This window comes from Triturus cristatus, chromosome 2_1 (genome assembly GCF_964204655.1).
Source record: "Triturus cristatus chromosome 2_1, aTriCri1.1, whole genome shotgun sequence".
Taxonomy (NCBI): domain Eukaryota; kingdom Metazoa; phylum Chordata; class Amphibia; order Caudata; family Salamandridae; genus Triturus; species Triturus cristatus.
In genome coordinates, this window is record NC_140581.1 from 526,255,530 (window position 1) to 526,327,618 (window position 72,089).

The following is a 72,089-nucleotide window of genomic DNA, read 5'->3' on the forward strand; positions in this document are numbered from 1 at the left end:
CGGAAATGGTTTAATGTATGACTCATGCAAGGCACCTCTGTTATTGTTCCTCGCTCTTTTTGCCGCTTCTCTGACCAAATTGGTAGCGTACGATCTTTGTACTAAACGATTGCTTAGTGTAGTGGCATGGTTTTTGAATTTTTCAAGTTCTGTGTAATTTCTCCTTATCCTGAGAAATTGGCCCACCGGTAGATTGTTTCTCAAGGCTTGAGGATAAACGCTGTCATGATAGAGGAGTGAGTTCTGTGCCATGGGTTTTCTATAAAGCTCAGAACACAACCTTTCATCTTTGGGGTACAGTAAAAGGTCCAGGAAAGGTAATGATGTCTTGCTGTATTCACAGGTGAATTTGAGGTACCTGTCTCCTGTGTGTAGCCATCCAGAAAAACTCAAAAGGGAATCTAAATCTCCTTCCCAAATGACCATAATGTCATCTATAAACCTCTTCCACATTCTTACATTCCTTGCATATGGATTCTCAGGAGGGTATATGTGCTTGGATTCAAATTCCTGCATGTAAAGATTAGCCATGCTGGGCACGAAGGTACTTCCCATGGAAGTCCCTGATGTTTGCCAGCATAGGGACTCCTGGTATTGGAAAAATGTATTCTTCAAAGCCAAAGTTGCACAATCCATTATAATAGATGTAGGTGTCTGTCACGAGGAGAGCCGCTACAACAGTGTACAAGGGGCTGACTGGTGGGAGGCACGAGACATCACGGACAGTGTCTTTTGTAATTCACAGGGAAACGAGTGGACGTCAACAACATCGGAGGAAACCCCTACGGAAGTCTTCCCCTTTAACTGGGGATCACCCTCTGGTAACCACGCCCCCTTTGATGATGAGGAAGTTGCACATCCAATAAGGACGGAGGAAGAACGAGTCGTGGTGTGTGGCTACACCGGAGCGGGAGAAGAGAAAGCGAGTGGAGCAGCGGAGCGGATATACAGAGACGAGAGGAGCGAGGAGACGCGAGGGATGCCGTCGAAGGAGGATAAGTCGGAGACAGGAGGACTCCGCACCTACGCATCGCCGAGCCGCGCCCATGGAGGAGCGTGGCTGACCCAGGTACGTGAACATTTCACTGGCTGGGTCGGGAGGCGGGAGAAGGTTACAAAATAACACCTGGGCTTCTCGCCGCCTCGCTTGTCTCTAAATTCCCCCCCCCCTCTCACTTGCACTACCTCCCCTTTTCACACCGGCCGTTTTGAGCGATGTTTGTTTAATATTCACCCGAGCACCGGAGTGTTTCCTTCACCTCCCCGGGCCCCTTTGACAGGATTTCACCCTGAGTGACATACTGACCCAAGCCTCTGTTCTTTGTTTCTCCCTGTGTTGGGGCGGCTGCCGCTGGGAGTCCTCGAAAGACCACGCACGGGACAAGAACATATCCTGCCCACGAGAGGAACGGTTGGAGAAGACCCCTGAGGCCAGGAACGAGTGATACAGAGAGAGACTAAGGCCCCTTTAGGGACAGTGTGAGAACGCAAACTGGATACCAAGAGCCCTAAATTCCCCTTGAGAATAAAACCTTCGCTAACTAGACGTCGTGTGTTGCGTTATTCTTCCCACCAGCTCACAGTGGTGGAGAATGCCGGCACTGACCCTTCCATCTGTACAGTAAAGATGGACGCCGTAATTCAGCACATTATTAAAGGACAGGAAAAGCTCGAATGGGCAGTCGAGCGCCAGATGGCCTCAGCCAGTGCGGATCGGGAGGTGTTCAAGGACACAATCGCTGCCCAACTGGAAGGACTACAGAAAGCCATAACCGATCCCCAAACCACCACCCTACGTGAATCCCGAGGCCCTAGCCATCACACCCCCTCAGGACTGTCATTACAGAAATATATTCCTGGCGAAGACCCGGACGCCTTCCTTACCAACTTCGAGAGGGTGGCCAGGGCATGTAGTTGGCCTCTGGATAAATGGCCATTTTTTCTGGCTCCTCTTCTGGTTGGGGAAGCCCAGTCCGCCTATCAGGTGGCTAATGCTAATGGGGATGCACCGTACGGGACTATTAAAGGCGTCATTTTGGACCACCTAGGCCTGGATGCAGAGACATATAGGGTAAGGTTCAGGAGGGAGAAAGGAGGGCCAGGGGAAAACCCTAAAACACTCTTCATCCGGCTAAAGATGGCGGCCGACAAATGGTTGACACCAGGTGTAAGTTCCAAAGAGGAGATTATGGAAAAGATCTACCTGGAGCAATATCTCGAGGCCTTACCATACCATACCCAAAGGTGGTTGCGGCAGCATAGTCGTCTAACGGTACAACAAGCGGTGGAGATGGCCGCCACCTTTGCCAGGGCCCAACCCAAAGGATCAGGGTGGGAGGGGGAGAAGCCGCGCAATCTCCCCTACAGAGCAGAAAAGAAAACCAAGCCCCCGGAACTGATAAAACCCCGACAACTAAGGCTCGAAGTGCCGGGATTGAAGGGCCCCCAGTGCTTTGAGTGCGGGGAGTGGGGCCATATTGCCCGTGTTTGTCACAAAAAGAGACCAACGGAAGAGCCCATGGAAGTAGGTTATATACCTAAGTCCATTCTATACACCGCGGAGATGGGGACGGCGTTCCATGTGAATGTGCAGGTAAATGGGAAGACTCTGAAAGCCCTCCTAGACTCAGGATGTAAGCAGTCGGTGGTACAGGGGTTCTGGGTGTCCTTAGAACAAATAGTCCCCGAGGCCTCTGTACACATCAGATGTGTCCATGGAGACGTGAAGCCTTACCCCGTAGCTGTCATCCCACTGGTGCACGGAGGGAGGGGGATTAAAACCCACATAAAAGTAGGGGTCTTAGATAACCTTCCGGAGGACCTCATTATCGGAACCGACAACCCGGACTTTTTAGACATGTTTAAACGTGTACTGAACATGCCAGGGCAGGGTAGGCCAACTAGGGAGGAGCCGTGACCACCTTCGTCAGCCTTGTTAACCCCCGAACCTTGGCTTACGCACCGTAGTTTCAAATTTGCCCAAGCCAACGACGCTACCCTGTACAATGCGTGGGAACAAGCCCATAGTACTGCAGATACCGATCCCCAGGGGTACCCCAGGTTTCTCATTATGGACGGGCTCTTGTACCGAAAAGCCTCCCAGGCAGACCCTCAACAGCTATTGGTTCCAAAGTCCTTCAGGGAACAAATAATGTTCTTTTCACACTCACACATCCTGGCCGGACACACAGGGGCAGAAAAAACAACTCAATCCATATTACGACATTTTTACTGGCCGGGGATATACCAGTACATAAAAACACATTGTCAGGCTTGTGTGATATGCCAGAAAAGAAACACTCACCGGCCAGTTGGCGGCCCCTTACAACCCCTGCCCGTGATAGGGACTCCATTTTTGAGGGTAGGGATGGACCTTATAGGACCTCTGCCCCAAACAAAAAAAGGCCACTTATATGTCTTAGTGATAGTGGACTATGCCACTCGCTTCCCAGAGGCATTCCCCCTAAGAACCCCTAACACCCGTAACATAGCTGACTGTTTCTTGGAGCTGTTTTCCCGAGTGGGATTCCCGAAGGAAATACTAACGGATCAGGGAACACCCTTCGTCTCCAGACTCATGAAAGAAGTATGTCGACTCTTGGATCTTCGCCACATCCGGACGTCTGTATACCACCCCCAGATGGATGGATTGGTAGAGCGTTACAACGGCACCCTGAAAAACACGCTCAAAAAAATGTTGGAAGTTGAAGGAACCGAGTGGGACCAGCTACTACCATTGGCCTTGTATGTAATCCGAAGCCAAGTACAGAGCAGCCTGGGATGTTCGGCCTTTGAGCTGTTGTATGGACGCCGACCTCGCAGTCTATTGGAAATGACCAAAGAGGCATGGGAGAAGGAAGAATCCCTGGAAACCAGAGAGATGTTTGAGTATACGCAGACGTTGAAAACAAAAATCGGGAAGCTTCGAGACCTGGCATATTCTAACCTCGCGAAGAACCAAGAAAAACAGGCCTCCTATTACAACCGAGGAAAGAAATGGAGAACCTTGACCGTGAATGACTGGGCGCTGGTGTTACTCCCAAGCACCACCTCGAAGAAGTTCGTAAGAGAGTGGAAAGGCCCCTTTCGGGTCATCGCGTCTATCGGGAAAACCACCTATAAATTGCGACTATCCCCCAGCCGAACCCAAGTCTATCACATTAACATGTTAAAAAAATGGATAGGACCTCCTCCGAAGAACGCCTCCCTTACTCTGCCCACCCAGGGGAAAGAAGACAATACCTTGCTACAGTTACCGATCAACCCTGAGTTAAATCAAACGGAGAAGAAGGAACTGATGGAGGTACTACAAACGCATACTCACATCTTTTCGGATCTACCTTACCGAACATACCATCAATACGACCCCGGGAAAAGTCATCAAACAGCGACCGTATCGAATCCCTGAGGCCCGAAGAAGAGCAGTACAACAGGAAGTACAAGACATGCTGAAACTAGGAGTCATCCGACCGTCCAGAAGTGAGTGGTCGTCTCCAATAGTGATGGTACCAAAACCGGACGGAAGCATACGATTCTGTATGGACTTTAGGGCCCTCAATGGTATATCGTCCTTCGATGCCTACCCCATTCCACGCATCGATGAGCTCATCGAGAAGTTAGGAGACGCCAGATACATCACTACAATAGACCTAACAAAAGGGTACTGGCAAGTGCCCTTGCGAGAGGAAGATCGAAGAAAAACTGCCTTTTCAACTCCCGACGGGCTGTTTGAATTTACGGTTCTCCCCTTTGGTTTGCATGGCGCGCCGGCCACATTCCAGAGACTCATGAACACCCTCCTACAACAATATCAGTCCTTTTCATCGGCTTATCTTGATGATATTGTAATATTCAGTCCAAACTGGAAGACACACCTCCAACATCTGCACACCATTTTTCAGGCGTTAAGAAGGGCCGGTTTACACGTGAATGCAAAAAAATCTCGCATGGCGTTCCATAAGGTGAATTATCTGGGGTATGTCCTTGGCCATGGCGTAATAGCCCCACAAACAGAGAAAGTGAAAGCCATCACTGACACCCCGTTCCCTTCCACAAAACGAGAGATGAGGGCGTTCCTGGGTTTAATCGGATATTATAGACGCTTTATTCCCAACTTCTCTGACATAGCCAACCCCTTGACAGACACCCTTCAGAAAGATGTGAGTCCCCAGGTCTTACACTGTCCCACCAATCAGATGTTACAGGCCTTTCATCTTCTGAAGCAGACCATCACCTCTAGCCCCGTGTTAACCTCCCCGGATTTCTCACGCCCCTTCATTCTGCACACAGACGCCTCAGATCACGGGTTGGGGGTGGTTTTGTCACAGGAAACAGAGGAGGGGGTGGAACATCCCGTGCTATATATCAGCCGTAAGTTGTACCCAAGGGAGGCGAAATACCCGACAATAGAGCGCGAATGTCTAGCGATCAAATGGGCGACCGATAAACTACGTTATTATCTAGAAGGGCGCCACTTTCTCCTCTATACTGACCATGCCCCCCTCCAGTGGATGAGCCGGAACCTCTCCAACAATCCTAGGGTTCTCCGTTGGTTTCTCTCCCTCCAACCCTTTTCTTTCACCCTTAAACATCGGAAAGGAAAGGACAATGCTAATGCGGACTACCTGTCCAGGACATTTCCTCTCCCCGATCGGGAGAAACCGGCGGTGGAGGAGTGTCACGAGGAGAGCCGCTACAACAGTGTACAAGGGGCCGACTGGTGGGAGGCACGAGACATCACGGACAGTGTCTTTTGTAATTCACAGGGAAACGAGTGGACGTCAACAACATCGGAGGAAACCCCTACGGAAGTCTTCCCCTTTAACTGGGGATCACCCTCTGGTAACCACACCCCCTTTGATGATGAGGAAGTTGCACATCCAATAAGGACGGAGGAAGAACGAGTCATGGTGTGTGGCTACACTGGAGCGGGAAAAGAGAAAGCGAGTGGAGCAGCGGAGCGGATATACAGAGACGAGAGGAGCGAGGAGACGCGAGGGACGCCGTCGAAGGAGGATAAGTCGGAGACAGGAGGACTCCGCACCTACGCATCGCCGAGCCGCGCCCAGGGAGGAGCGTGGCTGACCCAGGTACGTGAACGTTTCACGGGCTGGGTCGGGAGGCGGGAGAAGGTTACGAAATAACACCTGGGCTTCTCGCCGCCTCGCTTGTCTCTAAATTCCCCCCCCCCCTCTCACTTGCACTACCTCCCCTTTTCACACCAGCCATTTTGAGCGATGTTTGTTTAATATTCACCCGAGCACCGGAGTGTTTCCTTCACCTCCCCGGGCCCCTTTGACAGGATTTCACCCTGAGTGACATACTGACCCAAGCCTCTGTTCTTTGTTTCTCCCTGTGTTGGGGCGGCTGCCGCTGGGAGTCCTCGAAAGACCACGCACGGGACAAGAACATATCCTGCCCACGAGAGGAACGGTTGGAGAAGACCCCTGAGGCCAGGAACGAGTGATACAGAGAGAGACTATGGCCCCTTTAGGGACAGTGTGAGAACGCAAACTGGATACCAAGAGCCCTAAATTCCCCTTGAGAATAAAACCTTCGCTAACATGACGTCGTGTGTTGCATTATTCTTCCCACCCGCTCATAGTGTCATATCTCCCTCTGTTCTTTGTTCCAAAAGTGTTTTAATCGTCAAAAGAGTGCTGTCTTGGGGAATATTTGTATATAACAATTCCACATCAAATGAAATATCAAATTAAACTAAATAGTGAGCACCTGGATTGAATGGAATGTCAGTCAGGACATTCAACACATTTTTTGTGTCCTGCAGATAGGATGGCAATTTGGCTTCAAACGGCCACAGGAACCAATCAACAAACTGTAAAAGGGGCTGCAATATTGAGCCCATCAGTCTCCTCGGTGATGGTCTCGCAGGCTTATGAATCTTGGGAAGAACATAACAAATTAAGGGTGGGCGGAGCTGGCGTAGTGCCTTACGCGTAACTCCACGGAGTTTGAAAAAAGCTCCATGGAGCACAGCTTTGCTCCCTCCCCACTCCCCCCTCTCAAATGCTTCAAAAATAATAAACAGAAGGCACTTACCTGTGTTTCTGCCACCTGGCCTGCCTGGCTGCTCTCCTTCCTGCTCCTTGCCATCTCGCCTAATTCTTCATTGAAAAAAAACACTACAATGTACGTCTTGTGCGTGCGCATGCGCACTTGCAAGATGTACAACGTAGTGTTTTTCTAATGAAAAAGGATGCAAGAGGGCCAGGCAGGGGAGGTGGTAGAAAAACAGGTAAGTGCCTTCTTTTTATTATGTTTAAAGTATTTGGAAGGGGAAAGGGAGTGGCTAACTCCTCTCTGCCACAGAGGCGGAGTTTTGCCTATCTCCATGTTCGCCACGGAGCGCGGAGTAGGCAAATCTCCGCAAACTCCGCTGGCGGAGCGGAGTTACCCGCCCAGGGTTAATTGATAAAAAATCCCCTTTAGCCCAATGGCTTGTTTGTTATATATTAATACTTGCAGAGCATGTGTCTCATCTGGGAGGTTATATATGTGTTAAATAAGGAAGTGGATATGTTGGGCGAGTCTGTGGTAAAGTAAAGTAAAGAGCCATATATTTAGTTTTTGCAGAACTCAAGGACTGGAGAAGCGGGTCTGATTTGCAGGGGGGGACTTTTAAGGTTTTGTGAGTGAGATACAAGAAAGTGTGACTGCCAGCTCTGGGTCTGTGGATGCAGAGGATGTGTATGAGCAATAGGCTGGGTGTGGTGAGGTTTCTGTTTGGGATGTGGGAATTGATGCAGCTTTTCAGGTAAGAGGGAGATAGATTGTGCAGGGCTGTGCACGTCTGTGTGTTAGGAGCTTTAAGAGTACCTGTTTGTGGACAACGATCCAGCGGAGGTCTTGGGGTGCGAGTTGATGTGTGTGCGGAGTGGGAGCCTGATTGTAAGCCTGACTGCTGCATTTTGTATGACCTTTAGTCTTCTGAAGATCTTTAGGGTGTAGAAACAGGAGAAAGCAATGACAACTTGACTTGTCATTGAGAGTTGTTTGTCCACCATTATATCCAGGTTCTTGACTTCATTGGCCAGGCAGGGTGTTGGTCTGAGATCTGGTGGCCATCAAGTAGACTTCCATAGAAAGTTGCTCTTGCTGAAGAGTGCCACTTTTGATTTGTCTGTATTGAGTTTCAGACAGTTACTCTTAATCCAGTTAGTGACTTTGTACTTGCAGGATTTGAAGCTGGTTTGACTGCTGGATGTTTTGTTGGTGAGGGAAAGGATAAGTTGGCTGTTGCTGGCATTGGAGATGATGTTGATTCTGTGGAATCACCGTTGGTGAGCGGTGCCATGCAGCTCTTTAACAGTGTGGGGCAGAGGGATGTCCCTTGGGGCACTCTGAAGATGAGGTCGGCAGGAACTGAGGTGTAGGAAGCCAGGCTGACCAACTGGTTGCATCCTGTGAGAAAGAAATAGACCCAGCAGGAAGCGGGCCCTCGTACACCAGGTTTATGGAGGCATTGAATGAGAATGGGGTGGGGGAGACGGATTAAAATGTGGCAGATAAGTTTAGTAGAATGAGAGATGCATTCTCTCCTCTGTCCATGATTAGTCAGATGGCATCTTTGGAAATGAGGACTGTCATGGTGCAGTGTTTGGGCCTGAATCTGGATTGGGTGGAGTCGAAGGAGCAGTTGTTGTTTAGGTGGTCAGCCAGCCAATTGTTGATGACCTTCGCGAGGACTTTGGCAGAGGTAGGGCAGCAAGGAATCAGTCAGTAGTTAGCTCATGCCTTTGGGTCTGCTTAGGGTTTCTTCAGAAGGGGGAGCATGGTGGTGTGCTTCCTTGTGTCCTGGAAGGTGGATTTGCTGATGGAGTTGTCGAGTATTGGGTTGAAAGCTGTGCAGATGTGTGAGCAGTGATCCACCTATGCTCTTGAGTGAGATGCTCATGGTCTCTGCAGTTTCCATTATGGTGATGGTGAGTCAGAAGTTCATGGGAGGGGTTTGGTTCATTGCAGCCATTAGGAAGAAGGGCTGCAAAGGTGGATAGGTCTGACTGGGAATCAAAGCTGTTGTAGATATTGCTGATCTCATAGCTAAGATACTGGGAGAGTTGAGTGCAGAGGTCCTGAGATAGTGTGACTGTTGTGGAACAGGTAGTGGGAAAGGTAAAGTGTTTTGGTCAGCGTTGACTGCTTGGTGGATCTGAATTGCTGATGGTAGAGCTTGAGGGCTTTTTATTGATTTGATGTGGGTCTTTCTTGATATGCATTCGAGTTGCTTGCAGTGGCATTTGGTGAGGCTACATTCTTCAATATATTAGCTTGATTGTGGCCTTGTGATCTTGAACGGGGCCAGGGCATTTGCACAGGAAGTGATCCAGGTGTTGAAGTTGGTGATGGATTGTGAGAGGTCATCGTGGTGTTGTGGTTGCAGCCTTGAAGCTCTGTGGTCCATGTTTCTTCCGAGACCGGGTTACAGTTTCTTTGGGTGGTTTTGGAAGGTGCTATTCCGCAAGTTGAGGGATGAGCACTGAGCAGGTTGAAAGGGATGATGGCATTGTTGGTCCAGGTCAGGGAGATGAACTTGTCTACTGTGATGTCGCTGAAGTTGGTGAAGGGGGGAATGGATATGTCCAGCAGCATGGGTGGGATCCTTCACTCATTGGGTGAGTCCAAGTCCTCCAAGAGGTGGTTAGTATTAGGGTCAGTGAGGTCCTCCAGGTGGTAGTTCAGGTTATTGAGGTGAATGAAGAAGCTGGAATCGAGCACAAGGGGCAAGATGAAGTTCAAGATGGTGTTGCCAAAACTGGATCCTGTTCCTGGAGACTGATAGATGAGGACGTTTTCCCAGAGTGGAGTTTTTGGACATGTGCAATTAAAAGGACAGGTGTTCCAGGCAGTCACTAATGTTTGTGGATGAAATGGGGTAGTTGATATTCTCTTTGAACATGATGGCTAGTCTTCGCCTGGGCCTGCAAGCTCTGTACAGTCTTACAGTCTTAAATGTGGCAGGATCGCTGTGGCGATGTCATAGGCCAATTTCAGGGTGAGCCAGGTTTCCAAACGGAAGTGCAGGTCTAGTGAGAGGTCTAGTGGAGGAGTGATGGCAGGAGGGGCTGTAGGAGGGGGTGCATAGGGGAAGTGGCAAGTGAAGCAGTAGAATGTATCTTTTGTGTTGACTGGGGAGACCATCTGCAGTCCTGGGAGGAGAATCTGAGGTTCAAGCCACTGAGGACTGCAGCAGACTAGCGTGTAAGAGTGCTGTGGGTGCATGTATTACCAGGTTTCCAAATGGAAGTGCAGGTCTAGTGAGAGGTCTAGTGGAGGAGTGATGGCAGGAGGGGCTGTAGGAGGGGGTGCATAGGAGAAGTGGCAAGTGAAGCAGTAGAATGTATCTTTTGTGTTGATTGGGGAGACCATCTGCAGTCCTGGGAGGAGAAACTCAGGTTCAAGCCACTGAGGACTGCGGCAGGCTAGCGTGGAGGAGTGCCGTGGGTGCGTGTATTACCAGAAGTTCTGTTCTGGGTGAGGGTAGGGTGTAGATGCATGCAGACAGACCTGCCTGTGGCATGCCTTTGGCACATGTCTGTGCTGGGCCACAATTAAGTAGGAGCAGGCGGGTAAAGAGTTCTGGGGCTCTTGGCAGGGCTAGAGTGAGCAGTGAGAGGAAAGCAGGTGGGAGTGCAATGTTAGCGAAACAGCAAGAAGGCCGCAGAGGCAGGGAAAGGGTGCGAAAAAAGGAGTGAAAAGTGGATAAAAAAAGAAAAAAGGCTGAGAACGGGAGGCAAAAAGGAGGCTGAAAGAAAAGAATAAAAAGAGGCAAAGAGTGGAGAGGATAAAGGTATAACAGCTAAGAAAGCAAGCAAGAGTAAGAGTGCAGGAGTGAGAGGAGAAATGGGCAAAGATGAAAAAGGGAGCCAAAAGAAAAAGATGAAAAGCTGAGCAGGAGAAGTACCAGGCAGAGGAGAGAATCAGGAGTGTGAGAATGGGAACCTCAGGACAGCATCGGACTTGAGTCTGATGCTCGGAGGGCTTAGCATAAGAAAGGTGGCCAGGCAGGGCTAGGTAGGTTTGGGTGAGCCCATTTAAGCCGGTGCAACTGTCAAAGATGTTTCTTAATGTGCAATTTTGGATGACAAATTATTTTTTAATACCAGTGGGTTTTATGATGAATATAGTTGTAACTAATCAATTATTAATGTTGCTTTTGTAACAATACTGATTAGAAGTTTCCAAGTGTGTTTATTAATGTAGTTCAGTTTCAGTTTCAGTTTTCAGTTTCACACAGCTTTATTCGATCATTGTGAACAGATCATAAAAGCAAAAGAATACATATAAAAAATATCCAGAACAATAAATATTCATATACACATTAGTTAAAACATTATTAAACAAATTTTGCTGTGGTTCAATTAAAACCTTTAAAATCAGTTATAATAGAAAAAACTGTTCATAATATGGTTACAGGATGCTGCTAGAAACTATGCCCACACTTTTCCCCTTCCTGAGACAGGCCCATAGATATGAGGCAACACAGAATGTGTCACGTCGGGCTTTTAAGAAATACATTGCGACCCGACATTGCCTAAAATTATGATGCATCAGAATTGGCAGTATAAACAATTTCCTCTCCTCTGAATATTTTTGACAAAAAAGTAGGATATGCAGATCTGTCTCCGCCGCGAGGTTGTTACAGGGGCAGCGATCAAGATCTGCTAGCCTATACTTCTTTTGTGGATAACCCAGAAGTAACTGGATCATGTTTAATCTGAAGCACAGTAGAATAAATCTGTGCTGGACATTGTTTATCCGTGCTAAGTAATGGAAACCATCTCCTGGTATTGATGGGACCAAGTCATACCCAATAGTAGAGTGATGGATCTGTTTTTTCCCCTGCAGCCGTATTATGCTCTTTGGGAATAAAGATCTTTTAACCGTTTCTTCGTGACCCCCTTACAGGAGTCAGGGTCCTGAAAGAGTATTTCCATCCCTATAGCCTTCAACACAGTTTCTACATGATTTAGCCACCCAATTCTTTTGTAATAATCTAGGTTGCAGCATTCTCTTATACTGGTTTGTGTCAAGTCTATCGTAGTTCTTTGCCAAATGGATAGCCACAAGAGGACCGGGGCCATTCTTATGGTGTCGCTCAGAAAGGCGAGGCCTAATTCGAGATGTAGAATATAATTTGAAGCCGATTGGGGTAAGGACACACGGATTTAAAAAAAGGAGTCTTCCATTTGCTGTAACAGGCCAGTATTGGCCATCCCCCACACGCCTGCTCCATATGTTGTGGCTGATTTTATTTTGGCTTGGTAAATATTTTTAGTTACGTCCAGTGAGCTTCCACCCAATTTTTTTGCAAATCTTTTAAATGAGTTTAAGCTCCTTTGCATACCCTGGGCTCTTGATTTTACTAGTTTGGACCAAGAATGATCCTTATTAAAGAGCACTCCTAGGTATGAAAAGGAGTCCACCACCTTAATTTCATTGACGGCCATCTGGAAGTGTGGAAGTTTCTCCCTTCTGGTCGCTCCGGCCACAATTATGAAAGATTTTGTTTCATTTACTTTTAGGTCAAGGGAAGCCATAAAGATGGCGTAAGCTTTAATTAGTTTTTGTAGGGCCAGGCCCGTTCTTGCCATCAGCTCCGCATCATCGACGTATGCCAAAATCAGGAGGGGGGTTTGATCAAATTTGGGCTCGTCCAAAGAGAGAGCAGACAGGGAGGACTCAACTCCGTTCATATAGATTGAAAAAAGGAACGGGGCGAGCACACACCCCTGTCTAACTCCCTTTTCAATTTTAAAATGACGTGTGCACTCTCCCTTTCTACCATACCTTACACAGGCTGTGGCATTGGCATACAGCTGGCGGATTAACCCAAAAATCGGTGGGTCTATACCCATGTCCTCCATCATGGACCATAGCCTAGAATGTGACACACAGTCAAAGGCTGATGTTAGGTCCATGAAGGCCATGTTTCCCATTTCTGGCCTTCGAGAACTTCCCTATAGTTAGGGAAAGGTTTAGGCACTGGTCGACTGTCCCCATACCTCTCCGGAACCCATATTGTGCCTACATGATTATATTATGTGTTTCTGCCCACTCCTCCAGTCTGGCCAATAGGACCGTCCCCATTAGTTTGGCGGTGGCATCGAGGAGGGATATAGGGCGGTAATTCTTTGGTGAGGCCCTATCCCCTTTTTTATAAATCGGGACTATTATACTATGGTTCCACGAAGGCGGTGGGCCTGCTAACACAATGCTGTTAAATGTGTTTGTAAGTAAGGGGACCCACATATCCCAATCAATTTGGAATAGTTCAATCGGAACACCGTCCGGCCCTGGTGCCTTACCAGATATACAGGATTTTAGTACCCTTCGGAGCTCGGGTGTAGTAAAGACTAGTCCTTCCTGAGGAGTGTTAGGTGGGGAGGGTGTTTGTATGAATGGAGGAGGGGTTAACCTAAAGATCTCTTCGAAATGTCTCACCCAAGACTCTTCGTGTACGTGAACATCTAGTACAGGGTCATTAATATCTTTAAAATAAGGAGCGTTTACAACTTCCCAGAAAGCTTTGCTACTGCCCGTGCTGGCTGCTTGTTCAAGATCATCCCACGCCTGTGTTTTTAAGTCATTCTCTCTCACCCTCCTGCCTATTTTATATTCTAAGCGTAGTAAACGGATCTTGGGGTAGTCCCTGGGGAGATTTTTTAAAGCGTTTACAAGATCTCTTTTGACTTTAGTGCAGGCTGAGTCGAACTACCCCTTTTTTGCTACGGAATTTGATGACTTTGCCCGCGTAATTGCTATTTTTATTTTTGCCAGAAGGACAGTGAATCTAGTGACCATGTCTGCGGAGGTTAGGTCTTCTCCCAGGCATTCTATAATATCTTTCTTTATGTGTGCCAAAATCTCTGGGACCAACTTCGATTTTATTACCACTGTCCATTTCAGTTGGTAACCATTTTTTCTGGACAGGTTCACATCTGCAAGAACCAGATTATGTTCTTTGGGTGTAGGAAGGATATTTAGATGAGTCAATAGGATGGCATGGTCGCTATGGGGTGAAAACCTAATGCTCTTCAGGTCTACCTTCTGTAGTAGATTTCCCGACACTATAACAAAAGCGATGGTGGTTTCCTGAGTGCCTCTTCTAAAAGTTGACCCTTGCCCTTTTTCATTAGACTCGATTAATATAAACAAATTCCACTGGGATAACAAGTTGTTTAAGGTCTCGCCATACCCATTGTGCAAGAAATGCAGGAGGGGATTACCGTCAGTGGTTTCTACACCACAGACTCTAGTCCCAGTAAGTTTACATAGATGGGTATTGAAATCCCCTGCCCATATGAGATTCACGTTTCTCCCTTTCTTCCCTTTGTACAATTTGTCAATCTCCACCACTAAAGCATCCCCCACAATCCTAGAGTTTCTCCCAAATTCATTGTTATAGAAGTTGACAAGAGTACAAATATTCTGTTTCCTGATGTCCAACTCTAGTATCTGGAAATGGGTGTGTAGCGGCCCAACTTGTCTAACTTGGAGTGGTAGGGTATTTGAGAGTAGTGTAAGTAGACCACCCTTTGCCCTTCCTGATGCTGCAGGCACAGCTGGGGAGTGGAACAAACGAAACCCCATAAAAAAGGGAGGGTCTATTGCCCAAGTTTCCTGAAATAAGACTAACTCAATATCCTGCCACACATTCAGCCAATGTTGGTTCATTAATTTGGAGGCTAAGCCTGACACATTTCACGATACCATGTTTGCTCTGGAGCCCTTGATTATATTTGAGAGGGGCGGGGGGTCTGCCCAAGCCCCTGAGTTCCTTGCACCAGAGTTACATCTACAGGGACCACTTCAAAAGCTGTTGGATTAAGTAGAGGTGCCCGTAAGGTGTTTTCTGTAGTTCAGTTAAGCCACATTTCTGCAGGGACACCATTTTATTAAAATGGATGCTGTTTTAGTGTTCTGTTCCTTTCACCTAGTGTAAAGGACACTGTAACACAATTGGGTATTCTCTTTAGAGACCATGGTGCCAATTCCGATCCGGTAAAAAGCGGCTACGAACCGTCGGACGGAGCCTTTTCTCCGTCCGACTCGTACCCGGTGCGAAATCCATCCGAAAATGCAAGTACGATTCCTACGGAAACACCATTTCCGTACGAATCGAACAAAACACCGACCGAACAGAATCGAAACACAATTCCGATCCTGAAAAGCGCCGACCTGACGTCGGTACGCATCCAGCCTACGTTTCACGAACCAGGAAGTGCGATTCGAACCGACGTCATCCCGCACGGAAAATATTTACCGGCTGCCAAAAACTGCCGGGAAATCAGGACGACACACGCAAGGAGCAGCTGGACGCGACGAACAGACATGGACCCGAACCTACGTGCCATCCCTGCCCTCCTAGCAGTCCACCTGGCGTACAGGAACCGACGCAGACGCCGCAGAAGGTCAGCACAACAACCAGGGGCAAAGGGGGGGGCAGGGGCAGGACACACAACACCAACACATGGTACCAAATCACACATGGCCTGGACATACCTGACCATCAGGACCTGGTCACTTCCAGGGGGTGGGGGCGAGGCCAGCAACGCAAGCGTCCGTCACAACGGAAGTGGATGGTCACGCGAACTGGTACGTACCCTACCCAGGCCGCAAGAGCGTGGGTACGGAACGTACCACGCGTCCCCCTACGTCACTCCATCAATGGCGGTACGGCCCGTACCCACGTCAGAAAGGCCTTGGTACGGCTCGTACCAGCATTGCTGGGGTCATGTAGGGGTACGCGTGGTACGACCCGTAGCCACGCCCCCAAGGCCTGTGTACGGTGCGGACCCCACGGCACCGCAACAATGGGGGGACGCACCGTACCCACCCACCAAAGGCATGGGTACGGGCCGTACCCAGGCACGCAGAGCGTGGGTAGGGGTATGTACGGACCGTACCCCCACCCGTGGAAGTACGGCCCGTACCCCCACCCGTGTATGTACGCCCGATCCCCCACCCCAGCAGTGTATGTACGCCCCGACCCCCCACCCGTGTATGTACGCACCGAACCCCCACCCCAGCAGTGTATGTACGCTCCGAACCCCCACCCGTGTATGTACGCCCCGAACCCCCACCCGTGTATGTATGCACCGAACCCCCACCCGTGTATGTACGCACCGAACCCCCACCCCAGCAGTGTATGTACGCCCCGAACCCCCACCCGTGTATGTACGCACCGAACCCCCACCCCAGCAGTGTATGTACGCCCCGAACACCCACCCGTGTATGTACGCACCGAACCACCACCCGTGTATGTACACCCCGAACCCCCACCCCAGCAGTGTATGTACGCCCCGAACCCCCACCCGTGTATGTACGCACTGAACCCCCACCCCAGCAGTGTATGTACGCCCCGAACCCCCACCCGTGTATGTACGCACCGAACCCCCACCCCAGCAGTGTATGTACGCCCCGAACCCCCACCCGTGTATGTACGCCCCGAACCCCCACCCGTGTATGTACGCACCGAACCCCCACCCGTGTATGTACGCACCGAACCCCCACCCCAGCAGTGTATGTACGCCCCGAACCCCCACCCGTGTATGTACGCACCGAACCCCCACCCCAGCAGTGTATGTACGCCCCGAACACCCACCCGTGTATGTACGCACCGAACCACCACCCGTGTATGTACGCCCTGAACCCCCACCCCAGCAGTGTATGTACGCCCCGAACCCCCACCCGTGTATGTACGCACTGAACCCCCACCCCAGCAGTGTATGTACGGCCCGAACCCCCACCCGTGTATGTACGCACCGAACCCCCACCCCAGCAGTGTATGTACGCCCCGAACCCCCACCCGTGTATGTACGCACCGAACCACCACCCGTGTATGTACGCCCCGAACCCCCACCCCAGCAGTGTATGTACGCCCCGAACCCCCACCCGTGTATGTACACACCGAACCCCCACCCCAGCAGTGTATGTACCCCCGAACCCCCACCCGTGTATGTACGCACCGAACCACCACCCGTGTATGTACGCCCCGAACCCCCACCCCAGCAGTGTATGTACGCCCCGAACCCCCACCCGTGTATGTACGCACCGAACCCCCACCCCAGCAGTGTATGTACGCCCCGAACCCCCACCCGTGTATGTACGCACCGAACCCCCACCCCAGCAGTGTATGTATGCCCCGAACCCCCACCCGTGTATGTACGCACCGAACCACCACCCGTGTATGTACGCCCCGAACCCCCACCCCAGCAGTGTATGTATGCCCCGAACCCCCACCCGTGTATGTACGCACCGAACCCCCACCCCAGCAGTGTATGTACGCCCCGAACCCCCACCCGTGTATGTACGCACCGAACCACCACCCGTGTATGTACGCCCTGAACCCCCACCCCAGCAGTGTATGTACGCCCCGAACCCCCACCCGTGTATGTACGCACCTAACCTGCAATAAGAATGGTGTGTGCCTAACACCCCCAGCAGTGCCCAGACATAGGAGGGGTGGGTGCAGAGTCCTCCCAGCAGTGCCCAGACACAGGAGGGGTGTATGCAGAGTCCTCCCAGCAGTGGCCAGACACAGGAGGGGTGTGTGTAAAGTCCTCCCAGCAGTGGCCAGACGCAGGAGGGGTGGGTGCAGAGTCCTCCCAGCAGTGCCCAGACACAGGAGGGGTGGGTGCAGAGTCCTCCCAGCAGTGCCCAGAGACAGGAGGGGTGTGTGTAGAGTCCTCCCAGCAGTGGCCAGACGCAGGAGGGGTGGGTGCAGAGTCCTCCCAGCAGTGCCCAGAGACAGGAGGGGTGGGTGCAGAGTCCTCCCAGCAGTGCCCAGACATAGGACAATATACCCCATCAACAAGTTCAGTGACCAACAAGGGTGATACCCCAGATGCAGGTGGAGCCATCGCTGAGCCAGCATGGCTATATTGAAAGGCAACCCTCACACATCCAGGAAATGTAGACACAGCACAGCACAGCATTTGGGAGACACCCTGCATGGAAAATGGCCTGCTCCACAGAGGATGGAACACACCTTGGGACAATGTCACCATACAGTGAGAGCAAACATGACCAAATACCATTGGCAGAGACCTTTGTGATGGCACGCAGATGGCAGGGTACACCCCATGAGCAGCACACTCCAACATTTCACAGACCCCTAACACATTATCACCACCCCAACTCAGGGAGCACCAGCACCAACAGCAAGTCCAGGAAAGCATCAGTGTGCAAAACCAAAAGAAAATGCTTTATTCAGCAGGAAAATATCTCTGAGAAAATGTCCACTATGTACAAGGGCCATGGGCCAGGCCAGCAGCAAAGTCCGGGGGGGGTACACATCGGGACGTGTGTCCCCTAGCTTGCCTGCACAGTTCACATGTCCATTTCATCCACAGAAGAGGGGGCATCAGGGGGAGGGTGGAAACAGGCACCGCAGGGACAGGAGGGGCAAGGGTAGGTGTTGTGGGTGCAGGGAGGGATGATTCTGCCACAGGGGGGGTGCCAGCGCCAAAGGTGGAGGACAGAATGGTGCTACACACGTCGGCAAGTTCCCCCAGCGACTCCCCCGCACCCAATCGAACCACAGGCCCCAAGGAGGGGGGGGCAGAGGGATGGGTCGCAGTGCCACTGGGGGAGGGTGTGGACAGGGTGGGGGACTCAACTCCCCTGGCCGGGTCCCGCCTCCACCGCTTGCGGGGTGGTGTCATCCTGGGGCTGGGGGGCACACTTGCAGTGGATGATGCTGTCACCGACTGTTGGCCAGGAGAGCTAAGGGGAGTGGATTTGGAGGGAGTGGGTTGTGTGGACTGCGGACTCCCACTGTGGCTGCGTGTTGTACGTTTCCCCCCCGACCCAGTGGGTGTGCCTTCCTCACCCTGTGTGTGCGTGACAGGAGGTGTGCGCTTTGACTTCCATGGTGGTGTGGTGCCTGTGTCTGATGGGGTGCGTGCACGCTGACGTCTGGATGTGCGTGGGACAGGCACGGGAGTGGGAATTGTGGATGGTGCAGGGGTAGGGGGGGGTAGGCAGCGCTGCAGGAGATCCAGTGCTGCAGTCACTGTGGAGTCTATGGACCTCAGCAACTGCCGTTGGTCAGACTGCGCAGCCGACATGCCCTCCATGTATGCCTCCATCTGGGTCAGCACCTGGGTGTGGGCATGGAGGACATTTAGCATCGCAGTCTGACCAACCTGCAACTGCCTCAGGATGTCCACAGACTCCGCACTCACCGCAGCAGTGGTGACAGGGGCAGGGGGTGCGGTGCCTGACAGGAAGGAGACATGTGGGGACCGAGCACGGAGGGAAGGGCCACGAGCACGTGGGAGGCCGGTGATGGAAACTGAGGTGGCGGGGGGATGTGGAGGGCTGCCTTCAGCTGGGTGGGCAGACTCCGCCACCTCTGGGAGCTCAGCCTCGGACCCGTCTGCGTCATAGTCTGTGTTGGCAGTCAACAGGTCCTCTGCCTCACTCCCCTCGGCCTCCGTGCCAGACAGGACAGCACTGCTGGCACTGGTGCTCAATCCCTCCTCCCGGTCCGTGCTAGTGTCTCCTTCCGTGTCCCCCGGCGATGCTGTGGGCAAGGTGAAGAGACAGGAGATAATCAGACACCTGTACACATATGTCACATGAGTCAAATATACATAGGTCACATTGCATAGCCTGAAAAGCAACAGGAGTTACACCTACAAAACGATGTACACATGTAGGCCATGGAACACACAGTTTGTCGACCCACCATGCCACTGAGAAACAATGGAGAGCATGACACAACAGCAAATCACTTCACTTCAAATTTTACAGAGGAGCCAGCCTCTGGGGACAAATGTGCACAGCATCTGCACCACACTGCGTCGTCAAAAAGGGATGAGCAGGAATCATATCCATTTACTCTTGGCACATGCTGCAAAGGCAATACATGAAACCATGCCAAACATGACTGGGTCACTGCACCTTGAGCGTATGTCCAGTCAAACATCACACACAGGCCAAACCCAGCAAGGAGGATGGAGCTTTTGACATGTAGGCCTTGTACGCACAAACCACCCACACCTGAGACAATCTCATTGAGACGGAGAAAGTATGTACACCTCTTACTCTGGGATGAAAACACATGGCCTCCACTAATTCATGACTGTACACACACTGCCCCTGGTGCGCCTGTCCACACATCATTGACAAGCAAACATCATCAGATTGTCTTAACAACACACACAGGTAATGCCCACTGTGAGTATGCACAAGCAAAATGGGTCCCCCTGTACAGTGGGCACATGTAGCAACCTGTAGGTCATAACAGTTGAGCCCAGGGTACAATGCCACCCTACCCAACCCCTGGCGAAGACACAGTGAATGTCCATATTGTTGGATGACGCACATGATACCTAGGAAGAGGTGCCCCAGGGCACAGTAGTGCCCACACTCCTCCATGGTCCAGGATGGACATGACTGCAAATTAAGCAACCGTCCCTGCACTTAGCAGGCCTCCCACTCAGGCACATCATGTCAGAGGGCACACAATTGGACATGAATGCTGGAAGGCTGTACACTTTGGAGACACACCCCTATGTCGTGATTCACAAACATTGCCAAGTGACATGGACCCCACAATGACTGAAATTGGCCATGGCACACGCAAGGTCCCCAGACCTGTGACACATCACCCCCACACATGATGCTGCTAGCATTGGGCACCAGCATAAACTGCCTGCCTAAATAACCTTGTGCAAGAGTGGCTACACACAGACCAGGGAACACATGGCAAGGAGGGGAAGGGAGGGAGTGAGAACAGCACCGGGCTACTTTTGGGACAAGTTGACGCACTGCACAATCAAACCCTGGCAGTGTATCCATGCAACTGCGCACTTACATTGGCTGGGGACACACAACTGACACACATGTACCTACCCCCTTCCTGCTGCTGCTTCTCCTGTAGGCGCCTGTCCATATCGGGGAAGACCACCGCCAGCACACGCTTCTGGATGTGGGTAAGACGACGGCGCCCACGGTTCTTACGGCTCTCAGGTGAGTCCCCCAGCAGGAGCCGTGCAATCCTCCTCGTCCAGCACCGGATGTCCTGCCAGCGTTTCCTCACCTGAGACAGGCTCCGCCTCCGACCCTCTGTACCCCTCACGGCACTGACGGCTTCCCTCCAGATCTCCCCCTTGGCAATGGCGCCTACCTGTGAGGATGCAAAAGTGAGAATACATTAATCCACATGAGCAAAGACACAGAGACACACATATAGAACAATCCTCTTTATGAACAGGCCATGGTATGCATGCAACTAATTGCACCTTTGTCATAGGGACATTATCCACTGTGGAAGGCCAAATGCACTACGTGCCATTGAAAGTACACGGGTGGCATGAGGGGTACCACACACTCACTGACCAGGGATCACACTGTGCCTCACAGGCTACACCAGGATTATGTACAGCACCTCACAGCAGTCACCTGCCCCAGCACACTGATGCTACCTCAGCAGAGTACACAGACACACACAGGTACAGGACAATCACATGGCATTGCCAACTGCGGGTACACACCTCACTCTGCCCATGTGCCAGTAGACGGGGGGTGTCACAGGTGTGGGGCTGGCTCAGCACGGCATGCACACAGCACTGCTCCCTGCTCACATCGGATGGCCAGGCTATATCCATCCCTCATGCTGCTTGTGTGCAACACTCCCCATATGCACTCACCCACATGACAGGGGACTTACACACACACCAATGTGCAGGGGACGAACACGGCCTTTGGACACTCACAGCACAGGTACACTGAACAAACACACATCCATTGGTACTGACACCTGTCACACTGGGGGGAACACAGGATCACATCAGGACTGTGGAAACAACATCCCCAGGAGGAGTATGCAGGCAGAATGTGGCATGCACCATGCATTGATTGTCACAGTAGGCACTATGCAAGTGAGGAGTGCACACAGGAAACACAGCATGCTCTGCATGGGTGACATGAGGCCTTCCACACCCTGGGACCCACTCTAAACAACAGTGCATGTCTGTCACACATGGACACAATGCCAGAAGTCACTGTCACACAAAAGGGGCACAGTCTAAGCTAGTGGAGTCTGCACTCACCTGAACCCCTGGTCGACCATACAGGCTCTGGAACTGTGGGAGGATCACATCTATCAGGGCAAGGTTCTCCTCCTGGGTGAATGGCTGTGACCTCTCCACAGTCCTGGACATGGTGCCAGAGGAATCACTATCAGCAGCAGTGGTCATGGATGAATGGATGTGCAGGCAAGTGTTCTCTCATGGGACCTGGCTGCCTTATATATGCCTGGCTGGCCTGTTCATGTACAGGAGTACAGATTGATTGGTCAGTCACATTTGCATCCTACGTTTCATCCAATCCCTTCAAACCTACCCCAGTGTGTGGCTTTGCATGGTTTCAGTTTTGATGATGATGTCAAGTCAACATCCACTTTGCAACAATGTAGATTCTTTCAAACTGACTTCTGCTGGGCACCTGGTGCTCAAATTCAAAAATCTAACTCAGTCTCCATGGCAACCATCATGCATTTAGGCCCTTATACTTGTCCCTCATGTGTCCCCTATGTGTTTTCATACATTTACACACAGGTACGGTGCGTTCCACGCCCTAGGGCACCCCACAAGCAGTGATACGGACCGTACACGCGCTTGTACGGTCCGGATCACAATATGGGCGCTGGCGTATGCGTACGCCACAGTAGTACGGACTGTACACGCGCTTGTACGGTCCGGATCACAATATGGGCGCTGGCGTATGCGTGCGCCACAGTAGTACGGACTGTACACGCGCTTGTACGGTCCGGATCACAACATGGGCGCTGGCGTATGCGTACGCCACAGTTGTACGGTCCGTACTACTGTGGCGTACGCATACGCCAGCGCCCATATTGTGATCCGGACCGTACAAGCGCGTGTACAGTCCGTACTACTGTGGCGTACGCATACGCCAGCGCCCATGTTGTGATCCGGACCGTACAAGCGCGTGTACAGTCCGTACTACTGTGGCGTACGCATACGCCAGCGCCCATGTTGTGATCCGGACCATACAAGCGCTTGTACGGTCCGTACTACTGTGGCGTACGCATACGCCAGCGCCCATATTGTGATCCGGACCGTACAAGCGCGTGTACAGTCCGTACTACTGTGGCGTACGCATACGCCAGCGCCCATATTGGCCCAGGGACCCTATACACGCACTCAGAGCGTATGTACGGTGCGTTTCACACCTGTCAGTGGTGACAGGCGGCACACAGACAGGAATGGAGCGGTCAGATTTTGCCAAGGGTGGACACCAATGCATTGTCTGTGCAATACCACATGTGTGTGACACAGGTGTGTCAGGATGTGATGTGGCACTTTACCCCTGAGGTGTGGGCAAAGCATATGTACGATGAGCTGTGTACACATGTCGTGTGTGATGGTGCGCATTGTACCACACATCCCCTGCACTCCTTTGACATGTGTGCATGTCGTACACACTAGTGGAGCCATGAGTCACTTGCATGTCCCAGTCACGGACACCCGCACCTGTCCCCTGATGCCAGGTACACAGAATATTACACATGACATGTGTATGGCTGCGTTGCACGCTGCAACCATGTCATGTGTGTGGCATGTGTTTCCATGATTTTGCTGTAGGTGTGTGGTCCAATGTCGCTGCTGCCAACATGTGTCTGTGTGTAGATGGCCATGGCACACTGTTCCGCACACCAGCCCACATATGTGATCTGCCATGAGGTGTGTATGTATGCAACTACACGGAGTATCTAAACAAGTACATATCCACATGCTCTCTATGTATGTTCTGTCTCGACATGTACTCCTCCAAGGCAATGTGTGTGGCCTGTCCTTTTCCTATGACATGTGACCAGTGCATATCGCATCCACCAACCTGTCTGTACCATACGTATACTACTTCTGCACATGTGTGGATGTCTGTGAATCCTGTGATGCGTGTGCATGTTCACTTACACTGGCCCACAGCTAGTCTCATGCCATGTCATCGTGAGCTTTCCCCACTCCGTTAGTGGCTGTCCCTTGGTAGGAGTGTCACCTGACTGGCGTACATGTCCAGGAAATGTGGCACAGACCTGACTCAGAATGTGGCATTAGTGTATTGGCTGTGTAACATGTGCTCAGTGCATTGACAATGTCGTTGTACAGTGCTCACTCTTCGGTGTTCCTTCCATTTCACTGCAGGGCTCCGCCTCTCCCTCGACGTATGCCAGACATGGCTGCCCTGCATGAACGGGACTGTATACGCCGCTACAGATTCAGCCAACGGTTGATTGATGAGTTGACTGACCGGCTGGAAGCACAACTCCTCCCGCGCCACAGGTATCCCAGTGCACTGACACCCAAGTTGAAGGTGATGGCAGCCCTACATTTCCTTGCCACGGGTACGTTCCAACATACCATTGCTGACGTCGGGGGCATGTCCCAGACGATGTTCAGCCGTGTTCTGCATGATTTCTTAGAGGCCATGTTGGTTCACCTGGATGAGTACATTAAATTCCCAATTCGTGAGCAGTTGACAGATGTCAAGCGTGAGTTCTATGCCCTGGGAGGGATGCCCCATGTCATTGGGTCCATAGATGGGACACATGTTGCGTTGGTACCACCACAGGCACAGGAGGTGGTGTATAGGAATCGCAAACATTATCACTCCATTAATGCCCTTGTGGTGTGTCTGTCCAACATGGTGATTTCACATGTCTGTGTTCGCTTTCCAGGATCAGCACACGATGCCTTCATCATGAGGCGTAGCAGGCTGCCTGAAATGATGCAGCAGCTGCGGAACGAGCGAGCATGTATTGTTGGTGGGTAGACTCTGGCAGTTCAGTGTTTGGCGTCATCTTCCAATCTCACTGCCTGTGCTGACACACTTCTGTCCATGATGTTTCCTTGTAGGGGACGCTGGCTATCCCAACATGCCATGGCTGATGACGCCTGTCCGCAACCCCAGCACGGCTGCCGAGCACCGCTACAACAACGCCCATGGGCGGACCAGGAGAGTCATTGAGAGGACGTTTGGACTTCTGAAGAGCCGATTCCGGTGCCTCCACAAGACCGGCGGAGCACTCCCATATGCCCCGGTGAAGGTGTGCAAGATCATCATCGTCTGCTGCATGCTGCACAACATGGCAGTGGAGGAACCTGTTCCACTCATACTGGATCAAGATGACCAGGACCATCCACCCGTGGAGGATGAAGGCCTTGGTGATGGGGCAAGTGATGTGGAGGAGGAGGAGGCTGTGGAGGACATGTGGAGTCGGCTCATACGCAACTTCTTTGCTTAGTGGTGAGTTCCAGTGTCTGAGTGTGCACGCATTGGGCCGTGTGTGGCATGTGTTGCAATGTGTGTGTCCATCTGCATGTCTGCCAAGTGAGTCAGTGGTGTGTATTGAAGTGTCACTCGAGTGATGGCGCAATGGAAGGATGTTGTCAGAGAGTCATCATTGTCACCTGTCATGTTGACAACATGATACGTGTTGAGTACATGCTTGCGGATGTGCTCCTTTGGGCTGACTCCTTGTGTGTCTCTCTTCCACAGGTCCATGGGCATGCTGTCTGCTGGTGGCATTGTTGTGCTCCTGCTACTCCTCATGAACACAGCAACATGTGCTGATTCTGCGTCACATGCACGGGCAAGTTTGGAAATCTCCTTAGGGTAAGGGATGCCTCACGGCGTTTTGGGTGTGTAAATTGTTTGTAGTCTGTGTGCACTTCTCCGGTTCATGTGTGGTCAATTTGCATACATGTGGATCCTACATGGGGAACATGACATGGGGCAGGCTTCACCTGGAGCCATGGTCAGACTTGGTGACTGTCATGTGTCAGGGGATTGGGGATTGTGATGAGGCCATCAATGTGTGTAACACTGGCCTCGGAAACATACAGGTTGCACCGGGTTGACATGGTGTGTGATTGCCCCATCAGGGCCTCAATGGTGTATAGCAGCCTCTCCGTGGCAGCAGGGGGTGTTTAGCTGTTATCCGTCACTTGTGTGCCAGTTCAATGGAATACCAGCATCTGTGTTGCAATGGGGGGTGCCAGTGTTGCTCCCACATGTTCATCCACATGACCTGTGTATGTGTTGACAGAGTATCATTGTCATTCCAACACACATGACTAATAAATTTGTCCCTCTGTCTCCAAGGTGCCTCTTCCCTGTCAATGGTGGCCTGTTGCCACTGTGCGTGCGGCATGTCTGGCATAGTTTTCAGAGGTGGTGCATATGTGTCTATGTGTAGAGTGACAAGATACTAGCGGTTTGTCAGGGAGTGGAAACTGTCTTATGCACAAGATGCACAGTTCCATCCACCTCAAGGCAAGAGAGACCATCCCCCAGGGCAACTACAACATCCGTGTCGAATCCTACCCTGCAGTCTACGGACATGTGCCTTACGACTCCCATGATACTTGTCCATATCCGGAGTGCATCTGCACAGCTCTGCTACTGCATCGGGCAACCAGGCCACATCAACGTCCAAACGGGATGGGGGGAATGATTCACAGCCAGCTGCAGGATGACCTTCTCGATCCACTCCCACACTCATGATGCAGCACACAACCCCAACACAACCATGTGGCACTGTGATCCAAAACTGCATTCTGGCATCTCCATGCATCCAACCTTGGCCTAGCCACCATTCTCAACATCCGCCTGACGCAAGCATGCAGGACATGGTAGGGACACATGTCTAGACATACCTGGGAGCGGCAAGCCAGGTCACTCCACATGATCCCTGACCTCTGCGCATGACTGTTGCTCCCCTGAATGTGTCTGTAGCCACAGTTGTGCGGGAACCACTCAGCTGGTTGGGCCCAGCACAGGTGAGTATGGTACTCCATGTCTGTATCAGATGATACATTGGGACCCATGTGTGTCCTGGGCAAGACTGAGACCCCACGGTTTGGATGGTTGGCGTTAATTCTGAGATCAGGCATGCTTTGACTTTACGACACACACATGTATTGTAATAATGCAGAATCACGGCATCATCTTGTAAGTGTGATTAATTTATTTGTGGTGGGGTACGGGTTTGTGGGGATGACAAGAGGTGCACAGCGGGAGTGTAGAATCCAAAGTTCACTGGGGGAGTTGGTATCCTTGCCGTAGCAAAATGTCAGAGTCCATGCCACAGTCTTCGTCAACATAGGTCAGACAGTGACCAGCAAGTCCATGTGGCAGAGGATGTCATGTGCTGCTATTGGGCCAGAGGGCCAGGTGCCAGGCCAGGTGACCTGGGAGATGGTGATGTTCTGCTGACTCTCACAGTCTTTTTCGTGGACGACCCACCTTCCTGCGGGGACCCTCGGAAGCAGGCCGTGACGATGTCTGTGACGCTCCGTCAGATGAATCCTCCTCCTCCTGATCCCTCCCTGTGTCTGGTAATGGCCTTCGCCTGGTGCCACAGGGAGGGTTGCCCATGTTGTCGGCAATCCGACGGAGTACACCGGTCATTTGGGTTTGCACCGCCACGAGCTCAGCCTGCAGGGTCTTCATCTCCTGGAGGGTCCCCTTGATGTCATTGAGGGTGGACGCAATCTGGTCCATGCCCCTGGTGTCACGCCGGTATGTATCCAGGATGTTGCTGACCTGGGACACTACCGGGTCCTGAGCTCCCTGGTCAGGTTCGCGCCTCCGCCGTCCTCCACTCCCGCCACCCCTGCCCACGTGCACCTGGCCTGCCGTTGTGGGCGCATCGGGTCTCCGGGACCCCTGAGGGATGGCATCTGCGTTGCCGCCTGCCTCCTCCTGGGTGCCCGGAGGACCGTGTCCCTCCTGGGCAGACTGGCTGTGTGGTCGTGTGCGGGCAGGGCTCCTGGACGTCTCCTGGGATGTGGCAGGAATGGGGGTGGTGGTTGGCACAGTTGTACCTGACGCAGGTGCTGCAGGTGGTTGGACACCAGAGGGGCCAGGTTGGTCTGGGTCATCCACGGAGTGGTGAGAGTCGTCGCTGGCGGTGGGGTCCTCATCCCGCAGAGCCTGGTCCTGTGAGACTTCCCCCCCAGTGTTGGGGGGTGATCGTCGACGTTGACCTGTGTGTGAGAGAGACAATGTTAACAGTCTTACATGTGGCATCCATGTTTCATGCATTTCTGATTTGGCACTCTTCCTCTGGGTAGTTGGATCTGTCTTGCATTCCTCTCACAGTGCACTTGTGCATGGGTATGTCCCTTGGCCACAGCTGTCAGGGCTTTACGCATGTGTGACACAATCTTAGTTGATGCATCTATTTGGGTACACAGTCAGCAGTGTGGTGTGCGGGCGTAGCGAGCCATGCAGAGGCGCCTTACGTGTTGCACTGTACGTGGCCAAATGGTGTTTTGCCAAGGCAATTTGATGTTGCAGGTAGGTGACTGAAGCATTTGTGACAGGGTTCTTACCGACACAGTGGGTGGGTATACTGGGTGTGTGGTTAGGTCTGTGCTTGCAGCACGGATGGACTCGTGCACAGATTGACACATGGACCGGTCTTCATCTACGGTAGGGGGGGGTTGAGGCACTGCCAGACCTTGTCTGCATGCACACAGTCCACCGGCTGACGAGTGGACATGGCCACACCACCCAAGGGTGATTTGGTCTCCCTGTGTCTCCCTTCCTCCCTCCCTCTGTCACCCTCCTCCCTCTGTCGGTCTCCCTCTGTCACCCTACTCCCTCCCTCTGTCTGTTTCCCTGTGTCCCCCTCTGTCTCCTTCCCTCTCATTCCCCCTCTCCCTCCCTCTATTTGTCACCCTCTGTCACCTCAGGCCAGCTTCCTGGGCACACACAGTTAGCCGGTCTTTGAATGGCCATTGGCTTGTTCATGTGAGTTAGTTCCTGTTCTCCGGGCACCCATTGGGCAGTGTGTCTGAGTATAGGCTGCTGCTGTGGCGGTGTGTGCTGAGACTCTATCAGAGCGATGCATCTTCATTGTCTGCTGTTATGTGCAAATTGTGCCTTCAGACCCATGTCATCCTGCATGGCAGCCACCATTTGCAGGCAAGACAGTACTGTGTGGGTACACACAGTTTGTATGGCTGTGCCCTGGGCCATATGGGCTGAGGGCATTGTTGTGTGCTTGTGAGTTGCTCAATGTTAGTTTTGATGCCCCCACTCCCAGCATCGGCCACATCCTGTGTTGTGTTGGTGTTTTGTGTGGCCTGTGACTTGGCATGGCCCTGATTGATGCATGGGGCATGGAGGCGCTAGTGGCATGTGTGTGTTTGTGGAGTGTTGTTGTGTCCGGTGGTGGCTTGGGGGGGTGGCATGCATGATTGATTGTGTATGGCATCCCCCCCATGTGAGGTGAGTTGTTTGTGTACTCACCAGGGTCTGGGAGTCCTGGTAGTCCGTGTAGTCCCTCCACCGCCAGCGTGGACATCACCTTCTCCTCCCAGGGATGGTATTGTACCGGTCTGGGGGGCGGCCCTCCTCCAGTGATGTTCCCCTGGTTGTGATTGTCAGTCATCTTCCTCTTGACCGTCCTCCGCAGATCGTACCACCTGGATTGGCACTCGTGCCTGGTCCTTCTGGTGGTCCCAACAGCATTCACAGAATCGACAATCCTCTGCCACATGGCCATTTTTTCGGATATGCTGGTCTGTCTGACCAATGTCCCAAAGAGCTGTGGCTCGACTCTGAGGATTTCGTCGACAAGGATCTCCAGCTCCTCCTTTGTGAACTTTGGATTCTTGGTGGTGGACATGGCGTGGGGTGTGGGTGTGGATGGTTGTGGGGGTGTGGATGGTTGTGGGTGTGTGGGTGTGGTAGTGGAGGTGTGTGTGTGAATGTGATGAGGGGGTGTTTGTGTAGGTGGTTGTGTGAAGGTATGCAAGTGTGAGGTTCAAGTATGGTGGTGTGGGTCGTCTGTGGGCTCTGGCAGCAGTGGGTCTGTTGCAAAGGCTCATGGTTTGTATGTGTGGTCCATTTTTATTGGTCCATTTGTGGGTGTGGCTGTGTTTGAAATTTGTGTGGGTGTGTTATGAGGAGTGATTGAGTTTTGGGCCTCTGTTTGGCAGTTTGGCAGTTGCAGGTCAGTGTATGTGATGTTTGTGGGGTTGTTGGGCATGTTTGGTGGTGTGGGGAAACTCTAATTGACTCTCCTTGTGTAAATATGGTTTGTCCTGGTTCAGTACGTGTGTTTTTGGCGTCAGTACGGTACGTACATGCACTGGTGGGGGTACGGTCCGTACATTCCCTGGTGGGGTGTGGGTTCGGCCGTACTTCCACGGGTGGTGGTTCGTTGCGTACATACACGGCTGGGGGTTAGGTGCGTACATACACGGCTGGGGGTTAGGTGCGTACATACACGGGTGGGGTGGGGGTTCGGTGCGTACATACACGGGTGGTGGTTGGGTGCGTACATACACGGGTGGGGTGGGGGTTCGGTGCGTACATACACGGCTGGGGGGGGTTCGGTGCGTACATACACGGGTGGGGGTTTGGGGCGTACATACACGGGTGGGGTGGGGGTTCGGTGCATACATACACGGCTGGGGGGGGTTCGGTGCGTACATACACGGGTGGGGGTTCGGGGCGTACATACACTGCTGGGGTGGGGGTTCAGGGCGTACATACACTGCTGGGGTGGGGGTACGGGCCGTGCTTCCACGGGTGTGGGTACGGTCCGTACATACACGGGTGGGGGTTCGGGGCGTACATACATGGCTGGGGGGGGTTCGGGGCGTACATACACGGCTGGGGGGGTTTGGTGCGTACATACATGGGTGGTGGTTGGGTGCGTACATACACTGCTGGGGTGGGGGTTCGGTGCGTACATACACGGGTGGGGGTTCGGTGCGTACATACACGGGTGGGGGTTTGGGGCGTACATACACTGCTGGGGTGGGGGTTCGGGGTGTACATACACTGCTGGGGTGGGGGTACGGGCCATACTTCCACGGGTGTGGGTACGGTCCGTACATACACGGGTGGGGGTTCGGTGCGTACATACACGGGTGGGGGTTCGGTGCGTACATACACGGGTGGGGGTTCGGGGCATACATACACGGGTGGGGTGGGGGTTCGGTGCGTACATACACGGCTGGGGGGGTTCGGTGCGTACATACACGGGTGGGGGTTCGGGGCGTACATACACGGGTGGGGTGGGGGTTCGGTGCGTACATACACGGCTGGGGGGGTTCGGTGCGTACATACACGGGTGGGGGTTCGGGGCGTACATACACGGGTGGGGTGGGGGTTCGGTGCGTACATACACGGCTGGGGGGGGTTCGGTGCGTACATACACGGGTGGGGGTTTGGGGCGTACATACACTGCTGGGGTGGGGGTACGGGCCGTACTTCCACGGGTGTGGGTACGGTCCGTACATACACGGGTGGGGGTTCGGGGCGTACATACACGGGTGGGGGTTCGGGGCGTACATGCACTGCTGGGGTGGGGGTTCGGTGCGTACATACGCGGGCGGGGGGGTGGTGGGGTGTTCGGCGCGTATGCGGGCACATGTCTCCATGGTTGCTATGGGAGTTCGGTTCGGACGGTGTTTTTTGCGTACGGTTGTGAAATGGGGAGGACGGGAGGGATCGTACTTGCGCTGTCGGACTTTATTTTTCCGCACGGTGGGTTTTTCGACCGGGGACGTGTCGGTGACTTTTCCCGACCCGAGGACGTGTGGGGAAATCTTCCCAATGCGATTCGTATGGACTTTTTTCCGTTCGAATCGTACTTGGCAGTTTGTACGCTACTTTGACGATTCGGACGGAAAAAAATCCGGATACGAGTCGGACGGGGAATTTTTTTACCGGTTCGGAATTGGCACCCATGTATTGTGTATGAAACTTTCTTCATGTACTGGATGAACAGATTCTGAAGGTCCCTCTGCTGGAAGTTCCGATGTAGGCTTGCTTGAGAAAAACTAGAATATGAGTCTTTGTTTGAAATCATTTCATATTGTGTTGTCCATCTCCAGAATGCGCTGTTGCTGTGGAAGTCAATAGGGTTTTCTGTTTCTTTATAAATGGTTAGTGTTGTTGTTTTTATAGTGACAATCTCTATTCTGATTTGCTCAATATATGTTATTCCTTGTCACACCATGCTGAATTTTCAGTTTTTGCTTATTACCTATTCATAAAATGTGTATACAATCTCTTGGGTTTGGGTGGTGAGTGAGAGACTTTCCGTTTTCCTCACAGGACTCTCTTTGATTGTTTTGATGACTCGTGGTACCTACTAGGAGTCTGTTAATTTAAGGAGAGTTTCTATTTCCATGCTGTCTTTATGATGTTTTGTTGCTTATTGGAACTAAGAATAATTCTGATTTCTGCCTATGTACTCTGTATATGAGCCTATATGGCATGTATTTTGCCATGAATACTATAAAAAAAAGCATAATGATGTGTACGAACAAATTACAAGCAATTATTTTAGTAAAGGAAAAATAAACTAATCCCTATTCATGGGTACCATAATCCCAAATTGCATATGTTCACACCATTGCAAACTCACAAGCCAACTCAAAAACAGAGTATCCCAAGTTGTTAATACTACAATTTTTTTTTCAAAATGTACAATATCGCATTGCATTAATTATGTCTATTACGAACAACTTTTTCTTTCACACCCTATAATTTTTACATATTGGTTGCTGCAGAAAACACTAGTCCAAGAGCAATACTCATTAGATGCAGTCCGATACACAGCGGGCTATCACTGCTGCAACCTCCGTATATGTATCTTGAATGTCATATTCACTCGATATGCCTTGTTCCGTGTGACTTCCGCAAAACACAGTCTTTGCCACAGGCATTAGCTCAGAGCGGGAGAAGGGAAGCATCCAGATACATACACGAAGGTTGCAACAGTGATAACCCGCTGTTAGACGGAGTCTGTTTTTTCAGATGTAGACCTGTGGCACCTCTTGACGCTAGTCTTTTGAAGTCATTATACAAGTGCTTGTCGGTGCCTTACCATGACTGAGAAATTCTTTTGGTCGCCTGCTTTAGTAATCGTGTGGTGTGCTTTTTCTTCTACCTTTGTCCTGATGATGTACAAATCACTGGGCCGAAACGCATCGACACTATGGAAATAAAGGAGTCTGACTGATCATTAATGCGTATATATAAAATATTCTGGATACACACTCTGGACTTGTTTGAGAGCTTGATTTTCCCTCTCGCGTGTGAATCTTTCACTTTCCACTGATCTAGAACTCAGTTATTGAGCGGTTCTAGGCACTATTTTACTACTCTGCTAAGTTGGTTTGTGAGGTCCGATGTTGAGGAGGGTGGTGACTCTTATCACAAGAATAAGGGTGCAGGAGCCAAGCTGCGAGAGGTAAATTTTGGAATGATTAAAATATCAGGGTGTAGTATAATTTTGGGGTTTGTTTTGAACAAAAGTGAAAGAAGAGGATGGTTGCATAAAAGCAACATCTCTTTATGTAGACCCCACGAGTAGTCTCAAAAGATTTCCCCATAAGTTCTGAGTTATTAATGCCCAGGATTTCCAGCACTGAATATTCCATAGAAGTGAATTCATTTCTGAATGATTTGTAGTGTATGTATGAATAGGGTGAACTGATTTGTGTGGTGTATTTATTTGTGATGTGTGTTGGAGTATGCATGTGAAAAATTGGATATGCAATGATGATTGTAGGTTCAGTTGGTGGATTGATTTATTTTTCATATTTGGAAATGAATTTGTGTATTTATTGGTTATAGTGGTTCTATTGGTTGCTTTGCTTATCTGATTCGGCGATATCCAAGACCTTGATATATACTGGTTTTATTTGTCTGTAATTGTGTTGTCTAGAGCGAGGCATTGCATGCACATTGATAGGGATTCTGAACTAGTACATTTTCTTTTGTAGGTTGAGTGCTCAATTTGAGTCTGTGATCGCCACTGGAGGGGAGCCTGCCTGGGGTGAATTGCATTACTTTGCAAGACATTTTCTCCGGTTTTCGCTTCATGATTTTGAATTTTGTTCTTGTTTCTGAAGTTTCATGGTTTGTGATTGAAATTAACTTGCTTAATTTATTGACTTTAACTTTCCTTTTTAGACTAAACAAACAAGGGTATACTTAGTTTATTAGTTAAAGAGAATTTTTGCTATTGTTTACCTGTTCACTGATAAGTCATGCTGTGATTGGTTAGTCAGCCAAGGAGCCACCTGGTATTTGTTATAAGTCATCACAAAGCAGTGCTCTGATTAGCTAGTGACTGACAGAGCCACATTGTGATTGGTTGACCTTTGACAGAGCAGCGCTGTGATTGGTTATTGTTCGCAAGTTAATTTGTTGTGATTTTGAAGTGATTTTTTTGTTTCTTTGAGCACAAATAGTAGGAAGTTTGTAAGTAAAGCCCAAGGTTACTCTGGTACCCAGGGAGGGTCAGTAATTACCAGCAGAAGGAACGCCGGTTTACGAGATGATTAGAGAGATTGTGTACTTTATATGTATCTGGATTTCGGTTTGAAATAAGTACACTGCACATGTTAACGTTTTACAATTTCAATTAGAGGGTAACTTTAATATTGAAAAGCTAGAATTCCATGTATGACATGAAGTTGATGCAAAGACCTACAGTTTGAGGCAGTTAACAACTGGGATTGCAAGGTGAAAGAGAAAGGGAGAAAGAAAGCCACAAAGCAGATGACTGGTTCATTTAAGCATTCGCTTGCGAATAAAATGGATCAGCTGGAAAAGAGTTGGAGAGAGGATACGATCTCATGTGTAAAACATTCCCTGCTATTATTCATGAAAATGAATGCAAGGGCAAGACAAATAAAAAGGAGACCCAGAATAATTACTCTTATGAGGAGGATACACTTTTAATGAACATTTGAAATCTAGATCTCCACCATATACAGCACGATCAGTGGTGAGAAGTGGGACAAGTTCAGGGCCTGATACAGGTGCTGGTGGAGATGATGGAACAGTTGAACGAAGCTTTACTACTGTATTAGCGCTGAGTGCACCAACAGAGATAGTGATTACTGCTGTGCCTAGCACAAGTGGAGATACACAATCAGGAGCTCAGACTCAAGCTGCTGCAACTGTTCCTAAAATAAATTAATATTGGTATTTGGAAGAATTTGGTGAAATGCTGCTGGGAAATGTTGACTTAAACAGACTATTGATGTACAATGCTTATGAGATATTTGATTAAAGATGCAGCCAGGTGTGCAAATGAGGTGTATGATACATTGAAAGAATTAGCTGATTAATTAGAGATTGACATAAGCAAGGTTTAATCCCTGTTGATAGACCACATTAACAATTTAATTGAAAAAACAAGGAACTAGAGTTATCTGAAAACATATTGAGAAAGCAGAAAGAAATGGACGGCAAATAAATGGAGAATGAAAGGGACTGAAGGTAGGGTGAGAGATGTGGAAGCTGAGACAGGAACAATTTTAGAGATCCCTTTGATAGAGGTCCATGGAGGGAATTGTGTGCCTGTGCCATGGACTCGAGCTGATTTGCATGCATTTACTAATAATTTTCAAAAATTGAGAGAGGATCCAGGAAAATGGTATGAAGACATGCATAAATGGACACATATTTCCCAGATGCTGTGGGCTGATTTAAATATACTATTCGAGATTGTGGGTGCTAGTGATTTGTGGCCTGAGTTTAAGGCTGTTTCTAGAAGGCATACATAAGAACTCACAAGGATGACTTCTATTGGTGTTCTTTCAGAAAAGGTAACTACCAAATAGGCCTGGGCGGAGTTCACAGAGTTCCGCTATGTGGAACTCTACAAAGTGACAAAAAAACCTCTGCTGCACTATGTGGAGTTCCGCAAGCAACGGAGTGCAATAGGTTGTGCCGTTCGTGCTGATTTTTAGCACCTGGTGTTTGTCCTGTGCTGGAAAACCAGTGCGAACGGCACCATGCACAGTGCAAGAGGGCGCTGCTTCTTTCTGCTGCTCTAGTTGATGCTCTTCTCGAGCGGCAGCTTCCTCAATGCGAACAGAAGGTTTCTCAGGGTGAGTGGTCCTGACCATCCGCGACCACCTGCATTGAGAAATCTCGCTGGGAGGTGGTAGAGCATTGGATTTTCGTCGTTCGCCAACTTAACAAGGGCGAAGACGAGTGAGAAAAAAAACTCCGCTCTGTTTTGCAGAGCGGAGTTTTTCAAATCTCTGCGGAATGTGGAGTTCAGAAGTCTCCACAAACTCCACTAACGGAGTGGAGTTCACCAGCCAGGCCTACTACCAAATATAAGAATGTGATTGAGCATTTGCAAAAGCAGGTTCCTGAGAAAGATATGAATTGGAATAAAATTGTGAAAACTTCATAAAAGACAAAGGAGTCAGTACATGCCTATTTTCAGAGGTATAAGCAGATTTTTAAGAGACATCATAGATTCGAATATCCCAAAGAGAAGGGGGCAGTGGATTCTTTCCTGAATAGTTTGAGGCCAGATTTTAGTAATCAGACTCAGCAGAATGAGATGTGTTGGCAGACAATGTTGCAACAAAACATGAGGAACATAATGCCTTATAGTGAAGTGAATCAGCAGAATCCCTTGATCATGAATGATGAGTTGGCAGGGAGTAGATCACAATGATAGTGCCTGATGGGGGAGCAGGATTGCTTACTTGGATTAATCTTAGAGGTAGACCAAAGAGGTCAATAGATTGACGGAGAAGACAATGGCCATCCCATTTCATTTATGATCCATACTGGGGCTACTCATTCTACAGTTTGTTCTCTGGATGTTGAGAAGAGAAGTCCAAGTTGTAGGAGTAGGGAAGAGAAGTCAAAGTTGTAGGGATCAGTAATAATCAAATTATTAATCAAGTTACAGCAGAAATTCTAGGTAAAATTGTCCAGCTGGAGAAAAAAACTAATATAACATGTTACTACGCATGCTATTACATCGTGTTCTATTACAACGTGGACATTACAATGAATGCATTGTTAAAACACGATACCTTTACATCGCAAGTCATTAGATCGACTTGCTGTAGGGGCGCGCTGAATTTAGGAATAGTATAATTCAACTCCAGCGTGCGCAACAGTAGGGAAGGTGTTGGAATAGTAAATTATACTATTCCTTAGGTTAGAGCGCCCCCTACAGCAAGTCGATTTAATGACTTGCGATGTAAAGGTAACGCGTTCTAACAATGCCGTTGTTGTAACTGCAGCGTTGTAAACGTTGTTGCCCGAAAAAAAACACTAATTTATTTTATGTGATTCAAGTCCTGGAAACTTGTTAGGAAGGGTCTGGCTCTGCAAAATAAATTGTGGGATTTACTGCACACTAGATGGTGTTACAATTGAAACTCGAGATGAGGACTCTCCAGGATAAATTCACCAGATTCTACAGTTAAGTTATTCCCAGTTTCAACCAAAGAAGACCTGCCTTTGGATTTAAGACATATAGTCAAAGAAAGATGAAGTATAGAGATGGCATTAAAACGCTAGTTAATACTGGAGCAATAAGATCTGCTATAACCATATAAAGCTCATACAGCAACCCATCAGGACCCAACACCCTCCCTCTCTTGCTCTCTTTAAGAACTTCCCTCACCTATTCTTGTCTGATTTCCTGCTTCCGTTCCTGTGCCTGGTTTAGGTCTAGCCATGGCATCCTATCCTGATTTAACCAGCCTTCCTCCGCTTTCTGAGAGACCTTAAACCCTCTGCATTTAAGTTTTGAAAAAGGGCTATGAAGGCTTCACAAATATTTCTGTTACCCTTTACCATTTCCCCCTGGTCTTTTCCCCCTAATTCTCTAACCATACACCTAGTTCACTCTGTCTTAGCCTTCCAAGAGAGACGTTGTCAACGATAGCGCTTTCCTCGGTATCTGCACGCAGAACTTTTCCCAAATCAAAATGCTATTCTAGCACTGGGATTTGTAGTGGCCATGAGAGGAAAAGAGGTTTGGGGTGGAGCAGGGAGAGGCATCTTAAAATGGAAAAACAAGGCAAATAGCTAACTATGCTTGACTCCTAAATTACTACACTCCACAGATAACTACGTATAAATGCTGCCCTCTGAAATATGAACGCTTGTCATCTTTGCTCTGTTATTCCACTGGACAGAGAGAATACCATTGTTGATAATTGTCGTATCATTCATGCAATTCTCACGCACATTGTCACTGAAAGCACAAAACCGACACACATACTACAGTTTGCTTTTCACTGAGGTTTCCTCAAGAACAGTGTGAAATAGTCAAATTCTATGTTTTGTCTTTAGGAAAACATAAGCCCGAATAAAAGTAAGTCCATAAATCCTATTAGACCTTAAGAGATTTCATGCATGAACGTGGTAGTTCAAGCAAAGGCGAAGCACGCCAAGGATATCAAAAAAATAAGCCTCCTATGTGGGCTGAGAACTGAATGCTACTAGTAGGTGAACCTCTAAGCAGAAAGACTCGACCGGTCTGCACGAGACTACTCACACTTGGAAATACCTGCTAGCACTCCCTCTGTCTTATTGTTTTTTTTTTAGTCCTCATTTCACCATGGCTACTGCATTCTGAACCTTTATGTGCACCCTCGAGCCATTCATGGTCCATGCAGATTCAGACTCTTAGGCCTCCCTGGCCCTAGTCTTATGGGGAGCGACCGAAGACCACCTCCACTAAGTTCATGGCATGATGTAATCATTGGACCTTTTATCCGAATTTGTTAAAAAAAAAAAAAAAAAACTATGCTAACCACATCAGATAGTCCTTCCAAAACTCTTTTGGCCGGTAAGGATTGCATTGGATATCAAGTTTACATGTCCGGTTCACTGAAATTAACCACGCTTCTGGGTGGGGAGACAGGTGGTCTAGCCATCTTATACAAATCTCTCTTCTAGCCAAAAGCATCAGATAGAATAAAAGTCGGGATACACTATCTACTCCAAGGAACACCAATGTTTCAGTTAAGAGGATGTTCTTGATTAGGAAAGCCCTTAGAGTAATTTCAACATTCTTCCAGAATTCTCGGATGTCTGCACAAGTAAAGGACACATTGACATCGCTGGCCCTTAAGAGATTGCACCTCTTACAGCTAGGGACCGGTTGCAATACAAACTTGGCTAGTCTCTGTGATGTCCAATATATCCTGTGAATAACAAAGAAGTGATGGAGCTTAAGATTAGCCGGTGACACATAAGCCTATAGAGTTTTCAATGATTCCATCCACAAAGATTGTATATCATCCTCCTGTAGTGTACCTATCCTGATGTCGGATGGAGCCTTCATTCTGCCTTTTTCCGCCTCCGCAAACTGTCTGTACCAATTTGCCACTTCTTTAATGCATGGATTTATGTCCCGTAGTGAGGTTTTGAAATTCCAACTGCCCCCTGCCTCCTCAGCGATGGTGGAGGCCCATTTTGCAGGTACTTAAACCTAGATAACTTATTACCTGTCCTATTGTTTAATGCCTCCCACAGAATTAATCCGTCTGCTGATAAGAGGTCCCCCCAGTTTGTTATTTCAGCCTGTTTTAATGGTGCACTCAGAGTCTTTCATACACTCTGGTGTTTCGGGGGATTCCCAAATTGGAGTGCAATCCGAGAAATAACCCATCTTTAATAGCCGTCTCACTGTGAGCCATAATTTCAAAGCAGATTTTAAGACTTTTAGCCTCACTTTTTTAAAAATGTGTGGGCTCCAAATTTGTATAAAAATGCTTTAGGGCTTAAATCCTGAACCATTTCTCTCAATATTAGCTCCCATGTACTGTTCAATGGCTCCCCAGCCAGCATACGGAAGTTTTTAAATTGGAAAGTCATGCAGTAAAGTTGTAGGTCGGGCAGGCGTTCCCTCCCTTTTTAAGGCTGATCCGTAGTTTTTTCCATGACAGGCGCACGTCCCGAGATGCCCAAATAAAACTTGATATTTTACCCTGGATTTTACTTATTTCTTCTTTGGGGAAGCTAAGCGGTATACCATTAAAAAGATATGTTAACTTAGGTAAAACCGACATTTTAATTAAATTCACTCTCCCGTAGATGGAGAGAGGTAGTTTCTTCCACCTAGTTAATTGCTTCTCCACCTCCTTCATGACTCGCTTCAGATTACAAGAGGGAATCTCTTCAATTTTATCAGTAATAACTATCCCCAGATATCTCATCTCTTTGCATCTTATGCCGCCCCAGTCCTCCATATTCCAACATATCACTTCCGTCTTTGATGAATTTATTAAATAACATGAGAAGGCCCCATATTCCTTTGTCAGTTCTTTTATTCTAGTTAGTGTTTGGGCTGGGTCAGAGGTATATATTATTAAGTCATCCGCGTATAATGCGATTTTACTGTGTGACGGAAGTTGATGTATAGGTATAATTTGTTCGTCGGCTCTCAACAGATGTGCCAAAGGTTCTATGTATAAATCAAAAAGAAGTGGGGACAAGGGGCAACCCTGCCTAGTCCCTCTATGGATCTCAAAGCTTCTTGTCAGGGAGCCATTAATAAGGATCTTAGCCATGGAGTGATCATATAACTTTTGTACTGCCCTTATGAAATCTCGACTAAAACCCATAGTATCCAAAACGCCCCATAACAACCCCCAGCTGACTCAATCGAATGCCTTGGCGGCATCTATGGTGATTACCACCAATGGAATTGATCGAGCAACTGCTAAATCTATTGTTCCAATCAGAGACAGAGTAAGATCTTGTATTTGTCGCTCTGGAACGAAGCCTTTTTTGTTCGTGGGGATTAGTAGAGGGGCCACCTCTGCCAGACGGCCCGCCAGAATAACTGAGTAGATTTTGTGATCTGTGTTCAGTAATGAGATCGGGCGATATGAATCAGCCTTCCTCAGATCTTTGGCTAGTTTTAAAACCAATGTGATTATAGCCTCACTCGATGACCTCGGGGACAACCCTTCCTCTCTATAAACTGAATTAAAAAGATGATTCATTTCTGGCACTATCTCATCTTCTAACAGTTTATATACTTCAATGGGTATAGAGTCAGGTCCCGCTGCTTTGCCATTTTTAGCACGTTTGAACTGCTCTCTAATTTCCCTTTCTATAATGGGAGCATCAAGTTTATTCCTACCCTCATTAGTTAAGGCTGGGAGACCTACATTATTATTTAACCAGTGTTTCAATACCTCTTCATCTGGTTCCTTCCTGATTAATTATCAACTCCCTGATGTAATTTCTCGTTCTCTCAGCCTTAGATTTCCATGCTAGGAGTGCTCCAGCTTTTTCTCCATACACAAAGTGCTGCATGCGCCCATTGGCCCACCTTTCCCTACATTTTAGGTCTAATTTGATTTCATAATTCATTCTATGTTCCTCGAGGTTTTTCATAATCTCCTCCCTCTGAAGTGTATTATATATTCCCTGCTGCGCTCTATTTTCTAATATCCCAATCTCCTCTTCCATTTTTTTTAAGTCAGCCTTTTCTGCCTTATTCTTAAAGGAGACCAAGCTTTGTTGTATCCCCCTAAGATAGGCTTTATAAGCGTCCCAAATAACTCCTATTGGGGCTGATTGAGTATTAATCTGAAAGAATTCAAGGGAGGCTTCCTTCAAGCGAGCGATCACATCTGAATCTGTTAATATAGACCTTTTTAATGTCCATCTCGAGTTATTTCTCTTTTTTACCCCCTTCAGTAGGATACTAACCATAGCATGGTCAGAGTTATGTCCTGGGAGAATATATACCTTTTTAAGGTTCCCTGCCAACTCCCTGTCTATGAACAAATAATCTAATCGAGAGAAGTGTCGATTTTTTTTGCTATGAAATGTATATGCTCTTTTATCCTGATTTAAATACCTCCAAGAGTCAACCATGCCCAGCTCAGATAGCATATGCTTAAGAGCTTGTCTTGTTTTTGTGCCTTGATGTTGGGCGCCACTCCGACTGGTAGACCTATCCATTACTGGATCTAATAGCGTGTTAAAGTCCCCTCCTATTATCACTGCTGCTGCTTCCCCAGCTACCATAAGTTGTAGATCTACTAAATATTTGGGGTCGTCTACGTTGGGGCCATAAAACCCTGCGCAGACGATTTCGAAGTCTGTGTCTCTAAGAGTGGCCATAACCCATATGCCTGAGCTGTCTATTTTAGAGGAGGTCATCTCGACACCAGACCCTTTCCTTATTATTATCGCCACACCCTATGAGTACTCCAATTGGTCTGAGGCAACAAAGCTCTCTATCCAGTTCTGCTTTCTATAAAGCTCCCTGCTCTCTATTGCTGTTAAATGGGTCTCTTGAATAATACTTATGTGGGCTAGTGACTCTTCCAGGTACCTCATTACCAAACCTGTCTAGTTTTTGTTCTTAAACCATTTACGTTCCACGTTATAATTTATCAATTGTCTTCTTTCCTTGCCATCTATTTTAGGTATTTTGGTGAACTTGGACCCGAGGGTCTCAACTCCATTTTCCTAAAGAAAGGACATCGTAATATGTAAAATGAGGACTGATTTTTTATTTTTTCCCACTGCTCCCCACCCCGTGCCCCATCCCTACCCTTACTGCTCCTAACCCCCCCCCCCGTGGGAACCCTCCCTTTACTGTCAGGCATAAGTCTGTGGGGCCACCGGGGAGGTAGGACCTAATTTAAAAACTACCAAGTAGCTATGAAAAACCCACTCCCTCCCAACATCCCTCCTGCCCTCCCACTCCCCCCTTTTTTTCCAAAGTATTATATGTGTGAGTTTTTTTTCTATTTGAGCTCATCTAAGTTATGTATGTGTTCCTGATCTAAGATGCCTCTTCCTTGCACTGAGAATAGTGTAGTATACAATAATATATTCAACCATTTCTTCCTCAAAGCCGCCCACCTTTTTTTATGTCGTCTATCAGGCTATCTGCCTCCTCTACAGATCTTATATTGCGCATTTGATTGTTCCACATAACACGGAGCATGGCTGGGAATTTTAGTAGAGCCTTAGCTCCCAGGCTGTTTAACTCCCCCATTCTTTTCCTCAGCGCCCACTGCTTCTGCTCTGTGGCATGGCAGACGTCTGATCTGATGTTAAACGTCAACTTCTGAAGTGTGTAGGGGCCATTTTTTAGTGCAGCAAGCAGAATAGACTCTTTAACTGAGTATGATAGAAAATTTACCAAAATGTTCCTGGGCTTTTGACGCTGCAGATTTCTCTTAAATGGATCCCTGTGGACCCGCTGGATCTCCAGGTCTAGATTAATGTCTGGTCTTTCCTTTAAGGCCGTCTCCATTAATAACTTTATCACAAAAGCCTTTATGTTTGGCCCTTCCTCTGCTTCAGGTATGTTAATAAACCGCAGATTATTCCTACGGGAGTGGTTTTCTATCCGCTCCATGTTGTCTCTAAGATTGGTGTTTTCTTTGACCAGAGCCTCTACTCCTCTCTAGTTTTTGGTTATGTCATTCTGCATAGAGCTTACTTCCACTTTCAATTGCCCTGTCCGGGCAACCACATCATCTAATTTTTGCGCCAGCACTGAGCAGGAGGCCTGAATATCAGCTTGGTTTGCCTCTGATATTACAAAACGCGTCTTAAGTTCCTCCCGAAGGCTCATGAGGATAGAGGCCAATGATGTGTCTATTTTGTCCAGATTTGTTTGAGATGCTGCAGAGGGCTCAGCTTGTGGGGGGCTACTAAACAGAGTTGACACATTCTCTTGCTCCAGCTCTAGCTCGGTCTCAGGTTGGTCGTGAGTGGCCAGAGCGCTAAACATATTCTGAGTGGTGACCTGAAAAAGTGTCTCAACACCCTGTTCACTCCCTGTTCTGCTCCCCCTTGGCATTCCTCCACTAATACTGCATTCTGGCATTCCAGAGTCAGCACCACTTATATCCCCTGTCTCAGCTTCAGCATGTAACATTGGTGCCTCTTCTGAGCCTTTATTCCCAACAACCACTTTCTCTCCGGAGGCCATCCCGTGAGTCAAAACTTTATAATAGGATTTTAAGGATGGGGTGATTTTGGGTTGCGTGGGGGAGAATTTTTACCTCTCCCTCGTGGGCTCTTCCCTTGCAGTTTAGATTTTTTTTTGCTCTGACCACTCTTGGGGGGATAGTGCTAACAGTACTGACTCCCTGGGCACTTTTGGTAGAAATAGAGGAATCGTCACTTACCCCGTTAAAGCCCAGCGTGCGAAAGACTCTTGCGCGCCGGGCGTATCTGGATATCTTATCTGGTATCACATTTTCACCGACCTTATCTGCTGTAGTATTAATCTTCTCCATTTGGGGGGTCCACCTCTGGGATGTACACTGTATGAATTAGGGGGCTCTCAGACCCTCTTCGTTGGCTTGCGGCTCCCCTCTGCAGTATTCACACTGCGAGATACTCCTCCATGCCGTGCACGCTACACTCCTACTGGTGCTGACTCTCGCAATGCTCCCCCACAACACGCGCATGGCTCTAGCGCGTCGCAACAGTCCCAGAGCTCGCAACCATGTCAGCGCTCTAACTCTCCCGGCACTGAATCCAGGGCGGCTCTCAGGTATTCCTTCGCTCATTTTTCAGGTGGGGTGTTTCCGATTCTCCATTGCTTGCTGCCACTTAACAACACCTCGATTTTCGTAACAGATGGGTGGAGTGAATGGGCGGAGGGGTGGGGGAAACCCATTACATGTGCCCTCCTCACCCGGCGGTCAGCGACCGGTTACCTCGCGGCCGCCATGTTCCCAAGAAGGCCCACAAATCCCTCTGTCTTATTGTGTCGCTACTTGTCATCGCTTGCGCCGAAAGCTTGGGAGAATTCCATCTTCAGCAGAAAGGCATGTATACCTGGGCAGGCTCACTCTTATACTGAAGCCACACCAATGGGCACTTGGAAATTGTAGTCAAGTTGACTGTGCAAGGCTAAGGAAATAAAAACAGTGGCTAGTGATGGTATTAGCAAATTAGCAAGAAGCAGTAAATAGAGGATGCAACAGGCTACAACACAACCACCAATGCACAGACCTAGTAGGCCCACGGACCTTCCCACAAGGTAGGCCCCCAGCTTGTCATACCTCACAGCACAGGGACACTATAGGTGATTGCAATGGGGATTGGAAGGGGCCTTAGAGTATTCATTGCTATGATATTGACAAGTTTACTTCACTTATTCCCATATTAAAAATAAGCCAGTCTGCTTGACTCCCATCGTTTCCTGATCTGCTCTTCCAAAATGGCTGACAGCTCTCTATAAGTATTTGCTAACTGATCTAAAAGGCAGCCTTCACCTTTTTTCCCTTGAATTCTTGCTTAATGCCTCCTCCAGCCTGTGTAACCGATTTTCCAATACCTGGAGCCTTGACCTTTCCTCTATTTTTATGTGGCAAGAAATACTGATTATTCTGCCTCAAATTAATTCCTTAAAAGCACCCCATACTGTAAAAATAGAAGCAGACCCAAGGTCGATGTAAAACAATCTGCTGTAAAGTATGATTTAGCTGTAGTCACATGCCCTGATTAGGTAGCAGCTTCCTGTAAGGTATATGTTTGCACTCCCTGCGCCTGTTTTGGAAGTATCTCCAATACAACTGAGGAGTGGTCCGATAAGTAGATAGGAATGTGAGTGACTGTTCAGACTTCATCCGCCACTTCACGATCCACTAAGAAAAAATCTATTCTTGAGCGATGACCATGCTTTTAATTATGGAAGGTATACTCCCTAGAAATACCTGCTCTCATTGTTCAAATATCCAGGAAACCAGATCATTTATCAGTAATCTAACTTGCAACTGCATCTTGGGGGAATTAACCGTTTGCCTTATTGTCGACCTAGCCATTGTAATATCTGGGAGCACATAAAAATTTCCTCCCACTTTAATAGGGCATTATATTTAAACGGCTTTAAATAGAGCTCACTAAAGGGCTCTGGATCATCGATATTTCGCCAGTGAAACAATGCTATTGTATAAAATTTTCCATGCACCTGTAGCAATTATTCAACTTCCAGCCTTCTCCAAAGTGTATTGCAAGATCTCAGCAGAGGTATTGTTCTTTATCAATATAGCCACACCTCCTAATCTGTGCAAATAAACTTCTTGAGCCAATTCTGAGACCTGAAAAGATCACTACTCTCCTTCTGCCTCCTGTAATATGATAATCTGTGCCTTGGATTCACATACATATTGGAGGATTGTCTGCTGTGTACCTTTCACTTGCAGGCCAATAATGTTTCACATAATGATAGGCATTAAATACTTCTTTCCATCGTCCACCATATCCCCTTTCCAGCTCCTTCCCCGCATACTATCCTTTCATTCCCTAGTCACTTTTTTTCCAACCTCTTCTTCTTTCTCTAATTTTCTTTAATCCTGTGTGCATTATGTTGAGGACTTTTTTTAATTTTTCTCGCATGCCCCCTACCCTATTCTCAGCCACAATTCCTCAACATCCCCAGCTGCCCCGAAGCCGAACCCACACCTATCCCCAGCAAAACCTCCCTGGCCTTCATATGGACTCTTCCTAATTGACCCATTCAAGTTTCCCCTCCCTAGGAAGAACAGCCTCTTAGAATATTGTCTTATGCATTTTGTGAGCTTATTTGCTTGATCAGCTCCTCTATTCCACCTATTCCCTTATATTGTTAATTTTATTATTTAACATTACCCGTAGGCTGTTAATTTCATTTGAGCAGAAGCTCCCAACCTTCCCAGTTCATGTATATGCTTCCCAAGCTCAGGCTGTCTTTCCTGCGTTATCCTAGAGATATCAGACCTTATCCTTAAGGTCTTGTTTATTTATGTATGTTTTAAAATTCACCAAGCATTTCCTTGGTTTAATACAGTTGAAATTTTTCTTAAAGTGGTAACGATGCACCCTCTGGATATCCGCAGCAAGATGTATGGTTGCGTCTTTTAGGACTGTGGTCTTTTTTTAGCAGGTCTTCCACAAATGCCCGCAGATCGCTATCTTCTGCACTTTCTGGAACATTTAGAATTCTGATATTATTCCGTCTTGCACCTTTCTCAAGACTTTCAAGCTTTCTGTGGAGTACTCTGCCCCTTGCTTTCAGTCCCATGATTTCTTCTTCATTTAGGCCCACCTGACACCTGAGTTCTGTAACTGCATTTTCAAGAGCCTTCGTTCGATATATTAAATTATTAATCTTCTCTACCACGGCGAGACATATTCCTTCTGATTGCTTTCCGATTTTACAAATTTGCCCCATATCTGTTGTGTGAGTGCTCCTAGCATTCTTTCTATGTTACTCTAAAGAGCTAATTGCCCAAAGCCCTCTCCCCTCTCGCCCAGCACTGAATACCCATGTTGCTCATCTACTAAAACAGTGTACCTATTACTTGAAAGGGTTTATCTTTGTCTCTCCACTAAAATCCTTAAGCAACCCTACTCAAACTGTCCTTCTTGTGTTATCCCCCACTTGCATGTCTCCCTCTTCACTGGCCCCGTCAGCCACCCTTGACGATAATTTCTTAAATGTTGCACTGTTCCTAAAATTGGAGCATGGACTTTAAATTAGGATCTCAGCAAAGGTGTAATTCTGATCTTAACTGGGGGATTTGGTTGTTCCCTCTATCTACCACTGTTTTTTTTTATACCTTGTGTTTATTGGTATTTATAGTAATCACACAGGAGCAGATCTCAATCATATTATCAGCTACTTTCCCAACAGCATTACACCATATCATTTCAGCCAGAAGGCAGATGCCATTACACAGTATCCATTAGTAACATCTATCTAATGTAACAAGATTGATTTCAGAGACATTACATGCAGTGCAGGGTGACGATTGTAAGAGGGGACACAATGGCAAGGCCGGGCCTCTTGCAGGTGCAATCTCGGTGTATTGGTAATCGTGGGACTTCTGCCTAATTACCATAGCTGAAAACGAAACTCAAACCCAGCAGACTTTGGCCTAAGGGACATACCTTTCAAATCTGCTCATAAAAATCACAACTGCAACAAGAACAGTACATTCATCAGAAAGAGCAAAGAGATAAAGAAAGGGAGCAGGTAAGAGAAGGAAGGGGTGAGATGCGTGGGAGAGATATGGCGGAGGTAGGGTTCTGCCGCCGCCTGACGCCAGAGGCGTTGTAGGTGCTGTGGCAGTCAGAATTATTGGTGGTCACTGGCGTCGTACAGGAAAGAGGCCAGGGTCGCCTTCTTTAAAGAAGGGGTGGGGGCGCCCAGGATCTGGTGTGCAAGTGCCGCCCGGGGAGGGGTTCGAGTAAGTCCGTCGGAGGATTTCCAGAGGCTATCTGCATCCGGTGGGTATACAGCGTCTTCAAAGAGGCGCAGAGCCCGCAACCTCGGGGGTTGAAGTCAAGCGTGCTCCAGTCTTCAGAGATAGTCCACAAGTGGTTGCCACAGTTTGGTGAATTTAGTGTCCTGTAGTTGCAAGCGCGACGTGAGTAACTCCATTTCCATCGTGTTCCACAAGCGGGTGAACCAGACGTTTATCGGGGTGTTTCAGCTTTTTTCCAGTAAAGAGCAATGATTTGCTTGGCAGCCCCAAGCATGTGGAAGCTGAGATGCCAATCACGGCGGGTCATGGCACGCAGGTTCACCGGCCGGAGGCCCAGGACAATCGCATGCGGGTTTTCGGACAATTGGTAGCCTATTACCAGACTGATATGACTGAGAACCTCCTTCCAATAGATGGTCAAGAGTGGGCATGTCCACCAAATATGCAGAAAATCCCCCGGTGCGTTGGTGCAATGCCAGCATAGAGGTGAAGAAGTGGGAAACATTTTATGCAGCCTGTGAGTGGTGTAGTACCATTGTGTCATGACTTTATATGCAGATTCCCACTGGGGTATGCTACGGAAGACCTTCGGGATGTCTTGCCACAGTTGTTCCCATTGGGTGGGTGTGATGTCAGTGTTTGAGATCGACTGCCACTGCAGCTGGTAGGCATGTGAAGTGGCTCGCTGTGAATGTTGGAGGACTCGATATGTATGAGAAATGAGTCCCCTGGAGTTATCAAAGGAGCGCACCAGCCGCTCGAATGAAGTGAAGGGTCGAGTGGCCGCCCGTGTCAGAGAAGACGCCTGAACCCAATGTCGAAGTTGAATGTATAGAAATCTCCCTCTGATAGCTGGAAATCTCGTTTACATTGTTCATAAGTTTTGAAGGTGTCCCCCATGAAGAGGTCCTGAATCGTCCTACACCCTCCCTCTGCCAGTCTGCGAAGTAGGATGGATGGGAAGCGGGTGGGAAATGTGAATTGCAAGCAATGGGAGTATGGGGGGATGGGAAGGATGTGAGGCCTCTGCGTATTGCTAATTTGTCCCAAATCTTGAGTACAGTCTTAGTAGGAACTGCGATATAGGCGCTGCACAAGCGGGATTCCCGTGAGAGCCATGCAAGGTCCCAGATGGGGCGACTGCCCTGTCCATATGAAACCAGACTTTTTCACTCTCCCATGCCATCCACTCTGAGATGAAGCAGAGATGTGATGCCCAATAATATTCCAACAAGTTTGGGCAGGCCAGCCCTCCCCTATTGCGCGGAAGCATGAATATTTTATTAGAGAAACGCGGCCTACTCCCTCCCCATATAAATTGGTGAAATTGCTCTGAAGGCCCTGAATCTGATGCTCCGGGATGGGCGTGGGAAGTGTCTGGAAAAGGTAGAGTATCTTTGCAAGGATTGACATTTTGACAGAATTTAAACGCCCCAACCAAGATGGCGGATGGGATTTCCACATTCTCAGGTCAGCTACGACGGCGTTTTTACACTCCTGCCAATTTGCTTGGACAGACAATGTGGCAAGGTTGGGAGTCAAATTGAGCCCGAGATACCAAATAGAGTGTGACGCCCATTGATAAGGAAAAAAAGATTGGAGTGTGGCGATCTCCGCAGGGATCATGACATTAAGAGTCCATGATTTCTCACAGTTGATTTTAAGCCCAGAGACCTGTTCAAACGAGTGAAGCAACTTATGCAGGGCAGCTAGAGAGGTTTGTGGGCATGAAAAAGTGAGAAGGAGGTCATCGGCGACCAAGGCTATTTTGTGGTCCAATCCCCAAGTGTGATGCTGTGTATGTTGGGAGACTGGCGGATCATGATGGCCAGCAGTTCCACTACTATAGCAAATAAGAGGGGGGGACAGGGGGCACCCCTGTCTGGTGCCCCTGTGTAAGGAGATGGATTGCGTGAGCTGGCCGTTGACCCACATCCGAGCCAGAGGAGAGAGATAGGGAGCCATATTTCTAGCGATCATCTGCGGGCCCAACCCTATTTTCTGTAAGACAGCTCGGAGGAATACCCAATCTACTTGATCAAATGCTTTCTCAGCATCGAGCAAAAGCAAGCAGGTGGGTATCTTCCAATGGTGTCTTCTGATTAAATGGACAACACGCCGTACATTGTCTGCCCCTTGTCATTGGTGGATAAAGCCCACCTGGTCCGGCTCTATGAGTCCAGGGAGATGCAAGTCGAGACGTTTAGCTAGTATTTTAGTATAGAGTTTGAGATCCATGTTTAGGAGCGCGATGAGATGGAAGGAGGAGCAGAGCGTAAAATCCTTCCCTGGTTTGGGGATTAAAGCGATTTCAGCCATGGCCATATCTGTGGAGGGCCTTACTGCATCTGAAAAAGAATTGAAGAGACGGAGCATGTGAGATTTAAGTTGAGGGAAGAATGCGCAGTAGAACGAGACTGGCAGACCGTCCTGCCCCGGGGTTTTACCGAGAGGAAGATCCTTTAGAGCACCAGCGAGATCCTCTGGAGTGATAGGTTCCTCCAGTAGTTGAGAGTGGTATCTGCTAATCAGAGACCACTCTCAAGCCTCCAAGGCAGCGAGCACCCGATCTGAGTCGGGCGACTCCCTGGCATAGACGGTTGAGTAGTAGTTCTGGAATTCTTGCAGTTTGGCAGCTTCGTGGTGGCCCAGGTACCATCTCCCAGTTTAAGTTTAGTGATGTGTGCTTTGGCGGCCCGCATTCGAAGGGGGTGTGCCAGGACCGTGCCACCTTGTCCCCCGTAGTAGTATCGTTGTCGTAGGACCAAGAGAGCGTGTTCTGCCTTGTTGGTCCTGTGCGCCCAGAGCTGGCCCCGAAGCATAGCAAGGCGCCTCTTGTGTAGTGCCACGGGGTGCTCCGGGTCTAGCCCCTCAAGCGCCTTTATGTCCCGGGAGAGTTTGTCTTCAAAGAAGCGGGCTTCCCGAGCTATAGCAATGGATGTGATGCTACCGTGAATCGAGGCCTTAAACGCATCCCAGACTACCGGGAGTGGGGTCTCTGGGAGGTCGTTGGTCTCGAAGTAGGACGTGATAGCTTCCCAGAGCTCCACCGCGTCCACGGGATACCAGAGGATATGAGGGGGAAAACGCTACTGAGAGGAACAGTTGGAATGAGAGAATTGATCCTGAATGAGAAGTTCCACATGAGCGTGGTCAGAAACAGAGATGTCAGACATGGATGCCGAGAGGGTGTCCTTGACAAGGGAGTGTGAGACGAAGAGGTAATATATGCGCGAGTAGGAGCGATGAACATGAGAGTAATAGGAGAAGTCGCGGGCATTTGGGGAGTGGTATCGCCAAATATCTATGAGGCCAAGGGTAATTAGTTGCTTCTTTAAGGCTGAGGACATAGCCCCCATCCCATGGAATGAGCTGTCACTACGGTCGTGTCCCGCCTCCCATACCAGATTGAAGTCTCCCCCAGGATGAGACCACGGTCATTGTTTGTTATGTGTTCCCGCAACAAACCCCACAGGAAGGAGTCCTGAGCCTGGTTCGGTGGGGAAGTATTGCATAAGGTGAGGATTTATTGCGCAATCTTGACCATCACTTTGAGGAATCTGCCATCCTTACTACGGACTACCCTAGAGTCCCCCTGGTGAATGCCTGCTCGACAGAGAATTGCCACCCCCGCTGATTTAGTTGGTGCGGATGCCCAGAGTTGAAGAGGGTATGGAGGACTCGCCATGAGAGAGACATCCTCTCTCAGAAAATGAGTTTCTTGCAAGAATATGATGTCCGGGTTTTGCAGTAAGAGGTATCGCCATATCAGGCGGCACTTGTTGGGGGAGTTAAGACCCTTCACGTTAAGGGAGAGGAGCTTCAGACAGGGTACAGAAGACATGATATCAGTGCACCATATGCGAGCGCCATTTCGGGCAAAAGAGTAGGGGAAGGACGCAGAGTATCTCCCCCTCCAATGCATCTCTGGATAAGACAAAGAAGACAAAGGCCATGGTGTTCGCTGTAGGGCCTAGCGAAATGCTTGGGGAGAAAAGGACAATCTGCACAAAGGGAACTCCCACCACGATCAGGACCGCCCCCACCAAAGATAGGGGTAGAAAGAGGGAAAAGAAAGAGGTGAGAAAGAAGAGACATAGTATCCAAAAAGTAACAACGGCCAGCGTGGCCAACAAGGTCTATTCCAGTTCGGGGATAAGCCAGGCGCAGAGACACAGGCCATCCCAGAGATGTGGAGGCGAGTCATAGGAGGTCAGCATCACCCGCTACGAGCGGAGTCCGGAACTGCTGTCAGATTGCAGTTCAGGCACAGGGCAGTCATGTCAGCAAGATGGAGGTAAGGGAATGGTGCGCCAGTCCCACCTCCACAAGAGGTCGGCACAGAGGGCAAAGAAAAGGTAGGAATCTGGCAGTTGCAATAAATGACTATTTTTCAGATGGTTGGGAGCCTGAGGGTGAATGTACACCTTCCAAGGAACGGATGTGCTGTATAATGTTCTGTTTCTCTTCGGATGAAGTGCAGATTCCCCGGTGGGAAGGTCGCCTGGAATGATGTACCTTAGTCCATTGGGGTTTTGCAGGCTCGAGGATCCGAGGAAGCAGGCGCGAAGGATTAGCGGGTGGCATGTCTGGGATCTGGAGCAGTTGGGCAGCCTCTCGGAAGGACTGCAGAACCCTGAGCTTTGACTCCCACTGGAAGATAAGTGCAAACAGGTGCCCCCACTGGTAGCGGACCCACAGCTCCCGTAGCTTCTGTTATGGGTCGAAAGTCTCTGCGGCGGCAGAGCGTTGTGGGTGCAAGGTCCTGGAACAGTTGTATGGGGGTACCCTTGTATATGAGCTCTGCTTTGTCTCGTGCTGCCTTGAGGATGGCCTCCTTCTCTGTGAAAAAATGGACTCGGGCCAAGATGTCAGGGATGAGGCCAGGGCAACCTGTCGGACCAGACAGTCAGTAGGCGCGGTCCAGGGCCGGCAGGGATGTGTCGTCGTCACCCCTGATGTCCTGAAACAGGTCCACTGTCATAATGTCTGAACCCACTGCCCCAACCGGGACCCCCCTTAAGTGCAAGTTATTGCAGCGCCCCCTGTTTTCCAAGTCCTCCTGCTTGATCTGCAACTCGATGTGTTGTTCCTCCAGGGTGGCCAAGCGCTGCCATAGATGTTCCTGATCCTCCGAACGAGCATCGACAGTCCTTTCAACATCGTCCACTCTTCCTCTGAGCTCCACCACCTCTCTCCGGAGTTCCTTGACACAGGCCTTAACCTTTGTTCAAAGAGAGCCAATTTCAGATTTGAGCTTGTGCATGAAGTTGGCCATAAAGGACTGTGTGGCAGGGTCAGACGACCCCCCGGCCGAAGATGCCATGTCCACCGTAGGGGTTGGTCCCGATTTGTTCCACAGGGCCGGGTTGTCTTTAGGGGGTGCAGAGGGTTCTCTCCCAGTTCGTGATCGAGTCATGACCCCTCAGAGTGTTATGCAGCAAGCAAGAGGCTCAGGTGAAGGGGCGCAGCACAAGGTCCGACTGCTGCCCAGTCCGGTTGAGAAGGGCAGGCCAGCCAACATAATCAGGAGGCTGTCGAGGTGAGGTCCGGTGAGGGCAGCGTGACCTGAGGGCAGCCAAAGGGCGATTCCACAGGGCCCCCCGGGTGTTCCACTGGCCAAATGGGAGTGTGTGAGGCACGGGCAGGGTGGTCCGTTGAGGCAGTAAGGACCAGGCCAGGCAAGTGTTTGGTATGGCCACCCCTCTACCAGGACATGTAAGAGAGGGCTGCCCACATAGATGGGGGAGTGTGGCTCAATGGTTAGAGCGGCAGACCCTGAAGCAGAGTTCTGGCCAGGGACCAGGGTTTGATTCCCGCCTCGGCGGGGCTCGGGCTCAATTTCCTCAGACCTGTCTATTCTCGCCTCGGTGCCTATTCTAATCACGGGCCCCACGCTGCAACTCTGGGCAATAGCTTGCTTAGCCTCCACACCGGCCCCAACAGCGCTAAGGATGCCTGGCTTCACCCTGGGGGTGCCCAGGAGTGGACACTTCACAGGGAAAGCCAGGAGGGGTTCCACAGCGGTATGAGTATCAGCGCCAGGAAACCGCAAAAGGCGACACCGCAAGGTGGCCGTCTGGTGACAGTGCGTTCTATAAGTACCTTGACATTTACATTTACATAGACCAGGCAACAGGTTCAGGAGTTGAGGCAGCACTCGGTGGCAGCACCCCTCTCTAGGGCTCTCCAGGGGTCTGTCAGGGTCTACAAAGGTACTTGTAGCGTTGTATAATGAGACATCCACTTCCCATGTGGAAAAGTCAGGCAGCAGCACGCAGCATGGACTCACCGGGCGCTCCAAAGAAGTCATTGCGCCACAGTAGGGAAGCGGGACAGGGCACCAAGCACCCACAGTCCATCCACGGGGGTCTGAGACAGCGGCGAGGGCAGCGCAGCCATAAGCCCCCAGAAAAGCTGCAAATAGGGGCCCCAGCCCCCGGGTCATCACTCCAGGCCTCCAACACGGGAGCGTGCACTCCAGTGCGGTGTTAGAGTAGTGTAGAGAGCTCAAACTCACAGGTCGCCCCCCAAAGTCCAGGTAGGTCCAGGATGGCTGGTGCCCTGACCCCGGCCGAGGCGCGATCTGATGGCACCCCCCTCTCCTCCTTGTGTGGCTCGGCTCCTCCGGCAGTGTCAGCAGGGAGAGTCCCCGGGGTCCAGCTGTGATCAGAGAGGCCCCACCGGGGTGGCGAAGATGTAGGTCAGGCCCCGTAGATCCGGGGGGCCCCAAGACCGCCTGCGCCCCACCCCAGCTGAGGCGCGATCTGGCGGCTTTCAACGTATTGCTATGTGAAGCCCGGTGCTCTCCAGTAGTGTCAAAAGGCACACAATTGATTTCACCCCTCTTCAGCCAGGATAGCTTGATTTCAGTGGCACAGTGAGCCCGGGACTCAGGTCTGAGCATACCTGGCGCACTTAGGGCGAGAAAGCAAAAGACACACAATTGATGGACGGAATGTAGAACAAATAAAAACATTCACCCCAGTCAAAAGATCTGGGTTAAATCCATCATTCATTGCTCACCATGCCACCCCAGCAGTGTCACCAGGGAGTCTCTGGGGCCCAGTTATGATCAGTGAGGCCCTGCCGGGGCAGTGGAGGTCTATGGCAGGCCCCGCGAGAGTCCAAGGCAGCAGGGCGGCAGAAGTCAAAGAGTGCTGCCAGGCCGATCACGGGGAGAGAGTGCCTCCTGCGAGGTCCTCCCAGAGGGCAGTATGGCACCACCAGTGGCGTCAGCGGGTGGGTTCTGGGGGCACAGCCAGATGCGAGGTATCCCCGCCGGTGTGCAGGTAGCACCGGTCAGACCCTGCATGTGACCAACACAGCAGAGTCCCAAAATGGCGGCCAGGCGGGGTGTCGGCAGAGAGGGCCATTCCCAGGAATCAACGTCGGGTCACCCCAGCCCCCATATCTCAGCTGTAAGTCTTGTTCCGGTCTGCTAATAATCCCCGGTCAGAGGGTGCAGATCGCGTGTACAAGGCGGAGATCTCCAAAATGGCGGCTGCACTCCCAAAGGACTGGGCGCCCACCCACCGACTCCACTCACACCGCCGTCGGCTGGCTCTGAGGAACGCCAATCCTCGAGACAGTCGGCCTGGGCTACTCAGCTGATCAGGCACCCCCAGTCCAAGCACCCCGAGGCTGCAGTGCCTCTGAAAATGCTTGTGTTACCGGCGGCGGCACGGAGCTCCCATGGCGTGCGTCTCACTCCATCAGTAGCGAGACCACACCCCCACCACTGTTTTTTCGATGCCTATGCTGACCCATAGGCAATATTTTATATTTCCTCTCTACTCTGCTAAGTTTAGAATCAGAAGTCAGAACACCTAAGGGTACTTCTCTTATCCCACTTGTAACCCCCAGTGCTTTCTTTATGGTAGTACTCCTCAGGGGGTAGCCTTTTCTGTATGCTCTTGAACCACCACTGTCCCCTTTCTTCGGGCCCCTGTCTCATTAACTCTCTCACCTTTTTCACTTGCGTGACAGTGGTGAGGGGGGTTCTTCTACAAGAATAGGAGACATCTTGGCTCTGTCATCCCCTTCTATGCCCGCAGCTACAGACATTCAACAGGTTGCCCTCCGCATCGGCCTCGGTCCACACAGCATCTAGAGGGAGTATGTGCCTGTGCCAAAGCTGCCTGACCTGCCACAGAGAGGGATCCAAGCAACCGCATGCCGGTCCAGCTGCAGACTCCCTGCTGCCCTTGGCAGCACCCGAAGGATGGAAACTCCACTGAGTCAACTCGAAAGAAATCCAGCACGGATGCAGGTGTGCGCTTTCATGGATTAACACATTTAAATCCTGCTAATTTCTTAGGTAAACTGCATTCCTAAGGAGGGAAGATGCCGATCAGCAGGCTAGCTGACGGACAAGTTCCTCACCTAAAGCCCTAACCTTTTTAATGCCATTTTTATTAGCGGTGATAGTCCCCCATATTCCTGGAGTGAGGAAAATATTTGTGTAATCTTAAAACCACACAAGAATCCTAAAATGTGTGATTCATGTAGGTGAAAATCTTTGCTAAATTATGATTGTAAATTCCTTGCACGTATCATAGCTAAGGGGTTAAGCAGTGTGATCTGAGATTTGATACATGAGGACCAGAAGGGTTTTATTCCAGGGAGACAGTTGAATTACACATGGGCTTATTGGTACCATTGTCATAGCCATATTACATGTGTTACTCTTAGCCACCTTAGCATTCAATGCTTCAGAGCATTTGATAGAGTTAACTGGTCATTTCTGAACTCGGTTCTGGAGAGAAACAGTTTACGAGCGAACATCTGCAGGGTAATTCAGCTCATATATAATAAGCCTATTGCAAGGATTACTGTAAATAGGAAACTCTCTTCACAACTTACTGTACAACATGGTACCAGGCAAGGGTGTCACCTGTCTCCTTTATTCTTTAATTGATCGATAGAGCCTCTGGCCATAAGATTAAGAAGTGAGCTTGCCATTGTCCCCTTTACTTACGGTGGGTGAGTTAGGAAAGTTTCACACAATACAGACGATCTGTTGATTTACACCTCTAACTCAAAATGTTCTTATCCCTTAATAATAAAGTAAAAAATGCATGAGTTTGGACAGATCTCCTGATATTTGGTGAATGAACGAAAAACAGAGATTCTGGTTTTGAACTTGCTGAAGGGGAATGAATTAACCACAAAGGAGTTTAGGTACTAAGAAATTCAGGTGGTCCAGGACCTACAGGCTAATCTTAAGAAGGCAATAGGGCAAATCGAGAGAACATTGAAATCTTGAGAAAATCTCCCTCTAACAGTTTAAGGAGGTGTAATTTGATCAAAATGTCGTCTATCCTGAAGAAACTCACTTTTTTGTTTAATAATATCACTTTGAGCTCTAAAAAGGAGTTATTAAAAAAGTTGCAGGGGAAAGTCAGCAGTTTTATATGGGCTTTGAAAGGGATTAGGCTTTCATGAAAAAAACTACAAAGTAGAAGGGACAAGGGGAGGCTGGCCACTACTGACTTTAAATAATATTGCTTGGCTTTTCAATTGAAAAATAGCAGGATATTACTTAAAGAACCTAAACAATTGCAGATAGGCGGTATCTCAGACTATGTTAAAAAATATAGGTCAATCAGAATCCTATATCCACTATAAATTTGAGGCAACAAAGCTTTCAAGAAGATAACATTGAAGATGTGCCAGGCAGCCATCAGATTGTGGGTGTTTATCAGGAGTTTTATAGGTATCCCCCACTTTAGTGAGTATGCACCCATTTGGAACTCTGTCGGACCACTAGAATGCTTGAGAGATCAGCTAATAGAGCCACTGAAAATGGCAGCGATCTATAAATAGAGTCAGCTGCTACAGGAGAGGGAATTAATACAATGGGAGACCCGTGTTGCCATAACAAATGGAAAACTGTCCCGTTATATATCATCACCTGTTCAACTTGACACTATGGTGCCGATTAGGATCCTGGAAAAAATTTCCCCAACCGAATTGAATCTGGACTTTTTTCCGTACAAATGGTAAAAGCGCCGTACAAACTGCCAAGTACGATTCGTATGGGAAAAAGTCCATACAAATCGCATTGGGAAAATTCCCCCACACGTCCTCGGGTCGGGAAAAGTCTCCGACACGTCCCCGGACATTTTTACGTACAAATGGGAAAACTGAAGTCCAAATGCGCAAGTACGATCCGTCCCATCCGTCCGATTGTACAACTGTATGGAAAAAAGACCGTCCGGAGCGAACTCCCATAGCAACCATGGAGATGTCCAAACAAGTGCCCGGTACGCGCCGTACCCCCCCCCGCCCCCCGTATGTTCGCGCCGTACCCCCAGCCCCCCCGCGGATGGGCGCACCGTACCCCCCAGCCCCCCGTATGTACGGAGCGTACCCCCGTACCCCCCAGCCCCCCGTATGTACGGAGCGTACCCCCGTACCCCCCAGCCCCCCGTATGTACCGGGCCCCCTAATCAGCTCGCATCACTGCGTATTTAGCTTTTCCGGCACTTTTTAGGTGCCGTAAAAATTTTCCGATCCGGACTGCAGTCGGTGCGAATCGTAATTGCTGGTACGTAAAAACATGCCTAACTCCGTCCGGACGTCGCGTCCGCGGTGTCCCAGATCACATTTGTATGTATTTTTCTGTCGGTTGGTCTTTTTTCCGATTCGTACGGAAATGGTGTTTCCGTACGAATCGTAATTGCATGTTTGTAAAGTTTTACAACCCGGTACGAGTCGGACGGAGAAAAAGCTCCGACCCACGGTTTGTACCGGGTTTTTCCAGGATCGTAATCGGCCCCATAGTGCAGAGATTAAAGGAGGAAATTAGACTCACTTTGAGGAAAAGATTCAAGACACATCCCCAAAAGAGGTGGTGATCTGGTATTGGTTGCTTTTGAAATCTGTAGAAGGGAACTTCAAACTGCCTGAAGAACTTTGGTGAGATGACTTTCCAGTGCTGGTTGTACAGAATAGGTAGCATGTATCAATACATTTAAAATCTGCTTGTGTAATAAGGAACAATGTGTTCACTCAACACAGAACCTACTGGATGACGCTCAGATTTTTTAAGAGAGCAGATAGCCCTACAGTTGCCAAATTGATGTTGAGAAAGTTAGTTAATACCCAGATTTGGCCTCCCTACCTCTATTGAGACTGATTGTGGAACTTATTTCAAAACCAACATGTAAATAATTCGCACAGCATTTGAGATCAACCAGAGATTTCATTGTATTTTTCGACGACAATCTTCAGGAATAGTTGAGAGCGCTAACGTTACTCTCAAGAACAAACTGGCAAACGTCTGTGCTTCAACTGGTTTAAAGAGGCCTGATGCTCTAACTCTTGTTTTGATTAGCATGAGAAGTACTGAGAGAAAGACTGGTTTATCACTATGTAAAGATATCATAGGAAGAGCAATGAGGCTTGCATATGTTCTTTCAGCTGCTCTAGTTTTAATAACTGATGACATCATGCTAGATATTTGCAAGGATCTGGTTGATATGGTGAAATCTATTCTTCATCCGGTGAATATGGCAACAGAGGAATCCAAGGATACTGAGTGTCATAGCGTCAACACTGGCAACTGGACTGTAATCTGAGAACATGTCAGGAATGGATGCTCGGAGGATCACTGGAAGGAACCATATGAGATCATTCTGACAACGAACACTGCTGTGAAATTTGCTGGTGTTCTTCAGTGGTTCCACGCTGCTCAAACAAAGAGAATGAGAGTAGATGAAGCAGTGATTGAATCAGCTGGTCCAGTCAACCACACAGAGCCAAGATGAAATACGAACTCGAGTTCACAGCTTGAATTGAGAAGCAGAAAAATTTCAAATATTTGAAACTGGTGAAATTAATTAGCAAAAACAAAAAGAAGAAGTGAAGTTTGAGGTAGCGAGAGCGATGACAAAGAATCTGAAATTACTGAAGTCCAGTTTAAGAACAGTGCTCAGTGTGACGAGCTGTTACATTGCAAAAGACAGAGTGCTTGATTCACAAAGGGCTTCCACACTCATAGCATAGGCCCCGCAGTCATGGGGGAGTCTCTGCTCTCAGGGCGCAGTTTCCATATTGTGAATTCTCATTGGGGAGATTCCCTCCCGAGCGTGGGACTCCACAATGACTGGGGGGCCTCCGACATGAGTGCAGAGGTCCTTTGTGCATCAGGGCCAAAGGCATGAGTGACAGCAAGAAGAAGTAGCCTCTGAGCCAAACAGTATAAAGTTGAAGTTGAAATTTAAAGTTACAAAGACCTCCAAAGAAAATAAGTTAACTGTGAACAGAGGAGACAAAGACAAGGCTGATCAGAGTTCAAGTCCAAGTTTGAGTTTGAGCTCAAGTCAAAGTTCCTTGGAGAGTAAAGAAACTCTGACAAAGACTTTTGCTGAGACAGAGAGAGAGAGTTGAGGAAGATATTTCAAGGAAGAAAATGTGCAAAAGAAAACATTGTGAACCAGAAGAAAAGCTTGAGAGACAAATAGATTCTGAAACTCGTGGAAGGGAATTATAAGTGGCTAGGAGATCAATGAGAAAGAGAGCTCCAAATTAAAAATACACTTTCCCTGAATGGGTATATTTAGCTACAGTTTCAGAAGAAGATGAGAAGAAGAAGATGAGTTTGAGAGTGAATCAGACTAATTTTGAAACAGGAGAGTCACCTTGAATAAAATAAAGAAGGTTTTTGAGAAATATTTTTGAGATTGCTGTTGAATAAAGAGAATGGAAACCTAAAATGATTTATTTTTATTTTTTAAGAACTGTTGGAAAAAAAACGAGAAGATTATTTTTTATTATTTTTCTTTTGATTATTGTTTTAATAAAATAAGAAGAAACATAATATTGTTTTAGATAAACGTGTTATTGATGTTTGAATCATTACCACAGTAAGGTTTTTTGTCTCAATAGAAGATGGATTACAGCAAATGTTGAAAAATTGTAGGGTTGGTAATAATATTAATAATCATCATTATCACAGTAGCTTTAGTGGGACTGTTGTACTGCATACTGACTAACCCTGCACTAAACTCTGCACCGCTGGCGGAGTTTGCGGAATTTTGCATACTCTGGTGCGAATTACGATCCGGTAAAAAATTTCCCCATACGACTCGTATCCGGTCTTTTTACCGTACGAATCGTACAAGTGCCGTACAAACTGCCAATTACGATTTGCATGGGAAAAAGACCATACGAATCGCATTGGGAATCATTCCCCACACGTCCTCGGGTCGGAAAAAGTGTCCGACAAGTCCTCGGACGAATCACCGTACAAATGTGAAAAGTGAAGTCCGACCGCGGAATCACGATCCATCCCGTGCGTCAGAAGTTACAACCGTATGGAAAAAACACCGTCCGCACCGAACACCCATAGCAACCATGGAGACATGTGCCCGCATACGCGCCGACCCCCCCCAGCCCCCGTACGTACGCGCCGACCCCCCCAGCCCCCGTACGTACGTGTCGAACCCCCCGTGTATGTACACCCGTGTACGTGTCGTACCCCCGTGTATGTACACCCGTGTACGTGTCCTACCCCCCGTGTATGTACACCCGTGTACGTGTCCTACCCCACCCGTGTATGTACACCCATGTACGTGTCCTACCCCCCGTGTATGTACACCCGTGTACGTGTCGTACCCCCGTGTATGTACACCCCTGTATGTGTCGTACCCCTCTGTGTATGTACACCCCTGTACGTGTCGTACCCCCCGTGTATGTACACCCGTGTATGTGTCGTACCCCCACCCGTGTATGTACACCCCTGTACGTGTCGTACCCCTCCGTGTATGTACACCCCTGTACGTGTCGTACCCCCACCCGTGTATGTACACCCGTGTACATGTCGTACCCCTCCGTGTATGTACACCCGTGTACGTGTCGTACCCCTCTGTGTATGTACACCCCTGTACGTGTCGTACCCCCCGTGTATGTACACCCGTGTATGTGTCGTACCCCCACCCGTGTATGTACACCCCTGTACGTGTCGTACCCCTCCGTGTATGTACACCCCTGTACGTGTCGTACCCCCACCCGTGTATGTACACCCGTGTACATGTCGTACCCCTCCGTGTATGTACACCCGTGTACATGTCGTACCCCTCCGTGTATGTACACCCGTGTACGTGTCGTACCCCTCCGTGTATGTACACCCCTGTACGTGTCGTACCCCCGTGAGGGGGACAGAGAGGGAAGGAGAGGGGGACAGAGAGGGAGGGAGACACAGGGAGACAGACAGAGGGAGGAGGCTGACACACAGAGGGAGGGAGAGGGGGACAGAGAGGGAGGGAGAGGGGGACAGAGAGGGAGGGAGACACAGGGAGACGGACAGAGGTAGGAGGCTGACACACAGAGGGAGGGAGAGGGGGACAGAGAGGGAGGGAGAGGGGGACAGAGAGGGAGGGAGACACAGGGAGACGGACAGAGGGAGGAGGCAGACACACAGAGGGAGGGAGAGGGGTACAGAGAGGGAGGGAGAGGGGGACAGGGGAGAGCAAATCAGCCTTGTGTTGTGTGGGAATGTCTGCTCGTCAGCAGGTGGACTGCGTGCATGTAGACAAGGGTGGCCAGTGCCAGCACCCCCCTCTCCTCCATGGCAAAACACAGGGCCATGTCACAACCTGTGCACGAGCACAACGACAGCTACCTGCATCATTGAAGTGTGTGAAACAACTTCATGTGCCCACGTACAGTGCAACACGGAAGGCGCCAATGCACGGCTCGCCACACCTGCCCACTCCACTGCTGACTGCAGTCACACTTGACGCAGCAAGTAAGACTGTGCCACACATAGTTAAAGTCGCCAAAGCTGTGCCCAAGGGACACACCCATGCACAAGTGCACTGTGAGTGGAATGCAAGACAGATCCAAATTCCCCGAGGAAATGTTCCAACTTTGAAACTAATGAGGCCGATCCCACCGGCAGCGACGACTCTCACCACTCTGTGGACGACCCCGACCAACCTGGCCCCTCTGGTGTCCAACGACCTGCAGCACCTGCGTCAGGTACAACGGGGCCAACCACCACCCCCACTCCTGCCACATCCCAGGAGACACCCAGGATCCCTGCCCCACCACCACAAAGCAGCCAGGCTGGCCAGGAGGGACACGGTGTCCCGGGCACCAAGGAGCAGGCAGGCGACAATGCCAATGCCACCCCTCAGGGGTCCCGGAGACCAGATGTGCCCACAAGGGCAGGCCAGGTGCAAGTGGGCAGGGGTGGTGGGAGTGGAGGATGGCGGAGGCGCCAGCCTGACCAGTTGGCTGGGGAACCGGTATATGTCCATGTCCGAAACATCCTGGACACATACCGGCAGGACACCACGGGCATGGCCCAGGTTGTGTCCGTCCTCGAGGGGATCAAGACCCAGCAGGCCCAGCAACATGCGCAGCTACATGCCTGTCTACTGCAACACCAACGGAGGATGGAGGACAGACAGGCTGAGCTCGTGACGGTGTTCACGGGAATTCACAGTCCACTCCGCCGGATGGCCGACAACATGGGCAACCCTCCCTGTGCCAGAAGGCGTAGAACATCACCACCCACAGGGAGGGATCAGGAGGAGGAGGAGGAAACATCCGATGGAGCATCCCAAACATCGTCACGGCCTGCTTCTGAGGGTCCCCGCAGGAGGGCGGGTCGTCCACGGAAAAGACCGTGAGGGTCGGCGCTACACCACCATCTCCCAGGACACCTGGCCTGGCACCTGGCCCACTGGAGCGACAGCAGCACAGCATCAAAAGACATTCTCTGCCACATGGCCTTGCTGGTCACTGTCTGACCAATGTTGACAAAGACTGTGGCATGGACTCTGAGAATTTCCAATGGCAAGGACACCAACTCCCCTACTGAACTTTGGATTCCAAACACCCGGAAAGCCCCTCATGTCATACCCACCCCCCCACTAAAATAAAAAGTCACACCATGAAGAGAAGATGCCTGCTGGTTGCATTATTACCTTACATGTGTCTTGTAAAGTCTAAACATGCCTGAGTTCTCTTTTGACTTCAACCATCCACACCCTGGGGCCTGAGTCTGGCACAGGACACTAGGCCTGGGCAAAATTTTCGTTCCGTTCGCGGAAATTGCGATAATTTGACATTTTTGCGTTCCGCGGAGAGCGCGAAAATGTCAAAAATTCCGGTTTCCGCAGCTTGGCGATAATTTATTTCTTGCTCGCGCTGTAAAATGATACATTCTCGCGCGCGCGCGATCGCCTTACCTGAATCCCTGCGTTCGCCGACAAGTTTTCTTGATCCGGTCGCGTTCTCCATGAGATGTTGTATTGTTTTTAGCCATTTGCGCTGTCTCGCGACAGTTCGCGCCCGCAGTGACGTCATGCGTCGCGCGATCACGTCTTTCTTCTCGCGATCATGCACCGCGAGAACAACTCAAAACAAGATGGCCGCGCCCGCAAGCAACCACATGGGTAAGTTGGCGACCCGCAACCATGCAGAAAATCTCGCGAACATGCCGGAAAAAAACTTCCGCATCTTCGCGATATTTCTGCTTGTTTGCGATAATTTTAAACATTCTCGCGATAATTTGCGAAGGTTAATTCCGCAAATTCCGCCCACCCCTACAGGACACACGGGTCACAGTGTATTAGGCAAGACATACATGGAGCACCATACACACCCGTGATGGGCCCAACCAGCTGAGGGGGTGGCCGCACAACCGTGCCGACAGACATATTGAGTACAGCAACAGTCATGCGCAGAGGTCAGGGATCATGTGGAGTGTCCTGGGGGGCACCCAGGTATGTGTGGACAGGTGGCAGAACCATGTCCTGCAAGCTTGAGTCAGGTGGATGCAGAGAATGGTGGCCTGGCCAACGTTGGATGCATGGGGATGGCACATGTCACAATACCCACACAGTCATGGACATCATGCACAATACACAGTCTCATCCCACACACACAGCTTGCATCTTGCTACTCGACACATAGACACATAGCCACTATCAGGGAAAACCATGCCAGACATGCCGGATGCACCGTGGCAACACACCAGCATTGACTGAGAAGAGGCACCTTGGAGGCATAGGGACACCTTTATTAGTCATGTATTTGGGATTGCAGAGGCAACTTGAAGTACACATGAACAGTTCATGTGGAGTAACATGTGGGTCCAACACTGGCACCCCCCTTCTGCAGCACAAATGTGTGATAGCCATGGAACTGGCACACAAGTGTCGGCTAACAGCTAAACACCCCCAGCTGCTCACGGAGAGCCTACCATACACCATTGATCCGCTGATGTGGAAGTCCCACAGCATGTCAAGCCAATGCAAACCGTATGTGTCCGAGGGCAGTGTTACACACATTGATGCCATCATCACAATCCACTATCCCATCACAGATGACTGTCAACAAGTATGACCATCTATTCAGGTGTACCCAGCTGCATGTCATGTGTACCATGGTGATGCAACATGTCTGCAGAGCAACCAAACATTGACAGGGGCAGTGTGCATACATCGTGAACAACTGCCACACCCAATACACCCCTGATGCATCCCTTACCCGAAGGAGACTTCCAAACGTGTCCGTGCCTGTAACGCTGAGTCAGCACACGATGACGTGTCCATGAGGAATAGCAGTGCCACAACAATGCAAGCAGCAGACGGCATGCGCAAGTACCTGGGGAAGAGAGACACACAAGAAGTCAGCCACAAAAAGCACAGCCACTTGCATGTGCATTTACTCGACACATGTAGGGATGACAACATGCTAGGTCACAATTATGACTGGGGAAATACAACCATCACTGGCACCATCACTCCAGTGACACACCCACACACACCTCTGACTCACGTGCCATACATGCATGTGGAGACACACATCACAACACATGCCACACGGGGACCAATGCGTGCACACTCAGACACTGGTACTCACCACTAGGCAAAGAAGTTGCGTATGAGCCGAGTCCGGATGTCCTCTTGCGGCTCCACATCCTCCACATCACTAGCCCCATTGCCAAGACCTTCGCCCTCCACGGGTGGATGGTCCTCGTCATCTTGATCCAGGATGAGTGGCACAGCTTTCTCAACTGCCATGTTGTGCAGCATGCAGCAGACCATGAAGATTTTGCAGACCTTCGCCGGGGCATATGGGAGGGCGCCGCCGGTCTTGTGTAGGCACCTGAATCGGCTCTTCAGGAGGCCAAACGTCCTCTCTATCACTCGCCTTGTCCGGCCATGGGCGGTGTTGTAGCGGAGCTGGGCCGGCGTGATGGGGTTGCGGAGAGGTGTGATCAGCCATGGCATGTTGGGATAGCCAGCGTCCCCTACATGGAAAGCACATGGACATAAGCAGGACAGGAGAAGCGGTCGTGCTGGAAGTCTACGCAAAATACAGGACAGACAGACTGTACCCACCAACAACACATGCTCGTTCGTTGCGCAGCTGCGTCATCATTTCAGGCACCCTGCTACGCCTCATGATGTAGGCATCGTGTGCTGATCCTGGAAAACGAGCACAGACATGTGAAATCACCATGTTGGACAGACACACCACAAGGGCATTGATGGAGTGGTAGTGCTTGCGATTCCGGTACGCTACCTCCTGTGCCTGTGGTGGTACCAAAGCAACATGTGTCCCATCTATGGACCCAATGACATGGGGCATCCCTCCCAGGGCATAGAATCCACGCTTGACCCCAGTCAACATTTCAGGGGTAGGAAAATGGATGAAGTCATCCAGGTGAATCAACATGGCCTCTAAGAAATCATGCAGCACACGGCAGAACATGCTCTGGGACATGCCACCAACATGAGCTATGGTATTTTGAAAGGTACCCGTGGCTAGAAAATGTAGGGCTGCCATTACCTTCAGCTTGGGTGTCAGTGCCGTAGGATACCTGTGCAGCGGTTGCAGGTGTGGTGCCAGTCTCGCCGTCAAATCCAGAATCAACCGTTGGGGGAAGTGGTAGCACCGGATGCAGTCATTCTCCCGCATGGCAGCTAAGTCCAGAATTGCTCGGGGAAGAGGCGGCGCTCTGCAGTAATTTGGAAGTGACAAGGAAGAGTGAGTGCACCACAACAACAATTATTTTGTACTGAGCACATGTTAATCTGTCTATACACATATGCTACATACGGAGTCAGGTATGTGCCACATGCCCTGGACACGTATGGCTGGCAGGTGACACTCCTACCAAGACCCAGCTACACACGGAGATTGTGAACCTCCACATGCCATGGCATGGGATTAGCTGTGTCCCAGTGCAAGTGAACAGCCAGACGCAAGACAGGAGTGACATACATCCACACATCAGCAGAAGTAGGATGTCGATTGCAGAGACTGGTAGCGGAACACTAGAGCCACAGGTCACATGACATTACACTAGGACAGCCCACACATCTTGCCATGAAGGTGTACATGTGATGACTCACCACACATTCATAGAGAGGATGCAGACATGTCCTTGTTAGTTGTTACGCTACTCCGTGTCCCATGCATGCATACGCACCTCACATCCGATACCACATGTGGCATGGTGTGCGGAACAGTGTGCAATGTCAATCTACACACAGACACATGTTGGTTGCTGCTACAGCTGCAGCTTTTGAGGGTGCTCCAACATCAACCTAATGGGAACCCCCCACACATACATGACATAGTCACATCGTGCACCATGGGTAGTGAAATGTCAGGTGTGGTAACCCCTGTACCAGGCATCAGGGGACACTTCCGTGTGTTGGTGTCCGTGCCATGCCAGTGACGCTCATCCCAAGTGTGAAGTACGACATGCACATATGTCAAAGGAGTCAAGGGCATGCCTGGCACACATTGCACCGTCACACATTACATCTGTACACATCTCATCATACATCTGGTGCCTTCTCGACTCAGGAGTAATGTGCCACTTCACAGCCTGTCACACCTGTGCCCCACACATGTAGTACTGCCCAGACAATGCCTTGATGTCCGGTGAGCAGTCTAAATATCGATAATTTAATTTCGACCTACCATAATATCGAGTCTAGAATATCGTAGGGACAGAATATCGATGTCAAGAATATCGATGGACAGAATATCGACCCTAAGGTAAGTAATATCGATTTTTGTTATATCGATGATAGTAATATCGAAGTTAGTAATATCGATATGAAATATATCGATGTTACTAATATCCATGTCACTAATATCGATATTTATAATATTGTTATGTATTTTATTATGAATTTAATATGTATGTGTTAATTATTTTTTGTTAAGTGTTCTACTGTTTTTAAAATATATGTATACAATTTATATATGTTAATAATGGTTTTTTTAAAGTTAATTTTGTGTTTTAGTACCGTAGCGGGTTGTGGGTTTATAGGGGAATAGGGTGGGAAGTAATTTAATTATATGAATTTAATTATACATTTTTGGGAATTATAAATTAATTTTAAATATTTTTTGCGTTTAAATTCTGTAGCGGGTTGTGGGTTTATAGGGGAACAGGGTGGGAAGTAGTTTAATTATATGAAATTAATTATAAATGTTTAGGAATTATAAATTAATTTGAAATAATTTTTGCGTTTAAATTTTGTAGCGGGTTGTGGGTTTATAGGGGATTAGGGTGGGAAGTAATTTAATAATGTGAAATTAATTATACATTTTTAGGAATTATACATTTTTTAAAAATAATTTTTGCGTTTAAATTCCGTAGCGTGTTGTGGGTTTATAGGGGAAGAGGGTGGGAAGTAATTTAATTGTCATTATGTAATATTTATATTTATTTATTGGTATTGATAATTATATTATTGTTAATTAAGTATTAATTGGTAATTAATTTTTATTAATTGGTAATTAGTTTTGAATAATTGATTAATTGTTAATTATATTATTGTTAATTAAGTATTAATTGGTAATTAAGTTTTTATTAATTGGTAATTAGTTTTGAATAATTGATAATTATGTTAACTGTATTATTTTATTATTTGAGTGTTTCGTGCGTTTATAGGGGAATAGTGTTGGAAGTAATTGAAATCTAATTAAGTAATTATTAAATTTGTAGTTGGGTATTGATAATTAATTAATTGTAGATTAATTATTAATTGGTAAATATTTAAAATAATACTTTTTTGGTTATGAAAAATAATTTATTGTTGATTAATAATCAATTGGTAATTAAATATGTTTAAATATTATTTAGAGATATTTCTAATTAATATATTAATAAGATATTATAATTGGTAATTAATGTATAATAATTATTATGTTGTGTTAAAAAAATATGTAATTGTTTAAGATTTTTTAATTGGTAATTAATGTTTGATAATTAATTTTTGGTATACAAAATTTAATTGTTCAATAATTTTTAAATTGGTAATTAATATTCCTTAATTATTATTTATTGGTATTTATTAATAATTTTTTGCTAATTAATTATTTATTGGTAGTTAGGTTTTTAATAAATATGTATTGGTATTTGTAAGTAATTTTGAGTTATTTAATAATTAAATTATTAATTATTTTAAATAATTATTTTATTTAAAAGTATGTTATTTTTAACTTCTAAGCTATCCAACACTTTCTCTACTGTTGCACTCTCTGGAGTTAGAATAGTAATTTTTACCCCTACGCAATCCAACACTTTCCCTACTGTTGCACTCTCTGGAGTTGGAGTAGTAATTTGTACCCCTACGCTATCCAACACTTTCCCTACAGTTGCACGCTCTGGAGTTGGAATAGTAATTGTTACCCCTACGCTATTCAACACTTTCCCTACTGTTGCACTCTCTGGAGTTGGAATAGTAATCGTTAGTCCTACGCTATCCAACACTTTCCCTACTGTTGCACTCTTTGGAGTTGTAGTACTAATTTTTACCCCTACGCTATCCAACACTTTCCCTACTGTTGCACTCTCTGGAGTTGGAATAGTAATTTGTACCCCTACGCTATCCAACACTTTTCCTACTGTTGCACTCTCTGGAGTTGGAATAGTAATTTTTAACCCTACGCTATCCAACACTTTCCCTACTGTTGCATTCTCTGGAGTTGGAATAGTAATTTTTATCCCTACGCTATCCAACACTTTCCCTACTGTTGCACTGTCTCTGGAGTTGGAATAGTAATTTTTACCCCTACGCTATCCAACACTTTCCCTACTGTTGCACTCTCTGGAGTTGGAATAGCAATTTTTAACCCTACGCTATCCAACACTTTCCCAACACTTTTCCTACTGTTGCACTCTTTGGAGTTGGAATAGTAATTGTTACCCCTACGCTATCCAACACTTTCCCTACTGTTGCAGTCTCTGGAGTTGGAATATTAATTTTTACCCCTACGCTATCCAACACTTTCCCTACTGTTGCACTGTCTGGAGTGGGAATTTTAATTTTTACCCCTACGCTCTCCAACACTTTCCCTACTGTTGCACTCTCTGGAGTTGGAATAGTAATTTTTACACCTACGCTATCCAACACTTTCCCTACTGTTGGACTCTCTGGAGTAGGAATAGTGATTTTTACCCCTACGCTATCCAACACTTTCCCTACTGTTGCACTCTGTGGAGTTGGAATAGTAATTGTTACCCCTACGCTATCCAATAATTTCCCTACTGTTGCACTCTTTGGAGTTTGAATAGTAATTGTTACCCCTACGCTATCCAACACTTTCCCTACTGTTGCAGTCGCTGGAGTTGGAATATTAATTTTTACCCCTACGCTATCCAACACTTTCCCTACTGTTGCACTGTCTGGAGTGGGAATTTTAATTTTTACCCCTACGCTATCCAACACTTTCCCTACTGTTGCACTCTCTGGAGTTGGAATAGTAATTTTTACCCCTACGCTATCCAACACTTTCCCTACTGTTGCACTCTCTGGAGTTGGAGTACTAATTTTTACCCCTACGCTATCCAACACTTTCCCTACTGTTGCACTCTCTGGAGTTGGAATAGTAATTTTTACCCCTACGCTATCCAACACTTTCCCTACTGTTGCACTCTCTGGAGTTGGAATAGTAATTATTACCCCTACGCTATCCAACCATTTCCCTACTGTTGCACTCTCTGGATTTGGAATAGTAATTTTTACCCCTACGCTATCCAGCACTTTCCCTACTGTTGCACCTTTTTAGTGGGAATCTTAATTTTTACCCCTACGCTATCCAACACTTTCCCTACTGTTGCACTCTCTGGAGTTGGAGTACTAATTTTTACCCCTACGCTATTCAACACTTTCCCTACTGTTGCACTCTCTGGATTTGGAATAGTAATTTTTACCCCTATGCTATCCAACACTTTTCCTACTGTTGCACTCTCTGGAGTTGGAATAGTAATTTTTAACCCTACGCTATCCAACACTTTCCCTACTGTTGCACTCTCTGGAGTTGGAATAGTAATTTTTACCCCTACGCTATCCAACACTTTTTCTACTGTTGCACTGTCTGGAGTGGGAATCTTAATTTTTACCCCTACGCTATCCAACACTTTCCCTACTGTTGCACTCTTTGGAGTTGGAGTACTAATTTTTACCCCTACACTATCCAACACTTTCCTTACTGTTGCACTCCCTGGAGTTGGAATAGTAATTTATACCTCTACGTTATCCAACACTTTCCCTACTGTTTCACTATCTGGAGTGGATATAGTAATTTTTAGCCCTGCGCTATCCAAAAATGTCCTTTATGTTGTTTTTTTGGGAGCTGGAGTAGTAGTTTTATTGTCTCTGCTATTTAATATTTATTTTTATTATTTTAGCTACTGTAGTATATAATTAATTTTAACAATCTTTAAATTAAATGTAATTTTGTAAATTTGTTATACATAATTATTTAATTTTTATTTATGTTATTGTTTTATGTGTGTACTGTGTTTGCAATTTTTAATATTTTTAAATAATTTATAATTTATTACAATACTTATAAAAACATTATTAAGTAAGTATATATATTATATATTATATGTATATGTTTAATTCATTTTTTATTAAATTATATTGATTAATTATTAATTTTTAACATTATTAAATATATATAATTATGTTTATTTTATTTATAAGTATTATTATGTTTATTTAACATATTTATTGTAACAAAAAAACCCCGATA